Here is a 72,089-nt window from a genome sequence, read left to right on the forward strand (position 1 = left end):
ATATATAGGTGGAGGGGCGTGGCAAACAGCCCCTACAAGCCCAAGGGCGCAGCAAGGGGGAGAGGATTTGGACTCCAAGTCCAATCTTATTCCTAGTAGGACTCCTTCCCTTTTTGCCTTCCCTAGCCACATGGGCTTTTGAGGACTTGGTGCGCCTAGCCCAATAAGGTTAGGGCACCTCCCCACAGCCGATGCTAGCCCTTGGGTCGTGGTGAACCCACTTGCGGACTTCTGGACCCCTCCGGAATCCTTTGAAACCTTTTGGAAGCTTCCCGGTACAATACCGAACAAATTGCACCTTTTTTCCAAAACCCAAAATATGACTTCCCATATATAAATCTTTACCTCTCGACCATTCCGAGACTCCTCTTGATGTCCGGGATCTCATTCGGGAATCTGAACAACATTTGGTTACCGCTCATCAAATATCCCAATACTACTCTAGCATCAACGAACGTTAAGCATGCGACCCTACGGGTTCGAGAAATATGTAGACATGACCGAGACACTTCTTCGGTCAATAACCAATAGCGGAACCTGGATGCTCATATTTATCGGTCAAACCGTTATGACAACATACGTTATTCCCTTTGTCCATCGGTATGTTACTTTCTCGAGATTCGATCGTCGGTATCTTCATACCTAGTTCAATCTCATTACCGGCAAGTCTCTTTACACATTACCGGCAAGTCTCTTTACTCATTAGTCACTTTTCTTGCAAGGCTTCTTATGATTTGCATTACCGAGAGGGCCTAGAGATACCTCTCCGATACTCGGAGTGACAAATCCTAATCTCGATCTATGCCAACCCAACAAACACCTTCGGAGATACCTGTAGAGCATCTTTATAATCAACCAGTTATGTTGTGACGTTTGATATCACACAAGGCATTCCTCCGGTATCCAGAAGTTGCATAATCTCCTAGTCGAAGGAATATGTATTTGACATGAAGAAAGCAATAGCAATAAAAGTTAACGATCAATATGCTATGCTAACGGATGGGTCTTGTCCATCACATCATTCTCCTAATGATGTGACCCCGTTCATCAAATGACAACACAAGTCTATGGTTAGTAAACTTAACCGTCTTTGATTAACGAGCTAGTCTAGTAGAGGCTTACTAGGGACACGGTGTTTTTTCTATGTATCCACACATGTATCAAGTTTCTGGTTAATACAATTCTAGCATGAATAATAAACATTTATCATGAAATAAGGTAATATAAAATAAAACCTTTATTATTGCCTGCAGGGCATATTTCCTTTAGTCTCCCACTTGCACTAGAGTCAATAATCTAGTTGACATCACCATGTGATTTAACACCAATAGTTCACATCGTCATGTGATTAACACCCATAGTTCACATCGCCATGTGATCAACACCCAAAAGGTTCACTAGAGTCAATAATCTAGTTCGTATCGCCATGTGATTAACACCCAAAGAGTACTGAGGTGTGATCATGTTTTGCTTGTGAGAGAAGTTTAGTCAACGGGTCTGTCACATTCAGTTCCGTTTGTATTTGCAAATTTCTATGTCTACAATGCTCTGCCTGGTGCTACTCTAGCTAATTGCTCCCACATTCAATATGTATCCAGACTGAGACTCAGAGTCATCTAGATTAGTGTTTTAAAGCTTGCATCATCGTAACCCTTTACGATGAACCCTTTATCACCTCCATAACTGAGAAACATTTCCTTAGTCCTCTAAGGATAATTTTGACCACTGTCTTGTGATCCACTCCTGGATTACTTTGGTACCTCCCTACTAAACATATAGCAAGGCACACATCAGGTCTGGTACACAACATAGCATGATAGAACCTATGGCTAAGGCATAGGGAATGACTTTCATTTTCTCTCTATCTTCTGAAGTGGTCGGGCATTGAGTCCGACTCAACTTCACACCTTGTAACACAGGCAAGAACCCTTTCTTTGACTGATCCATTTTGAACTTCTTCAAAACTTTATCAAGGTATGTGCTTTGTGAAAGTCCATTAAGCATCTTGATCTATCTCTATAGATCTTTATGCCCAATATATAAGCAGCTTCACCGAGGTCTTTCATTGAAAAACTTCTATTCAAGTCTCCCTTTATGCTATCCAGAAATTCTATATCATTTCCAATCAACAATATGCCATCGACATATAATGTTACAAATGCTATAGAGATCCCACTCACTTTCTTGTAAATATAGGCTTCTCCGAAAGTCTGTATAAAACCATATGCTTTGATCACCTCATCAAAGCATATATTCCAACTCCGAGATGCTTGCACCAGTCCATAAATGGATCGCTGGAGCTTGCACACTTTGTTAGCACCTTTAGGATCGACAAAACCTTCTGGTTGCATCGTATAGAACTCTTGTTTAAGAAATCCATCAAGGAATGCAGTTTTGATGTCCATTTGCCAGATTTCATAAATCATAAAATGCGGCAATTGCTAACATGATTCAGACAAACTTAAGCATCTCTACGAGTGAGAAAGTCTCATCGTAGTCAACTCCTTGAACTTGTTGAAAACTTTGTGCGACAAGTCGAGCTTTATAGACAGTAACATTACCATCAGCGTCAGTCTTCTTCTTGAAGATCCATTTATTGTCTATGGTCGCCGATCATCGGGAAAATCCATCAAAGTCCACACTTTGTTCTCATACATGGATCCTTTCTCAGATTTCATGGCCTCAAGCCATTTATCGAAATCTGGCCTCATCATAGCTTCTTCATAGTTCGTAGGTTCTTCATGGTTAAGCAACATGACTTCTAGAATAGGATTGCCATACCACTCTGGTGCGGATCATGCTCTAGTTGACCTATGAGGTTCAGTAGTACCTTGATCTAAAGGTTCATGATCATCATCATTAGCTTCCTCTCCAGTTGGTGTAGGCATCATGGGAACATATTTCTCGGATGAGCTAATTTCCAAATTGAGAGAAGGTACAATTACCTCATCAAGTTCTACTTCCATTCCACTCACTTATTTCGAGAGAAAACCCTTCTCTAGAAAGGTTCCATTCTTTGCAACAAAGATATTGCCTTTGGATCTATGGTAGAAAGTGTACCCAATTATTTCCTTATGGTATCCTATGAATACGCATGAGGGAGTCCTGGACTAGGGGGTGTCCGGATAGCCGGATTACCATCATCGGCCGAACTATCATCGGCCGGACTATCATCATCGACCGGACTCCAAGACTATGAAGATACAAGATTGAAGACTTCGTCCCGTGTCCGGATGGGACTTTCCTTGGCGTGGAAGGCAAGCTTGGCGATACGGATATGTAGATCTCCTACCATTGTAACCGACTCTATGTAACCCTAGCCCTCTCCGGTGTCTATATAAACCGGATGGCTCTAGTCCGTAGGACGACGAACAACATCAACCCTTACAATCATACCATAGGCTAGCTTCTAGGGTTTAGCCTCCTTGATCTCATGGTAGATCCACTCTTGTAAACATCCACAGTATCAATATCAATCAAGCAGGACGTAGGGTTTTACCTCCATCAAGAGGGCCCGAACCTGGGTAAAACATCGTGTCCCTTGTCTCCTGTTACCATCCGCCTAGACGCACAGTTCAGGACCCTCTACCCGAGATCCACCGGTTTTGACACCGACATTGGTGCTTTCATTGAGAGTTCCTCTGTGCCGTCACCGATAGGAAGGATGCCTCTTCCCCTCTTCAAGGACGGTATCTTCGCCAATGGAGCCTTGGCCGCCGGCCAAACTATCCGGCTAGGAGGTTTTCTTATGACCGCCTGTCCGGCCACCGCTTCCACGATGACCTCTCGGGTCATCGAGAGCAATCTTCACGTCAACTCGGAATTCGCCGAGCATCTAGATCCAGCAGAGCTCTCGTCTGTAAACGAACTCTTGGATCGGATCGCCGCCCTGGGAGTCGCTACAGACTACGATCAGATTGGGCTTAAAACCGATCTGAGAGAGACTAACTCTCCCCAGGTCACCCACCATGTTGCGGTGGTAGAAGAACAATGCAGCGACTCTTCTCCTATATTGAAAACTAGTCATGTATGGGCTCCCAAACCCTCCATGCCGGATTCCCGCGGAGGGACGGACTTCGATCGAGCACTGAACTTAAAATCAGGCCTCATTCCGGACTCGTTGGACAACGTCCAGCAATCAAAGCTTCCAAATTTGGAAACTTCTCGGCCTTCGAGCCTTGAGATGGGTAGGGTTCCGGACTTAATTCCACCCACTCGACCAGATATATGCGATCTATCTCTAATCCGGCAAGAGCCCGCTGAAACAGTACATCACTACTGGGCCAGATTCCTCCTGGTTATGAATAGGATAAAGGACTGCCGAGAGGAAAACGCAATATCAATTTTCTGCAATAATTGCACGGACGAGGGAATCTTGAACGCCGTCAGCCGTCGTGAAATCACACGCTTCGCCGACCTGGCATCCATAGTACAAAAGTACTGTGCGATAGAGAGTTTCCGGAAAACCGAAAATAGGTTTTGGGACAATCCGGCCCCGGATACAGCCCCAGTCCGCAACAAAAGGGTGCATCACACTCAGGCACCAGGTGCAAGAACCAAAAAACAGAAGCCCCTTAAAGGGAACGGAACCGTACTGGAGGGATGGCTCAGCAGACCCTGTACAATTCACAGTACAGAGGGCGCCGTCCCAACACATAGCCTTCGAGCATGTTGGATATTACGGCAGGTGGCCAAAAGTGGCGAGGAGCTTCTAGCCCCAGGAAACCACACCAACAATACCGGTATGGTATCAACAGTCTTCGAGACTTTCGCATCAAACAATATGCGGAAACGAACAATCCGCAGCCTCGCCGAAGTCTACCAAGTAGCCACAGCAAATCCTTAGAGCGACGCGGCCATCACCTTCAACGCCAGCGACGAACCTAAATTCCGAACAGCCCGAGCACCAGCCGCATTGGTCCTCAGTCCAATAGTGGACGGCTTTCAACTTACCAAGGTACTCATGGATGGCGGCAGCAGATTAAACCTCATCTACGAGGAAACCCTTCAAAAAATGGAAATAGACTGGAGCCGCATTGAGCGAAGCAGCACAACCTTCAGAGGAATAATCCCTAGCCGGGAAGCGCGCTGCACAGGAAAAATCACACTCGATGTGGTATTCGGCTCGCCGGACAATTACAGATCCGAAGAAGTCACGTTCCAAGTGGCCCCGTTCAACAGCGGATATCACGCTATATTAGGACGAGAGGCATTCACAATCTTCCAAGCCGTACCCCATTACGGGTACATGAAGCTCAAAATGCCTGGGCCCGGCGGAATAATCACTCTCGTTAGTGATCCGGACATAGCACTCCGCGCCGAAAACAAGACAGCCGCATTAGCCCTGGAGGCACTATCCGAAGCCCTAGCGGCAGAGGAACTCACCGCGCTGCGCTCTACGGTGAATAGGGACGATGTGATACTCGATAAGAGGTCCAAGTCCACCTCCTTTAAACCAGCAGATGAAATAGTAAAATTCCAGGTCCACCCAATGGACCCGACAAAGACGGCCTCCATCGGGGCACAATTGAACCCTGATGTAGACGCCGCACTGCGAGAATTCCTTCAGGAAAATTGGGACATTCTCGCCTGGCACACCTCGGATATGCCCGAAATCCCACGCAGATTGGCAGAACACAGCCTAAACATCCTAAAAGGATTCACGCCAGTCAAACAGGCTCTTTGATGATTTTCCAAACCCAAAAGACAGGCAATGGGAGAGGAACTAGCCAAACTATTGGAAGCCGGATTCATCAGAGACATCAAACATCCGGATTGGCTAGCAAACCTGGTAATGGTACCAAAGAAGGACAAATCCTGGCGCCTATGTGTCGATTTCAAAGACCTAAATAAAGCCTGCCCAAAGGATCCCTTCCCCCTCCCCCGCATCGACCAAATCATCGATGCCACTGCAGGGCACGATTCATTGTGCTTCCTGGACGCATACTCCGGCTATCATCAAATCAAGATGGCAGAAGCGGATCAAGCAACAATGGCATTCATCACTCCATATGGACCATTCTGCATCAACACGATGCCCTTCGGACTTAAAAACGCCGGTGCAACATATCAGCGCATGATTCAGACATGTCTGGCTACCCAGATCGGCAAAACAGTAGAGGCATACGTAGACGACGTAGTCGTCAAAACTAAACACGTCGAAACTCTAGTAGACGACTTGAGGGTCACATTTGACAACCTCTGAGCATATGATATCAAGCTGAATCCGGAAAAATGCATTTTCGACGTACCAGCCGGAAAGCTCTTGGGCTTCATTGTATCCAGTAGAGGAATTGAAGCAAATCCGGCCAAGATCCGAGCTCTATCACAGCTGGATATTCCAAAAAACCTCAAACAGATCCAGAAATTGACTGGATGCATGGCGGCTCTCAGCCGCTTTATCTCCCGCTTAGGAGAAAAGGCATTGCCCCTCTATCGCCTCCTCAGGCACACCGAACACTTCGAGTGGACGGATGCTGCCACCGCCGGACTCGAAGAAATAAAGGCCATATTGGCAACGAATCCGGTCCTCTGGCTGCGCCCAACCTGGGCGAACCAATGTTGTTATACATCACATCAACACATCAAGTTGTAAGCGCGGTACTCGTCGTCGAACGAGAGACAGAAGGGCATAAATTCCCTCTTCAAAAACCAGTGTACTATGTATCCACTGTGTTAACCCCCTGCAAGTCCCGTTACCCGCACTATCAGAAGATAGCGTATGCGGTGTTCATGGCATCCCGGAAGCTCCGACACTACTTTCAAGAGTGTTCGATAACAGTGGCCTCTGAAGTACCACTCAATGACATTATAAACAACCGCGACGCAACGGGCAGGATTGCAAAATGGGCCATTGAGCTCTTACCATTCGATATAACTTACAAACCTCGGCGAGCTATAAAGTCACAAGTTTTGGCTGACTTTGTCGCTGAATGGACCGAAGCCGAACTCCCTAAAGAGTACGGCGCATACTCCAATTGGATTATGCACTTCGACGGCTCTAAAATGTTGGCCGGACTGGGGGCTGGCGTCGTATTGACGTCCCCGACCGGTGACACAGTCCGATACGTACTTCAAATAATGTACACGGACTCCAACAACGCAGCCGAATACGAGGCCCTTTTACATGGTCTCCGGATGGCAATCTCCATGGGCATTCAACGCCTAGAGGTGCGCGGGGATTCAAACCTCGCAATATCCCAAATAAATGGAGACTTTGATGCCAAGGATCCGAAAATGGCAGCATATCACAACGTTGTCCTAAAAATGTCAGCTCGGTTCGATGGACTCGAATTCCATCATGTAGCCAGGGCTAATAACCAAGCGGCCGACGTATTGGCACGCATCGGCGCAAAACGTGACGCTGTCCCTCCAAACATCTTCCTGGAACGGCTGTTCAAGCCATCCGTACTATGGGTAGAGGAGTCCAGAAATAACAAACCGGAAGCAGCCACACCAACCGACACAGAGCAATTTGACATAAGCGGCAATTCCGCCGCCGAAATAACACGTTCAGCCCATGACATAATGGCCGTAATCGCCCCGTGGACAGAACCATTCCTAGCCTACTTACTTAGGCAGGAACTTCCCGAAGACCAAAATGAGGCCCGCTGCATAGTTCGGCGATCTAAAGCCTACAAGGTCCACGAGGGAGAACTTTATAAGAAAAGCACAACCGGAGTCCTTCAAAGGTGTATCTCCGAAGAGGAAGGGCGAAACCTCCTGGCTGAAATTCATGCCGGACTAGGCGGACACCACGCAGCAGCCCGGGCCCTCGTAGGAAAGGCATTCCGTACCGGATTTTATTGGCCGACGGCCTGGGCAGATGCTCAGGACTTAGTCCAACGATGCGTCGGTTGTCAGCTCTTTGCTAATCAGAGCCATATGCCACCCACCGCCCTCAAAACTACACCCATTACCTGGCCGTTCGCGGTCTGGGGGCTTGACATGGTTGGACCACTTAAAGGGGGAACCCACAAGCAAAGATACCTATTGGTCATGGTGGATAAATTCACCAAATGGATAGAGGCCAAGCCAGTTAAAACGGCAGAGTCCGGACCAGTGATAGACTTTATATCCGGGGTAGTACACCGTTATGGTGTCCCCCACAGCATCATCACCGATAACGGCACGAATTTTACGGCCGACGAGGTTAAATCATGGTGCAAAAATATGGGCATTAAGCTCGATTATGCTTCAGTCTATCATCCTCAAACCAACGGTCAAGTGGAACGAGCAAATGGTCTAATAATGAGCGGCATCAAACCCAGACTAGTGCGGTCACTTACGAAATCTGACACGCACTGGGTAGAGGAGCTCGACTCCGTACTCTGGGGGCTGCGGACAACGCCCAACCGTACTACCGGATTCACACCATTTTTTATGGTGTACGGCGCAGAGGCAGTTCTGCCCTGCGACATTATTCATGACTCACCTCGAGTGCGCATGTATGAAGAAAGAGAGGCCGAGCTGGATCGGCAGGACAGCTTGGATGCATTGGAGGAAGAACGCGACGTCGCCAAGGCTCGTTCCGCATTCTATCAGCAACAGGCTCGAAGATATCAAAGCAGAGAAGTACGGGCCAAGACTTACAATGTTGGTGAACTAGTTCTACGCCTGCCGGACAAGAAAAAGGACAAGCTCAAGCCCAAATGGGAGGGCCCCTTCATTATCGACCAAGTCCTGACCGGCGGAGCGTACCGTCTACGAAATGCGTCGGACAACCGACTCGAGCCGAACCCATGGAACGCAGCCCGCCTCCGAAGATTCTATGCCTAGCGCCGGACTAAGAGTTCGTCCCCTTCCCCTGCTCAAATTTTTACACTTCAGTTGTCTTTTATTTCTCTTTCTTCTCTTAACCTCCTATTAAAAAGCCCTTAAGGGCCTACTTGCGCATTGTTCGCACACACTTGATGTGCCATCCGCACTCATTATACCTGGGGGCTTCTTTACCAGAAGCTTAATTATAAGGGCTTCATGCCCAGCACATGTGTCAAGCTTCCACATGTACCTTTTATTCACCATTATATGCATCGATATGACTTAAGTTTTGGCCAAGCTGGGTTGCCTGGCTCCTGTGCTTACCCCTACGTTCCCGATTGTTCGGCTAGGAGGTAAAGGGAGCACCTCTGCGATTGTTACTGCCGGGTCAGCCGGATGTGTACCTCAGACTGGGTGAAGCCGAAAGCTAGCGTTCTTAAGGGAATATTCGGTCGGTGACTTGAAAGATGATTTTTACCTACTTATTTATCTGCCCCCAGATGTTTTTCTGCTTTTTTCGCAGTCCGGACATGCACTTTAGGGCATGCCACCCCCAGAGGAAAGGAACCCTTAACGGAACTATTCTCCCTGGAAGATGTTTCTTACTAACCATGTAATATAACATAACTAGTTGGGCACTTGTCTGATAAAGCACTAATGACCCCTACGCCTGGTCTCCATGCATACCCCGGTTGTTTCATAACCGAGAAGGTATTCGGACACACTCCGGACTCTAGGGTCCCGAGGTCGAAGCGAAAAGGTCGGCAAAGACAAACGATCTACAATCCGGCTAGAAGGCATTTTACATGTCATTTTATAATACATTGTCAAATTGACTGACTGTATTCTTCCTCAATCCCGTCTAACAGGCTGTCTAATTTACAGTCCTGTTGGGAAAATTTAGCGGCCAACTCTACTTGGCCGTATACTAAACTTACAGGGATCTCCTTCCCATCGGGCCCCACAGGTCCGACTTCGGCCATGTGATTGGGATCCGCCTTCTTGTACCGCGTCTTCACCATGGCCCAGGCCTCCCTGGCACCTTGGCGGCAGGCTGAAATCTTCCATAAATGGAAGCGCTGCCGCACTCCCTGAAGCTTCTCCGCAAGCTCCCCAAGGCCCTCGAGTAGGGAGAAGGCTGGCCATAAAGCCTGGATGACGCCGCTCATTGCCTGCCAAACTCGTTCGATCAGTTGCAACAACTTGGGAAGTTGATCGCCTGTTGATACGGGCATCTCCTTCGCAGGACGACCTGTGAGTATACCTACAGACATATTTTGTCAATTGACTTCCTCGCCGAACTCTTCTTTTCAAAGGAGTTCGCTCAAGCACTTACTATAGATGCCGCGACGAAGCCGCTGATTCTCCTTAACGGAGCCAGACAGCTCGGCCCGAACGCCTTTCAGCTCTTCTCCAAGCTGGGCATGGGCATCCTGGAGCTTGTTCCTTTCGTGCTGCACCTTATGCAGCACCCTCTCGCCGGCCTTCAGCTGGCGCAGAAGTTCTTGCCTGTCCGGATCTTGTCCGGCAGCACCTGCAACGTCATTATCAGACTTGCGCACAGGCCAAACACTACTTATCTTTTTAAATAATGTGTTACCAGGAGAGGTCCCTGTGTTTCCTCCTGCGGCAGCGAGTGCGGCCTCAAGTTGAGCCTTACACTCTTGCAGCTCCTGAGACAGTTGGGTATTCTTCTCGGTAAGACCCTGCATTTCATATGATCCTTAAATTAGTTAATATAACTACTTTAAGTCTCGGGGGCTACTGGCATATATAACTATTAAATTCTCTTACCCGTATGTCTTTTACATACTGCTCCGTGGCTCTGGTCAAACCATCTTGAGCGGCATGGAGGTGCGCGTCCCCTGCATTAAAGGCATCCAACGCCTCAGGGGAGAAGCACGCGTCACGAAAAACTGTCCGGCGGCGCCTATGGTTCATGGCGCTCTCCACCTCAGATTTGGTGGCGGACAGTCTGTCGGCATCCTCTGTAGGAGGAGTGTCCGGCTCGCGCCTTGCGCTCGCCTCCCCCTCCAGGCCAGGCGCTGGAGCTTGGCTGGTAGAGGCCGGATTGGCAACCTCCACGCCCGCAGTCCGGCGGGCGCTTTTTCTCCTACAAAAGTCATAAGCACTCAAACACTTCCTAGGGACGTTGTTTTAAACAACAAACCATGAGCTATACCTTTGCGGCGATGTTTCGACTTGCGCCGCACTCCTCTTCCACCTGCTGGGCCGAACTGACCCTTGTTGGTCATCCGTAATGGGTTCGGCTTCCCGCCTTGAAGGCGCAGCCTACACGACACCGTTGTATATGGTGGTCAGAAACGCGCCAAGATGGAGTAATGTTGTTAAGAATCCGGCCATAAAGTACCTGGGGAGCCGGCGACAAGCCGGGGTAGTCGGCCGTGATGGCGAGTAAAGCATTATCGATGCTGAGCTGATGGAACACCCCATCAATTAGCTCCACCTTTATATCCGGATCCTCTTCGGAGGTCGGATCAAGGGATCTTCCTGGATCCTCGGGTTGTGGAGCCGGACTGTGAATGTCCTCCACATCCCGGCGCAGTTCCTGCGTCAAAATCACAGAGTAAGGTACTCGGCTTTAGAAGCACGGGTCGGATGAATAAACGTCCGCTTACCCAGCTCCTAGGGTTACTCATAGAAAACCCGTTCAATGGGTTCGTACGGAGGAAGTCTTCTTTCTCCCCCTTGTACAGGCCGGACAGGATCTCCACCAGATCCTCGGCCGAGCCCGGCCACTTGCGGCCATGGCGGGTGGCATCGTCCTCCCTGTTGAAATCCCACATGGGGTGGCCTCTGTATTGTAACGGCTGCACCCCCCGCATAATGCATGTTGCCATGACTCCAATCATGGTCAACCCAGAATGAGCCAGTAACTTTATCCGGCCCATCAAGTAATGGATGCTCTTATCTTCCTCCAGTTGGGGGCTCCGCGGACGCCAACTAAGGCGTTTCTTCAGAGGAGCATCGCTGAACTCCGGGAGGCCGATCCGAACAGGGTCCGGCAGCGGAGCGTCTTCTATATAAAACCATTCCGAAGGCCAGTCTTCGGACGCCTTCTTAGGCACTACAAGAAATATGTCAACTTATGACCTTCAGTCAGTGACCCTCGAAGAATTGGTCATAAATTTATGACCATTTTAGACCAATTGGTCAAAAGCTGTTCAGGGGGCTTCAAACCCTAAACCATTGCAACCATTTTGGTCAGAAAGGTCGTAATTTCCTTACACAAAATGGTCACAAAGCAAACAGTGCTAGTCCGCTGCCTTATTTCTAGTTGTTAATGACCAATATAGATGGTCATAACCTTGTAGATTGTGGTGGGTTGTGATGACAAGGCGCCATCTCATCAGTTTTGCCTATGTGTCATGTCCATGTGGCAGTTTTTGCCCTAGGTTGTGAAGCAACCTATATTTCTATCATTCCCAAAATTCCCAAAAAATCTCATAAATTCTTTGGGTCATATCTTCATCAAATATGTAAAAATCTTCCTTGCCTAGTTCAAAAATAATTCAAAAATATTCATTTTCCTATTCTGTTCAGAGTAACAGTTTGTGAAGGAAGTACCACTTTGGCATGTCCAAATAGTATCCATTTTCTACAGTGCTTTCCTATGACCAAATAACGATCCTCCACCAAATGCCAGCTCAATCCATTCATTATTTTGAGCCGAGCTTCAACATTCGTATTTATGTCCAGTGTGGTGGTTTGCAAAGCAAGTACCACCTAGGCTACTCCTTTTGAGCTGAAAATTTGTGAAGACGGTATTCTTAGTAACTGATCATCCTCAGCCAAAACTCACGCCCATTAGCCATATACATTTCCTATACCGCTAATCAAACACTTGGCTGCCAATTCATGTTTGAGCACCGATCGGTCTCCTCGTGAGAATCTTATGTTGTAATTTTCTTCCTAGCACCTACCTGGTGAGTGCCCAACCCACTAGACATGCCTAGGCCACCCAGAACACATGGCAACGCCACGGTCACGCGGTGACCATGCGGCGGGCATGTGAGTTTACGCGCTCTAGAGATGGGGCCCTCGGCCACCGCCCAAACCTCGACGTATCACCACCAAACCATGTATTTATGATTAAATAGGTACTTATGTAACTAGAAATGATTTTTGGAAAAAATCAATAGCAAACTATGAGGCAGCTGCAGTTCAAATTTGACCCGCTTCCAGCTGAATCGGTGGAAATTTGTCTTTCTCATGAGAGGTGGATCAAAACTTTTTACACCCAACCATTTTGTAAATTGTGCATTAAATATGTCCTAGTATTTCAGAAAATTGATTTGGTCCAATTTTGCAACAATTATTTGGTAGTTCCTTCACAAAAAAACCTCCTTTCGGGCACTCGCAAAATGAAAAATGGTTTTTTCGTCCAAAGAAAATGAAAGCTTCCTTAGGCAACATTGTTTTCCATTCCAATATGCACCCTTGTGCACAATATGAGATCATTTGAACAAACTATGCCACGAATGTGGCCATAAGATTGATCATTTGGCTTGAAAGCCATGAATCTTCAGAGATGATAGCTCATTTCTTAGAAAACTTTTTTAAAATAATTGCCGTATTACAAGTTTGTTATTTTTATTTGGAACTTGGCCACATATAATGACACAATGTGAATGTTTCCCAATTTTTTGATTTTTTTTTTGAATTTTTTATGCCCGTTTCAAAATGCGGTCAAAACGGCGGGCTTGACCTTTCCTAGCTAGTGGTTGAATCTTGGAAACATTTTGGTGTTTCTCTGATTAAATAGGTACTTATGTAACTATAAATTATTTTTGTAAAAAATAAATAGCAAACTATGAGGCAGCTGCAGTTCAAATTTGACCCGCTTCCAGCTGAATCGGCGGAAATTTGTCTTTTTCACGAGAGGTGGATCAAAACTTTTTACACCCAACCATTTTGTCAATTGTGCATTAAATATGTCCTAGTATTTTAGAAAATTGATTTGGTCCAATTTTGCAACAATTATTTGGTAGTTCCTTCACAAAAAAACCTCCTTTCGGGCACTTGGAAAATGAAAAATGGTTTTTTCGTCCAAAGAAAATGAAAACTTCCTTAGGCAACATTGTTTGCCATTCCAATATGCACCCTTGTGCACAATATGAGATCATTTGAACAAACTATGCCACGAATGTGGCCATAAGGTTGATCATTTGGCTTGAAAGCCATGAATCTTCAGAGATGATAGCTCATTTCTGAGAACACTTTTTTAAAATAATTGCCGTATTACAAGTTTGTTATTTTTCTTGGGAACTTGGCCACATATAATGACACAATGTGAAGGTTTCCCAATTTTTTGATTTTTTTTGAATTTTTTATGCCCGTTTCAAAATGCGGTCAAAACGGCGGGCTTGACCGTTCCTAGCTAGTGGTTGAATCTTGGAAAATATTTGGTGTTTCTCTGATTAAATAGGTACTTATGTAACTATATATGAGTTTTGTAAAAAATAAATAGCAAACTATGAGGCAGCTGCAGTTCAAATTTGACCCGCTTCCAGCTGAATCGGCGGAAATTTGTCTGTTTCACGAGAGGTGGATCAAAACTTTTTATACCCAACCATTTTGTCAATTGTGCATTAAATATGTCCTAGTATTTTAGAAAATTGATGGAGTCCAATTTTGCAACAATTATTTGGTAGTTCCTTCACAAAAAAACCTCCTTTCGGGCACTCGGAAAATGAAAAATGGTTTTTTCGTCCAAAGAAAATGAAAACTTCCTTAGGCAACATTGTTTGCCATTCCAATATGCACCCTTGTGCACAATATGATATCATTTGAACAAACTATGCCACGAATGTGGCCATAAGATTGATCATTTGGCTTGAAAGCCATGAATCTTCAGAGATGATAGCTCATTTCTGAGAACAGTTTTTTAAAATAATTACCGTATTACAAGTTTGTCATTTTTCTTGGGAACTTGGCCACATATAATGACACAATGTGAAGGTTTCCCAATTTTTTGATTTTTTTTGAATTTTGTATGCCCGTTTCAAAATGCGGTCAAAACGGCGGGCTTGACCGTTCCTAGCTAGTGGTTGAATCTTGAAAAACTTTTGGTGTTTCTCTGATTAAATAGATACTTATGTACCTAGAAATGATTTTTGTAAAAAATAAATAGCAAACTATGAGGCAGCTGCAGTTCAAATTTGACCCGCTTCCACTGAATCGGCGGAAATTTGTCTTTTTCACGAGAGGTGGATCAAAACTTTTTACACCCAACCATTTTGTCAATTGTATATTAAATATGGACTAGTATTTTATAAAATTGATGGAGTCCAATTTTGCAACAAATATTTGGTAGATTCTTTAAAAAAAACCTATTTTTGCCACTCGGAAAATGATTAAAAATAGCTACAAAGATCAGAAATGCATACAAATTAGTCCTTATCCATGAAGTGTGGTCTAACTCTAGTGAAAATTTGTGTGATGCCCTTTTGCAATATATTTTGATAGCTACTTCACAAAATCAATGAATTTTTAGTACTTGGAAACTACTTAAATCAATGGTTTTTCCAAACCAATCAAAACTCTTCCCACGGATCGATGACATGGCGCCCATCCATCCATCTTTCCATCCCACATCCATCCATCGATCCATCTATCTACAGAAAAAAACAAAAAAAACAGATACCCCACCCGCAGCCCAAACCCTAGCTCTGATCCCCCATCTCCTCGCCGCTGCCGCCCCCTCCCGAACCAGTCCTCCACCTCATCCCCCTCCTCTCCCCAATCCCATCCCTCCCTCATCTCCCACATCGCTGCCGCAACCGATCCAAACCTCGCCGGCCGGTGGCCTCTCCCTCTCCTCCCACCTTAGGCAGAGCCACCACCCATCCATCTCTCTCTCCTCCCACCTCAGGCAACCCCTCTTTCGCTCGTCTCTCCCTCTCCCATGCACCACTCCTGTCTGCCACAACCACCTACGGATCCCTCTTGATTCCGGCATCCTCCGGCGTCGCCAAGCCTACCCACAGCTTCCTCTCACTGCACTCCCTCTTCACCACTGCGTCGATTTGCTTTACCCCGCCTCATGTGGTCGCCCGCATCACTTCCTCCCGCTAGGGTTTCAGTGGTGGTGTGGACCTCTTTGTTGGCGGTGGTGGTGGTGCGCGTGAGATCCTCCTACAAGGCCGCCGCCGGTGGATCCTCGCCTCTCCGACAAGGCCGCCACCGGACCCCCTCCTCTTCGACAGCAACGCCTCCGGATCCGCTCGTCCTCGACAACGATGGCACCGAGGAGCACCAGGAGCTTCAGATCAGGTAACTTATTATCTCCCTCTCTCCCTCCCGCAGGGCATGGAAGCAATACCTACTTCGGATCAGGGCTTTACATATAACTCTGATGCAGCCGACTTCCATTTTGCAATATAACTAATCATGCTGTTTTCTGTTCTTGTTGTGTAGTGTGCCAAGCTCAGTTTGGTCCTTGCTGGTGAGCCTGCTATTCAGTACCTCGGTTTCTTATGTTCAGTGTTTTTTTAGCTCTCCCGCTCATGGTGCGTGAATTTTCTTTGCGATTTAAGGACCTCAACTGCCCAAGAAGATCCGCGCTCTCGCGTCCTTCAAGGAATACACCTTTGCTGCATACGGAAGCGATATCGCGGTTTTTAAACAGACCGATCTGGTAAGGGAATTGTTGTGTTTAGGATAGCTGAATTAGTCTTATCAGTCAAGTTAGCTATTCGCAGTCAAGGCCTTGCGTGCTGATGATTCATTGCTATAATAGTTGGGCATTGATCCATTTTGAAAGTAGTCTTGAGTGTTGATTCATTGCTGGAACAGTTGGGCATTATTCCATTTTGAAAGTAGTCTGTCTAAGTGTTGATTCATTGTTTGGTGCCTGCTGAATGAAATTATTATCGGCTACTTATTCCAAACTTCCAGAATTGAGTTCCTGACCAGAAAATACCTTTGTCTCAGATGTACTTGTAGATCTCTTGTGAAATCAGATGTTGATTGTGGATTAATAGGTGCACTTGTAATGTTCTGCGAAACAGCATGTTTGATTGTGTGGCTATACAAAAAAAGATAAATTGTGGGAACTTTCAGTTTCTATATTAGCTCCTTTTCCTTATTTTTACAGCACATAAAAACAAACTTGTTGTGCCTGGGTTTGTGGATCTTAAAAAAAATCACCTATGCTTTCCTTGCTCATACAAAACGCCCAACTGTTGTTCTTGTAAATACAAGCGTGCATACCATCGGCACCTTCACCAAAAAGAAAAGGCTCTAGCCACTTCTTATGACAAGAAAAATAGAAGTGCCCCTAAAATTAAACATATTCCTCTATACTGAAAACTCATTGTTCTTTTCTAAACTATTGCAAAAATCGAGCAGTGGAACTGATTATATAAATTTTATATTGTCTTGGTAGCTTCACTCGTGTCTGTCACTGATTGGTTTCTGCTTAACCCATGTGCAGAGGACGTGTACAAGAATCTGAAGAAGAACGGCAGCGGGGGGCAGGAGCCGGAGGCGAACAGCATGACGCCGGCTGTGTACGGCGGCGACCACAAGCTCTCCGGTGAGTCGGCTCCATCTTCTAGCCCTAGTGCCCTATTTTCTGCTCCTATATTATGCTCTGTTGGTTTAGAACACTGGCAGCAGTAGCCTACCATGTATATGTACTAAACAGTAGGATTTCAATCACCTTTTGTACACGAGCAGCTTTCTTACACAGTTGTCACGTTTGCTTGTGGTAGCCATTATGTGGCTGAATCATGTCTGTGTCTACTAATCATCAGTTAATAGCATTTGGCTTCTTTGTGATGGTCTGGGACTATTTTATGGTGATGTGGATATACTTTCTGATTTAAAGTTACTAATATGTGGTCTGGTGTCATATTATGGTATAATATTCTTTGTTTTGACTCTTTCTCTGGTGCGAGGAAAGTTGTGAGTAGACATCAACGATGCCTACTTGCTTGGCTGCTACAGTGATGCATGCGCCGGTCAAGCAAGCACACATGCATATACGTACATGTTGGGATAGTAGCAGATATTCCCTCTGTTCCTGCTATATGCCTACTTGCTTGGTTTGCAAAATGCTGTGATGAATCATGAAATCTACAACGTATGTCAGACTTTAGAGATGCCATTTGGCATTGATGAGAAGATATTTCATATTCTGAGCAATAATGTTTGCATTTCATACCGATAGTTGCCAAACTATAAATTGTTATAGCCTTTTTTCTTGCTGTCCATGCATGCTTATATGTTTGAGGGTCAAGTGATGAGGAATAAACCATCAACAATATGATGGAGCTATGCTGCTCTGATTCTTAGTATTTAAGTCTCTGATGATACCTCAACACCCTGATATGTTTGTGGCTTTCTATGATGTCCACATACTGAAGGAAGTCCTACTATCTTCACAACAAATATAATTTTTCTTGAACGAGTTTATAAATTGAACTATCTCCACAACAAAGATACTTACCATTTGTAGTTCCAATCTAAAGTGTTGCCTGATTTCATTTGTGGTTCAAGTGATGATGAGAAACTGCAACAACATGACAGGAGTTACCTTCCTGTGATTCGTAGTTTAAAGTCTGATGATTTCTTACCTTCAATTAACCGTTGTCTTGTGAAATGCGCTCACGTTCTTGTTTTCTTATGAATTGCTTGATGCAATTTCTAAGTCTGGTGTTCTTGAATAAATTGCAGCAATATGACAAGACCATGTTCTGTACTAGTTTTCTGTTTGATTTCTCTATCCAAAATTTTCCTTTGCCTTCTGTTTTGCAATCTTGTTTCACTTGTTTTCTCTGACTTCTACCATGATCATTTCCGATTGTGTTGTCTTAACTACCAATGATCACTTCTTTTGATCATGATCATGGTTGTTACCTCACCATGCCATTTACTAGCTATTACCATCAAGGAAACTCGAAGTATTTAATAACCCGAAAGCTTATGGTTTGGTTGGATTAAGGATGTAAAGAAAACGAATTTTGTCGCTATTGAGAATTGTATTTGTTGTTGACAATGCTGCGTACATAGAATACCTAATTGTCTTATGTAACTTAATTTCCTTGCATTTTCAACTCTGATTTTGAACGACTAAGGTTACTCCCATGAACAATTTTGCTAAACATTTATCAAATCTTAGATCTGCTCTACTGCTTACATTAGTGTTGCCATTCAAGTTGTTTGGTTCTGGTCTCACCAGCAGTACAATCTAATGCTGCTTTATGTTCACTCTCTTACAGGAGCTCCCTGCCTATTCTTTCTGGAGTGTGAAGCCGTGAAGCCAAGCAAGCTGTGAAGCCCTATTTAGCAAAGAGTTTTTGATCTGTCTGACTGTAAATTGTAATATTGTAACAGATTGGAAAAGACTAATGTAGTGTTATTTGATGAATTATATTTGTCCTGTCCTATTTGAAATAGTGTTTGTGTATGTTAAAAATATGTGAAATGGAAACATGACCAGCGGGACAAATTTATGTCCCACTTATGAATATAATCTGAGAAATTCTGAAATTTTTGACATGTGGGACCACCATCTGACTAGTGGGACCAGCTCTAAAATAAATGATTGAAACATAGAAAATCAATTGATGGTAAGAAGGCCACAGCCCAACAATAAAAAAGGCTACAATAATGGGCTTGGCCCATGAACCCAATCAAAATTTGATGAAAAAAACACAAATAGGCTAAATTAATGGGCTCGGCCCACGTAAAATGCCGAATCAGACCGGGCTGAATCTTGTGCCACATCAGATTGCCATGCTGGATTCCTACGTGGCCTGGGGGAGGTTGCTAGTGACCAAAACGCCACAGTAGGAATATTTTGGTCGTAAATGTCTTTGACCATTCCAGAAGAAAGGTCGCTATAGTCAGTTTACGACGGCCAGCTTTTGACCTTCTGTTTTTGGTCACAAAAAGGTCATAAATGGAAATTTGTGACCTTTCAGTGACCAATAGTGGTGGTCATAAGTTGACATATTTCTTGTAGTGAGGGGTTCCGGATGGATATTCGGTCCCGGCAATGCGCCATATTTCGGCACCGCCCACTTGATATATGGACCCCTCATGAGAATGGGGTACAAGGCAGAACAACCTCTTCCATAGCGCGAAATGGGGCTCGACGCCCAGGAATAGCTCGCAAAGAGCTACGTAACCCGCAATATGCAGGATCGAGGCGGGCGTGAGGTGATGAAGTTGGAGTCCGTAGAACTCCAGGAGCCCGCGGAGGAACGGATGTACAGGAAATCCGAGCCCCCTTATCAGATAGGGGATGAAGCATACCCGCTCCCCTTTGTTGGGACTTGGGGTAGCCTCCGCTTGCTTCCCACCTTTGTAGGTGGCCAGCCCGGCTCGAACCGGAACCATGGCCGGAGGAAGATATCCCCCCGCTTGGAGCTTCAGCAGCTCGTTGTGCGGAACAGAGCATCTCCTCCAATCTCCTGGCAGAGGGCTGGGAGCGCGAGAAGAGGAGCAACATTGATGGTCCATGTTGGAATGGATTCTTGGTCGAAAGTGCTCCGATGAGTATTCGCGGGAGGAAGATGGTGTGATTTGGATCTGGATTCTTGCCTCTCTTATAGGCAGATTATTCGCACAACTAGGGGGTAAAACATAAAAGAAACCCTGACTTTTCGCATTCGTGCGACGCGTGGAAGAAGGCCATTATTGGGCGTGGAAGCCAAGAAGCACAACACTGATGGGGAAGCCGGACACTGTTCGGCAGGTACATGGAATTTGAAGGAGAACCCGCCTTGCAACGCCGAAGACTACACACATGCTGGACTTATCGTCATTGAAGACTTGTTCGGGGGCTACTGAGGGAGTCCTGGACTAGGGGGTGTCCGGATAGCCTACCATCATCGGCCGAACTATCATCGGCCGGACTATTATCATCGACCAGACTCCAAGACTATGAAGATACAAGATTGAAGACTTCGTCCCGTGTCCGGATGGGACTTTCCTTGGCGTGGAAGGCAAGCTTGGCGATACGGATATGTAGATCTCCTACCATTGTAACCGACTCTATGTAACCCTAGCCCTCTCCGATGTCTATATAAACCGGATGGCTCTAGTCCGTAGGACGACGAACAACATCAACCCTTACAATCATACCATAGGCTAGCTTCTAGGGTTTAGCCTCCTTGATCTCGTGGTAGATCCACTCTTGTAAACATCCACAATATTAATATCAATCAAGCAGGACGTAGGGTTTTACCTCCATCAAGAGGGCCCGAACCTGGGTAAAACATCGTGTCCCTTGTCTCCTGTTACCATCCGCCTAGATGCACAGTTCGGGACCCCCTACCCGAGATCCGCCGGTTTTGACACCGACAACTCACTTCTCTGATTTGGGTTCGAGCTTATCAGGCTGAAGGCTTTTGACATAAGTGTCGCAACCCCAAACTTAAAGAAACAACAACTTAGGTTTATTGCCAAACCACAGTTCATAAGGTGTCGTCTCAATGGATTTAAACGATGCCCTATTTAACGTGAATGCAGTTGTCTCTAACGCATAACCCCAAAACCATAGTGGTAAATTGGTAAGAGACATCATAGATCGCACCATATATAATAAAGTACGGTTACGATGTTAAGACACACCATTACGCTGTGGTGTTCTGATACGTCTCCAAAGTATCTATAATTTTTTATTGTTCCATGCTGTTATATTACCTGTTTTGGATGCTTATGGGCTTTATTTTACACATATATATCATTTTTGGGACTAACCTACTAACCGAAGGCCCAACCCGCATTGCTGTTTTTTTGCCTATTTCAGTGTTTCGAAGAAAAGGAATATCAAACTGAGTCCAACCGGAATGAAACCTTTGGGAGCGTGATTTTTGGAACGAACGTGATCTAGAGGACTTGGAGTGCAAGTCAACAAGCAGCTGGAGCCTCCATGAGATAGGAGGGTGCGCCCCCCTATAGGGCACGCCCCCCTGTCTTGTGGGCCCCTCGAGCGTCCACCGACGTACTTCTTCCTCCTATATAAGCCTATGTACCCCGAAAACATCCAGGAGCCACCCGAAACACAATTTCCACCACCGTAACCTTCTGTATCCGCGAGATCCCATCTTGGAGCTGTCATCGGCGTTCTGCCGGAGGGGGAATCTGCCATAGAGGGCTTCTACATCAACATCCTCGCCCCTCCTATGAGTTGTGAGTAGTTTACCTCAGACCTATGGGTCCATAGTTATTAGCTAGATGGACTCTTCTCTCTTTTTGGATCTCAATACAATGTTCTCCCCCTCTCTCGTGGAGATCTATTCGATGTAATCTCTTTTTGCGGTGTGTTTGTCGAGATCTGATGAATTGTGGGTTTATGATCAGATTTATCTATGGATAATAATTGAATCTTCTCTGAATTCTTTTATATGATTGAGTTATCTTTGCAAGTCTCTTCAAATTATCGGTTTGGTTTGGCCTACTAGATTGATCTTTCTTGCCACGGGAGAAGTGTTTAGCTTTGGGTTCAATCTTGCATTGTTATTACCCAGTGACAGAAAGGGTTGCAAGACACGTATTGTATTGTTGCCATCGAGGATAAAAAGATGTGGTTCATATCATATTGCTTGAGTTTATCCCTCTACATCATGTCATCTTGCTTAATGTGTTACTCTATTCTTATGAACTTAATACTCTAGATGCATGCTGGATAGCGGTCGATGTGTGGAGTAATAGTAGTAGATGCAGGCAGGAGTCCGTCTAGTTGTTGCAGACGTGATGCCTATATACATGATCATGCCTAGATAACGTCATAATTATTGTAAGTGCATCTAGTGCCCCTTAGTGATTTTGGTGTATTGAAGACTTATAGGTTAAGTGACTGATGCATTTGTGAGTGTACACAGGTCTATAAGTCTATGAGGAGTTTGATATTTACATAGAAAGTCAACCCATAAAAATGAAGTTCTTCGTCTGACGACTTTGGATATCTGAAGACTTTGAAAGTGAAGAAATTGGTGTGACCTTGAAGACTTGGTATTCATCCGAGGAATATGAAGCGCGAAGACTTTTGTTTTCATAGTTTCATTTTCTCTTTCTTGAGTCATAGGAAACACCGTACTGTTAAAGGGGGTCGAGGAAATAAGGAAAACATTCCATGTGATGCTCAACTCAAAATCCTACACCTACCAATCCCTTCGAGTGAAGCCATTGGAAATCTCATACAGTTCAGTCATATTCTTCAGTGACAGAGACGAAGTTCTTCTGATCTCTGAGGAAATTGTTCTGACTGAGGAGTTAGGAATTCACCAGTGTGAATTGCCTACACAGTGAGGAACATGATAGCCCTGAGGATTTTGATAGTCAAAATTCTGACCGTTGCTGTGCTACGCGCCAACTGTTCCAAAATATCCACCCACCTAACAGTCATATCAGACAAGGGCATTTATGTCTTATCATGTCGGGCTGCTCCCTAGGCTATAAATAGCCACCCCCTCAACCACTAGCTGGTTGGCTACTCCGAGAGAAACTGACACTTGTCATTTGAGAGCAACCCATCCTCCGAGGACTTTGAGCGAGAAACATCAAGTGTGGAAATCCCAAACCCAAACCTACAAAACCCCAAGTGATTGAGCATCTATGAAGAGATTGATCCTGCGTGGATCCGACGCTTGTTTCCTTTGAAGACTGTGCTTCTTCCAGACGGTTAGGCGTCAAGGTCTAGAGCATCCAAGAGGAATTGTGGATCACCGAGTGACCAAGTTTGTGACGGTTCGGAAGTCACCTGAAGACTTACCTCGAGTGATTGGGCGAGGCCTGTGTAACCTTAGCTCAAGGAGAATACGGTGAGAACTGTGTGTCTGGGACTGGGTATCCTCGAGTTTAAATACTCAGCCGCTCCAACCAGATGTACAACTGAGACAGCAGTTGGAACTGGTCTACCAAATCATTGTCTTCACCGAGCTAACTGGTTCTATCTCCTCAACTCTTTCATTTCCTCATGTATGTTCTTGTGTGTCTATTTGAAGACTTTGACTGAAGACTTTCTCAATTTCCTTAGTTCTATTTCTTCAGTCTAATTGTCTTCTTCCTTGTGTTATCCTGTGTCTACGCTTTATGTACTCTGTGCTTGTCTTCATTTCATCATGATGACTATGCTTGTGTTCTGTTATGTTCCTTTCTGAGTACTTATTCCGCTTCAAGTAGTTCTTCATTTAGGAATTTCCTCACCAGCAAATTCCTCAATGAAGAATTCATAAAAATCGCCTATTCACCCCCCTCTAGTCGATATAATGCACTTTCAATTGGTATCAGAGCAAGGTACTCCCTTGTTCTGTGTGATTTTGGTTTAACAGCCTGGAGTTTTAGTTATGTCGACCACAGGTATTATCAAGGTCTCTACTGGGTGTCCTACCTTTGATGGAACGGACTACCCCTACTGGAAGAACAAGATGCGGATGCATCTCGAGGCAATTGACAATGATCTCTGGTATGTTGTGGAAAATGGTGTTCCCTCAGTCACACCTTCCCTGAATGCTGCTGATGTGAAGAGATTGAAGTAACTCGATTCTCAAGCGAAGAATATCATATGTGGCCATCTGAGTAAAGGGCAGTATGGTAGAGTGAGTGCTTTGGAAACTACTAAGCTTATCTGGGATAGGCTCTCCAAAGTAAACGAAGGAGTCTCAACTCAACGTGACTCTCGTGTTGACATTCTTCGGAATCTCTTCAACCGCTTCAAAAGACCCGACAACGAAAATGTTCAGCAAACCTTTGATCGCCTCACTGATATCTCAAATGAGCTCCAACCGCTTGGCGCCACTGACATCACCGACCATGAGGTGGTGAAGAAATTGCTAAGATCGCTCGATTCTTAATTTGACACTCTGGCACTGATGATTCAAGAGCGTGGTGATTACAAGACACTTGATCCCGCTGATATCCTCGAGAGACTAAACACTCATGAGTTCCAGCTTGCTGAGAAGAGAGATCTCTATGGTCCGAGCTATGGGAAACCATGTGCTCTGAAGGCCAAGGCAGTTTCTATGTCTGAGGAAGAAGACTCTACCAGCAGCCTTGGTGATCCTGAAGAACTGAGCCAGGAACTAGCACTGCTCATGAAGAAATTTCAGAAGTTCTCAAGATGTGGCCGCTTTGGAAAATCCTCAAGGAGCAATGATTCCGCATCCAGTGACTACAAGAAAAGGCTGTGCCAGAAATGCAAGAAGCCTGGTCACTACATTCAAGATTGTCCTCAGTGGGACAAGGAATTGAAGAAGAAAGAAATACAAGGATTACAGTTCTGATGATGCCAAAAAGAAGAAGAAATCTTCAAAGTTGTCACCATCAAAATCCTCAAAGTCTTCATCTCGCAAGAAGAGCAGCTCCAAGAAGGCTCGGGCATTCATTGGCAAGGAAATGGACTCTGAGGCTGAATCTGAGGATCATGAGGAAGAGGAGGCATCTGAGGAGTCTGAGTCTGGTGTGGCAAGCTTGGCTCTTGCTACCGCGTTCGTCAGCAAGTCTATCTTCAACTCTGCAGAAAATGGCAACACCAACAATGCTGATGAAGGCAATGATGACTACGCTCCCACCTATTGCTTCATGGCAAAGGGTGCCAAGGGAACTAAATACACCTCCTCTGACTCTAGTGAGGATGAATCTGATGAAAATCTCAAGCCCAGCTACTCCAAACTTGCTAAAATTGCTATGAAACAACAAAAGGCTATTGAAAAGCTTCAAAACATGTTAGACAAAAGTGATGATATGTTGGGTGAAGAAATGGATCGCACAAAAACATTAACTGATAATCTTCAGAGACTTCAGTCTAAGTTTGACAATCTTCAAAGTCATCATAACACTCTCTTATCTGATCATGAGAAGCTTTCTTATGAGTTTCTTAAAAGAAAGCAAGATCTTGAGAAGCCAAGAGTGAGTTATGAAGATCTTCAGAAGGAGCGTGTTCCATTACTTGCTCAACATATCAGCGCTACCCAGGAAGAATTTGTTCCTCCATGTCTGAAGTGCATTGAACATGAAACTGCTAATTCTTCACCTGAATGTTCAAATGCTTCTAATGCTACAAATTCTTCTTATATCTCTGCTGTGACTAATTCCTCATCTGAGGACAATGCAAGTATCACTGATGATGCAGGGCTGAAGGAATTGTACATGACAGGCATGTACAAAAGCCTCAAAGGGCATCAGACTCTTTCTGATGTGCTCAAAAAGCAGATCCTCAACAGAAACCCTAGGAAAGAGGGTATTGCCTTTGAGAGGAAACTCAATGCTGATGGAACATATTGGAAGCCTGAGCAGTACCCCAAAACCTCATGGGTTGCTGCAAAGGGACCTCCAGTTGATCCATCCAACTTATCTGGCTTCACATGTGAATCTCCTCATTCTTCTGATGAGTCATTTGACTCTAACTATAAACTGTTCAAAAATCAGAATGGTGAAGTATTTGCTAGATATGTTGGGACTAACTGCAGGAATGGTTCTCCTATGAAGAAGATCTGGGTTCCCAAAAGTTGCCTTGAAAATCTTCAGGTGAATGTCCTCATGACACCACCCGTGAAAAAAAGGAACTCCAGATCAAATTCCTCATATGAACCAAATTCTTCATATGGATCCACGTCCTCATACAGACCAAATTCCTCACGTGGATCAAATTCCTCAAAAGGATCAAAGTCCTCATATGATCATCATCGTGCTAACCCTTCTGTTTCACAGGATAGAGCTAAGGGCTATGAATATGTGCATTATTCTTCAAATCATTATGTTCATAAGTCCTCGAAGAATTTCTCTGCTTATTCATATGCTTACTCTAACCCCTCTTATGTGAAACGAAGTGGACTGGCGTCCATGCCACCTTTCTCATATGGTGCTCGTAGAGTGATGAATTCTTTGCCACCCCTCCAGATGTGGGTGGTGAAGAAAAAGAACTAATCCCTTAAGCAGGGTCAGGTCTCCAGTCATGCTTAAAACAACTTAAGAATTTGCTGGAGACCTGAACAGTGCCTGATAGGACGCATGCTAATCATGATGAAATGAACCTTCATTTCACACGTCCTCATACTGAATTATCTGTGCTATTTCTTGATGAAATTGAACTGATGATACTGATATCATATTCTTCACTGATGAAGTATATGAGTTTGTAAGCTGCACTAATTCACTACAAGAAATATGTCAACTAGTGACCTTCTGTCAGGGACCCTGGAAGAATTGGTCATAGATCTATGGCCATTTGAGACCAATTGTTCAAAAGCTGTTCGGGGGGCTCCAAACCCTAAACCATAGCGACCATTTTGGTCAGAAAGGTCGTAATTTCCTTACACGAAATGGTCATAAAGCAAACAGTGCTGGTCCGCTGCCTTATTTCTAGTTGTTAGTGACCAATATAGATGGTCATAGCCTTGTAGATTGTGGTGGGTTGTGATGACTAGGCGCCATCTCATCAGTTTTGCCTATGTGTCATGTCCATGTGTCAATTTTTGCCCTTGGTTGTGAAGCAACCTATATTTCTGTTATTCTGAAAATTCCCAAAAAAATTCTCACAAATTGTTTGGATCATATCTTCATCAAATATGTCCGAAACCTTCCTTGCCTAGTTCAAAAATAACTCAACAATATTCATTTTCCTATTTTGTTCAGAGCAACACTTTGTGAAGGAAGTAACATTTTGGCATGTCTAAATGGTATCCATTTTCTACAGTGCTTTCCTCTACCCAAATAACCATCCTCCACCAAATGCCAGCTCAATCCACTCATTATTTTGAGCCCAGCTTCAACATTCGTATTTATGTCCAGTGTGGTACTTTGCAAAGCAAGTACCACCTAGGCTCCTCCTTTTGAGCTGGAAATTTGTGAAGACGGTCTTCTTAGTAACTTATCATCCTCGGCCAAAACTCACGCCCATTATCCATGTGCATTTCCCGTACTGCTAATCAAACACTTGGCTGCTTATTCATGTTTGAGCATCGATCGGTCTCCTTGTGAGAATCTTATGTTGTGATTTTCTTCCTAGCACCTACCTAGGGAGTGCACAACCCACTAGACATGCCTAGGCCACCCAGAACACATGGCAACGCCACGGTCATGCGGTGACCACGCGGCGGGCATGCGAGTTTACGCGCTCCAGAGTTGGGGCCCTCGCCCACCATCCAAACCTCGACGTACCGCCACCAAACCATGTATTTATGATTAAATATGTACTTATGTCACTAGAAATGATTTTTGGAAAAAATAAATGGCAAACTATGAGGCAGCCGCAGTTCAAATTTGACCCACTTCGTGCTGAATCGACATGAATTTGTCTTTTTCACCAGAGGTGGATCAAAACTTTTGACACCCAACCATTTTGTCAATTGTGCATTAAATATGGCCTAGAATTTTATAAAATTGATTTGGTCCAATTTTGCAACAAATATACGGTAGGTCCTTCACACAAAAAACTCATTTCAGGCACTCGGAAAATGGAAAATGAATTTTCTGTGCAAAGAAAATGAAAACTTCCTTAGGCAACATTATTTACCATTCCAATATGCACCCTTGTGCACAATATGAGATTATTTTAACAAAATATGCCATGAATGTGGCCATAAGATTGATCATTTGGCTTGAAAGCCATGAATCTTCACGCATGATAGCTCATTTTTGAGAACACTTTTTTAAAATAATTTCCATATTACAAGTTTATTATTTTTCCTGGAAACTTGGTCACATATAATGACACAATGCGAAGGTTTTCCAAAAAAAATTGAATTTTTTGTGCCCATTTCAAAATGCGGTCAAAACGGCGGGCTTAACCGTTCCTAGCTAGTGGTTGAATTTTGGAAAACTTTTGATGTTTCTCTAATTAAATAGATACTTTTGTACCTAGAAATGATTTTTGGAAAAAATAAATAGCAAACTATGAGCCAGCTGTAGTTCAAATTTGACCAGCTTCCACCTGAATCGGCGGAAATTTGTCTTTTTCACCAGAGGTGGATCAAAACTTTTTACACCCAACCATTTTGCCAACTGTGCATTATATATGGCCTAGCATTTTATAAAATTGATTAGGTCTAAATTTCCAACAAATATATGGTAGGTCCTTCACAAAAAAAACTCATTTTAGGCACTCGGAAAATGGAAAATGAATTTTCCGTCCAAAGAAAATGAAAACTTCCTTAGGCAACATTGTTTGCCATTCCAAGATGCAACCTTGTGCACGATATAAAGTCATCTGAACAAACTATGCCATGAATGTGGCCATAAGATTGATCATTTGGCTTGAAAGCCATGAATCTTCACACATGATAGCTCATTTTTGAGAACACTTTTTTAAAATAATTACCGTATTACAAGTTTATTATTTTTTCTGGAAACTTGGTCACATATAGTGACACAATGCGGAGGTTTTCCATTTTTTTGATTTTTTCGAATTTTTTATGCCCGTTTCAAAATGCGGTCAAAATGGCAGGAATGACCGTTCCTAGCTAGTGGTTGAATCTTGGAATTTTTTTGGTGTTTCCCTGATTAAATAGATACTTATGTACCTAGAAATGATTTTTGGAAAGAATAAAGATCAAACTATGAGGCAACTGCAGTTCAAATTTGACCCTCTTCCGGCTGATTCGGTGAGAATTTGTCTTTTCCACGAGAGGTGGATCAAAACTTTTTACACCCAATCATTTAGTCAATTGTGCATTAAATATGTCCTAGTATTTTAGAAAATTTATTTGGTACAATTTTGCAACAAATATATGGTAGGTCCTTCACAAAAAAACCTCATTTCGGGCACTCGAAAAATGGAAAATGAATTTTCCGTGCAAAGGAAATGAAAACTCCCTTAGGCAACATTGTTTGGAATTTCAAGATGCACCCTTGTTCACAATATTAGATCATCTGAACAAACTATGCCATGAATGTGGCCATAAGATTGATCATTTGGCTTGAAAGCCATGAATCTTCACGCATGATAGCTCATTTCTGAGAACACTTTTTTAAAATAATTGCCGTATTACAAACTTATTATTTTTTTGGTATCTTGGTCACATGTAATGACAAAATGCGAAGGTTTTCCATTTTTTTTATTTTTTTTGAATTTTTTATGCCCGTTTCAAAATGCGGTCAAAACGGCAGGAATGACCGTTCCTAGCTAGTGGTTGAATCTTGAAAAAGTTTTGGTGTTTCTCTAATGAAATAGCTACTTTTGTACCTAAAAATGTATTTTGGAAAATATCATGAGCAAACTATGAGGGGGTTGCAGTTCAAATTTCACCCGCTTCCTGCTGAATCAACAAGAATTTTTTTAAATGATAAAAAATAGCTAGAAGGATCGGAAATGCATACAAATTGGTTATCACCCATAAAATGTGGTCTAAATTACGTGAAAATTTTAGTGATGCCATTTTGAAAAATAGTTTTGGCAGTTGCTTCACAAAATACCCTACTTTTAGGTCTAAGAAATAATTTTAAATACCTCATATTTCGAACCAATCAGGAGGCAACCCACAGATCACCCCCACTGTAATCGATCTGAGCCGTCCACACCCTCTCGCAGTCCCTCAATCCTGCACCTCTCCCTCGTTCCCTCAGTCACGAGCACACCCTTCCCCCTCAGCCCCTCGATCCAGATCCAGATCCAGATCCAATTCCACCGCCTCCCTCACCGACCACCGACGCCTCCTTCGCTGATCGCCGTCATTGACCCCCGAGCCCCAACCCTTCGCTCCCTCTTCTCCCGTGGCCTGACCTCCTACCCGGACCCTCCCCTCGAGGCCGTCTGGTTCTTCTCCATGCTGCCCGTGGCTAGGGTTTCGGGGGCGGAGCTCACCACTTCAACACTGCCGGCGACCACAACCACACCACGGCCTCCACCTCCATTCCCTAGACGGAGATCCACTCGTTTCCTCCCCCTCCCCCGATTCCTCTCCAATCCTGCTGGCTGGAGATCCACTCAAGCTCCCCCGTGATTCATCTCCAATCCCGCCGCCGTCCCCGGCTCCTCACCACAAGCTCCAGCAAGCCTGCCCTCCCCGCGCCCCTCGGCAGCGGCCGCCGCGCCCTGCAGCTCGCGAGGGGACGAGCTCCGCAGCGCCTCCGACGACCGCGCCCGGAGGCCGCTGCCATCCTCCCCGACAAGGCCGCTGCCATCCTGGCAGCGTGCCTAGGCCCCGCGGCGGCGGACCAGCCCGGGTGGGTGCCCCTCGTCCCCACTTGTTTTCCCCCTCCGATCCGATCGATCCGCAGGAGGCTGTAGCTGACCCCCTCTCTCACCTCGCCTTATGGATGCAGATCCATCGAGGGATACACCATCACTGGTTGGGGAGCAGGATCTGGCACTGGGGTTCAAGGTCAACGCCAAGGGCACTGCTGCTGCACGCCTTCATCAGCGTCAACACCTTCTTTAGTGAGACTGGTGCTGGGAAGCATGTCCCCCGTGCTGTTTTCGTTGGTCTTGAGCTCACTATGATTGACGAGGTGAGGACTGGCACTTCTTCAGTGATACTGGTGCTGGGAAGCATGTACTACTTGTTGCAGCGTTACCCTTCTAAGTTTACCGGACTCGATAAGGCATTAAGTGTCTTTAAGATTGCTGTTAGGACAATACTGCAATTCAGGTTGTGAGCATATCACTTATTACTGAGCAGAATGGTAGAATTTGCTTTAAGCAGAGTAGAAAAATGTTCAGTGTTAATTTTTTGTGTATATACGAGTAGCTCAAAACTTGTTGCCAAAAAGAGAATAACTCATGTCTTGATTGAACTAGACAAGGAAGACCCATTGATCTTTCCTTGAGATAGATTGTCTTTGTAAGGACTATAGAAAATTTGGATTAAGACATGGCAAAGCTACATGATATAGAGTACTGTTTTATTTGGTCTAAAATAAATACACGGACAAACTTTTTCACATATGTAATTTGTATGTACCGCCTCATAAACCATTTACGTTTCATAGAATGGATGGTCCATCGTGTGGAAGCATCACGCAGCATTGTAGTCATCGATGAAGGACTTATGATGGTGTCCAATGACTCGACAATATGAAAAATTATTGTATTTTGCAGCTGGTTATTGATTGTTGGTTAGAGAGGAATGACTACAATGGTTGTCTACAAGATGTTTTTAGTTCATATTTCCTGGTTGATGGATTCAAACCTGTACGACAACATAAGTTTGATGTGCTCTGTGATCATGTATGCAGGACGAGCAGTACCTGGGGAAGATGAAGCAGCCGCACCTAGACAACATCCAGTTCCAGAAGTAGGTGCAGCTGCAGGTGATCAGACGTCGATCTGTTGGGAACAGAAGGGAGCTGTTCCATGCACCAAATCTGGGGAGAAAATCACCTTCGACATGTACGCCATCACCTAGGGCATGCTCGTGGTGCTGCTGCTTGGGCTCGATCGACTCCAGTAGCACCCCCACGGTGACGCTCCACTCCTCCTAGCCCCCTCTCATGTGTGTTTTGTTCCTGTAGTCGTCTTTCCGTTTGATTTTGAGCCATGGCCGCCATGGACAACACTCAGGATATATATTCCTTTCTTATCATATAATATATTATTTGTTTCCCCTACTGAAATAGTGTGCCTACCAGTATTATATGATTTCTATCCTGCAATGCTATGGCGGTACTGCAATTGTTGCTGCTGTATTCTGATTACTTGTATTATTATGTATCTGTTTGTGGCCTTTGTATGTTCTATCTTCTGCTTGTAAAAATGTCTGCAGATGTGTTGTAAAACAACACAGATAGTAATTGATCACCTAGAGTCGTTGCTCTAGTGATGCTGCAGTTGTATGCTTGTAAACTTATGTTGTCTGAGTACTGAATAGCTTAGATTGGTTGTGTCATCATCATGTGCTGGCTTAGTTCCATTTTGGGTTGCTTCATCCTGGCGGTTGTCGTGCTCCTAGTGTCCTTGTAAGACAAGTTTACATATCCGTTGTAAGAAATGTTATTACATATACCTATTGAGCTTGCGTGTTGTTTGTTATACACCAAAATTGCTTTACATATCCATTCTGGATGGTCGTCACATAGGACTGCATGAGCTCTATTGAACCTGATTTCTACTTGTACAAGTTATGCCACATCGGAAGATTGCCTTTTGCATTTACGCTTGCTATAAGTGTACTCATGATATGTGAGACAAGTTTGGACTCTTTCATGCTAGATCTATGACAATGTTATATTAATCAATTAGCTCGTGGGAATTGACTATATTGGTATTACAAGTGTTGCATGTGTAATTAATAAATGGCAGAAATAACACCTGCTTGGAATCTCCCAGTCCTGGCGCGTGTGATCTGACTGGGTTGCGTTGGTGTGTGGTTGCAGGACAAGGTGGTGAACCCGCTGTTCGAGAAGAGGCCGAAGCAGTTTGGCATCGATGGTGCCCTGCTGCCAAAGAAGGACCTCCACCGGTTCCTCAAGTGGGCCAAGGTCGTGCGCATCCAATGCCAGCGCCGCATCCTCAAATAGCGCCTCAAGGTGCCCCTGGCGCTCCATGAGTTCACTCGCACCCTCGACAAGAACCTTAGTATATACGAAACTTGCCTGTTCATTCGTCGCTGGACTCGGAATCCACAATGCCCGAGGTCGTTTAGTTGCTGTGATGTATTATTTTGACTTGTGGGTATGCAATAGCTAAGTGAGCGAGTATTAACTTGGCCAAGATAATGAAAAGAGTTGATGGATGTGTTTTAAGATTCCTATTGGTAGATACATTGGGAGCCTCCTCTTGTGTGATAAGGGCAATGCATGTTGTTGTCCTACATACCTACTACTATATTTACGCAGGAGAGATAGCTAGATTTTCCAACTAAGAAGTGATAATAAAAATGTGGTTGTTTTAACCTAGAGGTTAATAAAACACTTTGATAGTTCTGTGCCCAAGCATGATGGTCTGTTGATGATGCATGCATGCACAAGTGCATTTTTGGGTGCAACTGATCCTTGAACAGATGTCACATGCCAAGTGCAGTGCTAAATCTTCTTTAGAGTACACTATCACTGAGAAAACAAAGACTGAAAGTAGCTTGCTCAGCTAGTGCCACTTTCAACAACTTTTGTTGATTTTGCTGAATCCATTAGTTATTGGTGCAACTAGAAATGAAAATTTTCTCAATTCGTCCTGAATACTTACGTTGCGGATGCTTGCATGGCTAAAACTATTACTGTAGTTCGATTTCAGCTGTCATTGTCCAGAGTCTGAAAATGTGTCCAATACTAGATATGAAGTAGAGTATGATTTTTCGCCTGCACTTAGAAATAGTAATGGAGAAATCAGAAATACACACAAGCCCCAAATATGGAGCAGATGAGACTAACCACCCAGTAGACAATAGCCAGTATATGCAATTCGTTAGATTATCCAGCAAGAACAGGAAACAAATTATTCTGAAGGTACAATGTGGTTGGAATGTGTGGTGTTGAAATGTGTTTCTCTTTAACATGACTGGGTCTTCCCATCACACGTCCACCCCCCAAAAGCATTTCCATTTCAGTCCCACTGTTCTCCTTGATTCTCTTTATTTACACGAATCATGCATCTGTCTCGCCTGTTCTGACTGTACAACCTTTCGCAGAGGCCACAGTTGCCCAGGTTCTACTACGAGAAGAGGTCTGCAGTCCAGAACAGAACTGGCAAGGATGATAGCAACCCCAAGATCCAACCGCCCAGCTCGCCCATGAGCGGACAGAGCCTTTCAACCTCTGCCATCCCCACCTATCATGCTGGTGAGTGAGCAACAGACCATCATAATGTCTCCAAACCCTTTGGAGTTGGGTATGCATGAGGTCTCCTTTTACTTACTCCGTACTCGAAGGTGGAACAAAATCTTGCTTGTTCAGTATGGTCCAGCCTAGCATGTATATATACCCAGTAGTTTGTGTTCTTGATATCTACATGTAGCGTCATGAGGAATAAACATGCTGATTTCATATGTCGTCCTATGGAAGTCACCAGACTTTTTTTATCAACACTAGTTTTAGATAGATAGGTGCTACTTACCATACCTAAGAGTGTTGTGAAGGGATACTCCAAAGTAGAAAATTAAAAGATGTTAGTAAAATCAGTATGCATCCCTAGTGATGCTTTATCTTGTTATTTTTGTCTTAGTGTTGTGCTATAGCATCACTGACTAGTACGTTTTTTTCAAGGTCTATACAAGTGCCATCTATGTCTGGCAACATAAGCCTCTTGTCATGTCATGTATCTATTATCACGTTAGATGTTTTATTAAGTGAATGTTGTATTTCTTGAAAGCGTCGATGTACTGATGCGAACACTGCTTGTGTAGTTATGACTAATCAGTTTTCCCCTCTCTTATATGGGAGTTCCTAGGTCGAAGAAATTCGAAGAAGCTCGAAGCCCCTGTCAGCCACTTGCTTTATATGTTATTGAACTTGTAATGCAGAATTTTCTTGGAATTTTGATGTAAGGCTGATCTTGGGAATTGGGTGTATATTTACTTGTTGTACTTGTTATTCAAATGCTGGTTGTACCTGTTATACAAATGCTTGGAATTTAAATTTGTGCTAAATGTATACATAATACTGAAAGAGGCCTTGTCCCAAACGCTACTGGACCTTAAAAAGGCCACTGACCAAACATAGTTGAACTCGGTTTCAGCAAATACCAGTATATTAATTCTTGAAAATAAATAAAATGAACTATAAAAAGGCCAAGTTATGAAATTTAAAAGGAGACCAAAAAAGGCCGAGGCTACAAAAAATGAATTGATTCTAATAGGCTGTGGCCCAGAAATTAAAAGCACGAACAGTTGGGCCTGGCCCATATAGTTGACCGAAATTAATAAAGAAAAAACATATAAAAGGTTGAATTGTTGGGCTTGGCCCATGTAGAAAACCTAATTGGACCGGGCTGAATCTTGTGCCACATCATCTTGCCACGCTGGATGCCTATGTGGCCTGGGGAGGTTGCTAGTGACCAAAACGCCATAGTAGACATATTTTGGTCATAAACGTCTACGACCTTCTCATAGAGAAGGTCGCGAATGTCAGTTTACGACGGCCAGCTTTTGACCTTCTGTTTTTGGTCACAAAAAGGTCGCAAATGAAAAACAGTGAACTTTCGGTGACCAATAGTCAAGGTCACAAGTTGACATATTTCTTGTAGTGATTCATCTGCAGGATGATCAACCCAAAGCAAATGAGTGGGTCCTCGATAGTGGATGCACAAATCACATGACTGGTGACAAGAATCTATTGATGGATGCTCCCTTATCACCATCACATCTGAAGCACATCATCTTTGCTGACAAAGGCAAAAGTCAGGTATTGGGTCTAGGTAAGGTTGCGATCTCAAAGGATCGACACATGGACAAAGCCATGCTTCTCGAGTCCTTAGGATACAACCTCATGTCTGTCTCAATGCTTTGTGATCTTGATATGGTTGTTGTCTTTGGAACATATCGTTGTGTTGTGATCATGGAAGCTGACCATTCCAAAGTGTTCGAAGGCTTTAGGAGAGGAGATATGTATATTGTTAATTTATCTACAGGACCACAACCTGCCGTGTGCTTACTTGCAAAAGCTTCAGAAGGTTGGCTATGGCATCGACGACTTGGTCATGCTAGCATGAGGAATCTGCACACGCTTGCAAACAAGAAGCATGTCATTGGCATTGAGAATGTCTAATTCCTCAAGGATCAGTTATGCGGAGCTTGTGAAGCTGGAAAGATGACAAAGGCCAAGCATCCAGCAAAGACTATCATGACTTCCACTCGACCATTTGAATTGCTTCACATGTATCTCTTCGGTCCTAATCATTATTTTGGTATGACGAATGATGCATCTCTATATGGCTTTGTTATTGTTGATGATTATTCTCGTTACACATGGGTACATATTGTCACTTACAAACATGAAGTGCAGGAAGTCTTCAAACGATTTTCCTCGAGGGCTTCGACCAACTTTGGTGTGAAGATCAAACACATCAGAAGTGACAATGGGACTGAGTTCAAGAATTCCTGTCTTGATGGCTATCTTGATGAACTTGGTATTACTCATGAGTTATCTGCTCCTTATACTCCTCAGCAAAATGGCGTCGTGGAGCGCAAGAACAGAACCCTCGCTGAGATGGCTCGCACCATGCTTGATGAATACAAGACACCTCGTCGGTTCTGGATTGATGCAATTGATACTACTTGCCACATCATCAATAGAGTATATCTTCATAAATTCTTCAATAAGACTGCCTATGAACTCCTCACTAACAAGAAACCCAATGTAAGTTACTTTAAAGTCTTCGGTGCTAAATGTTGGATTAGAGATCCTCATCACAATTCTAAGTTTGCACTAAAAGAACATGACGGTTTCATGCTTGGTTACGGAACGGACTCGCACACCTACAGAGTCTTCAACAACGTTCTTCACAAGGTTGTTGAAACTGTAGATGTGCGGTTCGATGAACCAGCACCTGAGGACTCTATCAAGTTCAAAGCCACTAAGGATGTATTCCTACTGAAGAATCTGCTGAAAAATTCATTCCAGAACGTGATGAACGTCGAACTGGCATACCTGAAGAAAATGGTGCTGAGGAAAATGCTCCTGAAGAAAATGCGGATCAAATTACTCGAAGACAACCCGCTCATCCTCGTATTGCAAATGAAGTGCAAGTCGAGAAGATCATCCATGACATTCGTGCACCAGGTCCTCTCACGCGCTCAAAAGCTTCACACTTATCTAACTTTTGTGGGCATTTCGCTTTTATCTCTATCACATAGCCCACTAAGGTAGATGAAGCATTTCTGGAGCCTGAGTGGATTCAAGCTATGCAAGAAGAACTACATCAATTCGAGCTCAACAACGTCTGGGAACTGGTCAAACGTCCAGATCCTCGCAAGCACAACATTATTGGCACAATGTGGATCTACCACAACAAGCAAGATGAAAATGGCCTTGTGGTGAGGAATAAGGCATGGCTTGTAGCTCAAGGCTACACACAGGTTGAAGGAATTGACTTCGATGAAACTTTTGCACCTGTTGCTAGACTTGAGGCTATTCGCATATTACTTGCTTACGCTAACCATCATGACATTATCTTACAACAAATGGATGTGAAAAGTGCATTCCTCAATGATAAGATTGAGGAAGAAGTATATGTTGCTCAACCCCCAGGTTTTGAAGATCCAAAGAATCCTGATAAAGTCTTCAAGCTCAATAAGGCCCTGTATGGCCTCAAGCAAGCCCTTCGGGCGTGGTATGATACCTTGAAGGAATTCTTCATGAAGAGTGGCTTCAAACCCGATCACTCGACCCTACTCTTTTCACTAAGTCTTATGATGGTGAATTGTTTGTGTGCCAAATATATGTTGATGATATCATTTTCGGCTGTACTGACCAACGATATAGTGATGAATTTTCCCATATGATGAGTGAAGAATATCAGATGTCTATGATGGGAGAGTTGAAATTCTTCTTAGGTCTTCAAACTCGTCAACAGCGCAATGGAATATTCATATCTCAGGAGAAATACCTCAATGACGTATTGAGAAATTCGGCATGCAAGATTGCAAAGGGGTCAAAATTCCAATGCCGACAAATGGCCATCTATGCACTGATGAAAATGGTAAGGACTTCAATCAAAAGGTATACCGCTCCATGATTGGCTCTTTATTGTACCTATGTGCATCTAGGCCGGATATTATGCTTAGTCTTTGCATGTGTGCCCGATTTCAAGCTACACCGAAGGAATCACACCATAAGGCCGTGAAACATATTCTTCGATACTTAGCTCACACACCAACACTTGGATTATGGTATCCCAAGGGCTCCACTTTTGATCTCATTGGATATTCAGACTCTGACTATGCTGGCGACTGCGTGGACCGCAAGTCAACATCTGGTACATGTCATTTCCTCGGACGATCTTTGGTCTATTGGTCCTCGAAGAAACAGAACTGTATATCTCTCTCCACTGCAGAAGCTGAGTACATTGCTGCTGGATCATGCTGTGTTCAACTACTATGGATGAAGCAAACACTCAAGGACTATGGCATCAATGTGAAGAATGTGCCTCTCTACTGTGACAATGAGAGTGCCATCAAGATTTCTCATAACCCAGTTCAGCACTCGAAGACAAAGCACATCCAAATTCGTCATCACTTTCTTCATGATCATGTGTTGAAGGGCGATATCTCCATCGACCACGCTAGCACTAAAGATCAGCTGGCCGATATCTTCACTAAGCCCTTGGATGAGAAGAGATTTAGCAGGTTGCGGTGTGAGCTAAATATCCTAGAATCTTTGAATGTCCTCTGAAATGGACACACATCCTAACACTTATGTTGACTTGATGAATTAGATGCGCAACACACGAAGTAACGTTTTTCTTCAATCAATGAAGACTAACCCTTCACTTCGGTAATTAAAAGTTACTTTTAACTGCTCACTTTGATTCTCAAGTTTTTCTGAAAATCTTCAAAGGTGTTTATTCTTAAATTCCTCACACACATGAACATCTCACAAATCATCTGTTCTTGATTCGTTTCTCTAAGCTATGATTTTCTTCAATATTCCTCAATTGTGTGGATTTTCAATCTATACAACTCTGGAACCTAAGACAAAGAACGCTTAGTGAAATTCCTCAAGACGCTTCTGGTCAAATTCCTCAAACTTGTTCTTTTGAAAAACCCTCTGAGAACGCATATGACCTCTCCAAATTCCTCGCAACTACACTCTGTTCATAGGTGCAAATGTCTGCTGCTAAATCACTAGGTTCTCATCAACTTAACTCATTTGCAGCGTTCCTCGAAGAAAAGTACCATACTTCTTTAGAGAATTCGATTGTTCAAATTCTTCAACTGAAGAAAATGGCAGATGGAAAGGAGCCACAGAAGGGAGGAAAGAAGCCTGAGGTCATGACTGCGTTTGAGATCCCTAAGGACATTTACGCAGGCTATTGCACACCTGATGAAGCCAAGTTTGGTAAGGAGAACAAGAATCAGCGCAAAGTGCGCATATAGAGGATTGAAAGGAGATGGGCACGAGAATGGAGGGAGTACAGGTATGTAACTCCCAAGTACATGAAGAAATTCACACTCAACCCTCCATGCCCAAGACCTCCATTGGCACCAGGCCAATTGGCAGATCCCACCAGCCTCAAGCGCGGTGAGGACTATCCTACTGAATGGGCTAGGTGCCAGGCCAAACTAGCCAAGCAAGCAAAAGAAGCAGTGAGGAAATTCAATGAAGATTCTGCTGCAGCTGCTAACACTGCTGAGGCCTCTGGTAGTAAGCCCAAGAAGGCTATGCTTAAGAAGCCCGCTCACAAGCCAAGTGCTTCTCCTTCAATGCCCTCACGGCCAAGTTCCTCTTCAATGCCCTCATGGCCAGCATCTTCAAAGCCCTCACGGCCAATTCCTCAGTCTACTCCGCCTCCTCCGACAAAGTCTTCAGCTGCTCCGACAAAATCTTCGGCACCTATGCATCTTGCCATGTGCCAAAGGACTCCAGGTTTCTCTATTTCCTCAGGAGCATCTGCAAACTCCTCTGCTGCTCGAAATTCCTCAGCTGGTCCATCCTTGCTGAAGGAAAAGGCCACTGCTGGACGAGGCACTCGCCCAAGTCCTCACAAGAAGCAGGTAGCCTTCCATGTGCCGTCTGATGATGATGATGCTGATGATGAAGAACTTGCCGAAATCATCACAAACAGGTAAGCCAGGGCCGCTAGAGCCAAAGGCAGCAATGTGCCACTGATGTTGGATCCCAAGTTGATCCTTGATTTCATTGACTTATGGCACAAGGACCCCAACACGCCTTTGCCGGAGTTGAACCTCACTCCTGGTCAAAGCCATGTCCTCACTGCCTTCATTGAGGAAGAAAAATGGAAATTTGAACAAGGCAGAAGTCTGAAGAAAGCGCAGTACAAGAAACAACGCTACCTCAAGGACAATGTCCTCACTCTCACCCCTGATCAGCTTCTTGCCTTGCAAGCTGAAATCAAACAACTGAGCGATGAATTTGATCGCTATTATGCTCTCTGGAAGGGCGCCAAGGTACGTTTCGTCAATATGATGAAGAAATTCACTTCAAGTGCTACTACACCTGTGCACATTGAAGTTACTCAGGCTGAGGCATCTCCTCAGCCTACTGAAGAAAATGCCAGCACCGCTGATAACGATCAGGCTGCTGAAGACTATGAGAGTGCCAGGGCTGATGACTCCATTCCAGCCGCTGAAGATATTGCCAGGGCATCCACTAGTGGTGCGTCTGAAGAAAGTGAACAAGTCAGGGCAACTGCATCAGTTTCGCCTGAGGAAAATGAACCTATGCCCTCTGCACCGCCTGCGCCTACACCAACTCCAATCCTTCCATCTGCATCAGATGCGAAGAAGACCAAGGCCGCAGAACATGTAGCTATGAAGAAAAGGAAGGCATCAACTTCATCAAATTCTTCAGCTCCAAAGAAGATGAAGACTCTGATCAGTTCAATTGACAATCCAATTGATGCCGTTCCACTTTCATCTATGCCATCAAAGGACCTTGTTCCTTTTGATGAAGACTATGTGATTCCTGGTGAATCCGATGAAGAAACTCCTTCTGCTGCTTCTTCACAGAAGATGGACGAAGAAATTGAAGTGGGCAAGATCCCTTCAACCCCAATCATTTCATCACCTTTGCCTAAATTTACTATTGAAGAGGCAGGTGTTGAAGAAATTGAAGAGGAGGATGTGTACATTGGTTGTACCACTCTGGTCCTCAATGATGAATTTTGGGACAGTCAGCCTCCAAACTCCCCAATGTTCACTCCTCTCCGAGCTATTCTTCAGTCCCCTGCTACCGCTGAAGTACAAATGGGATCTGAAGAACCTCATGCAACCCCAAGTGTTCATGAAGAAATTCCAGCCACTAGTGCTGAAGAAATTGTCAATGAAGAGTTGGCAACCCAGGCTAAAACTGTTGAAGAGCCTGAAATTCCTCAGCCTGAGGAACCTGAGATTGCGATTCCTGAAGTAGTGCTGCAATTGACTGACACTCCTCAGCCCAAGCCCAAGGATCCTTTCTCGAAGAAGCAAAAATTCAAGGCTGATGATTTCTTCGGCGAGCACGTGTTCTTCACTGACTTCAACCCCTATGATAATGCTCGTCTTAGAAGGAAGCGTTTCTCGACTGCCAGCCAGGCAAACTTCTATTCCTCAGTGATGTACAACAAGGAGAAAGTTTTTGATCATGAGAATATTCCTCATGTGGACATGTAATCCATGTCGTGCTTCTCTCAAGTCCTCAGCATGATTCATGACGCTGGCTTGCTCAATTTCTTCTCAGACATAGTTGATTGGAATGAAGAGCTAATTCTACAGTTCTATGCAACCTTGCATATCACACGCTATGCTGCTGACGTCAACTCATGGGTGTTGGACTAGATGACTGAAAACACTCATTACAAGGCACCAACCACTTAATTGCTTTGGGCCTTACCAATCAGTCCTCCACCTGACGGCGCTTGCTGTCTGTATGATGAACCTGAACTTACTGATCATTATATGCAAGTGCTCATGAAGCCGCTGAAGCCAGGACAAGCTCCAAGGACAAAATTCCTCGTGAAGGAATTGCTCTATGTATCGAGGACAATCTATCACATTCTGACGAAGACCATGAGTCCCATCAAAGGCTATGACTCTTCCGATGAAGAAATTATCGGAATGACGAAGAATATGCTTTTCAATATCATGCATGGCATCCCCATAATTTATCACGATTTCTTCATGAGGACTCTGGCAAATATTGCACTTTCACCATTTGAGCTGAAGCCTTACGTGTCGTGGATCATGAGATTCCTCAGAACAAGTTCTTCACTCAACTACAAGGCAGACTTTCAGAATCACCTCGGCTACTTGCCTCCGATTGAAGTCCTCAAGTGGACAATTTCCTCATCCGATGAGAAGGGCAAGTCACCAGCTGTGATCGATGAAGGCATTCGTCCATTGGATGGTCAGTTCCGCAAAGTTGCATCTTACTCCACCAATGATGACTCTGCCACACATGATTCTGCTGCTGATGCTCCAAAGTCAAGTCCTCAATCTACTGCTCCTTGTGTGATGACTGACCGTGAACTTCTTATAAGTCTTCACTAGAAGGTCGATCGAAATCACAAGTGTGTTAAGCGTCAGTTTGGTTCTCTTCTTCACAACATGACTGCCACACATAATGCAGCCAAGAAAAAACACTACTACCTCCATGAAGTGTTTGATCGCACCTGGGCTATTATGTCACATTTATATGGTGAAGAAGATCTGAAGCAAATGGGCTTCAAGGAAGACTTTGACTGGTCTGCTCCTCCTCCGCAGAGATACAAGAAGGTCAAAGTTCCTCCCTTGGTTGCCAGCTCATATTCTTCATCGCGCGACACGGACGAGCATGAAGACTTGGACGACACTTCAACAGGCCCTACAGCGACTCAAGGCCCTGACAACACTGGCGCTCCTCCATCTACTTGATATTCTTCAGGGGCGTTAGTCCTCAGTTTCAACCCTTTTGGTCATTTGATGACAAAGGGGGAGAAATTTGAGTTAGTCTTCAAGTGGGTCTATCCTATATGGGCGTTTTTTGCTAAGTTACAACTCTCGTTCTTCTGATGACTTTGCTGGATCGAGTTGTAATCTTAAACTCTATGGTGACCTGATACTTTTGATGTGTTCTCTTCTGCATGCTTTTCCTCATAATGTTAATGCACGCATGCTGAATTACATCAGTCACCATATTTCCTCATGCATTTCAAATTCTTCATATTATATATAAAATGTGTGTATGAATTACAAGATATAGGGGGAGATCTCCATGATTATACTCTTCAAGTGTGCATTGCTTCAAAAGCAAATTCCTCACTATGCACATCTTCAGGGGGAGTTCTTCTATATCTTGCAATTCAATTCCTCAATATCAATATTTACACTTCATATGTTTTTCCCCGTTGAAAACTTAACCTATATTGTCATCAATCACCAAAAAGGGGGAGATTGTAAGTCCATCTAGTGCCCCTTAGTGATTTTGGTGTATTGAAGACTTATAGGTTAAGTGATTGATGCATTTGTGAGTGTACACAGGTCTATAAGTCTATGAGGAGTTTGATATTTACAGAGAAAGTCGACCCCTAAAAATGGAGTTCTTCGTTTGACGACTTTGGATATCTGAAGACTTTCTGAAGACTTTGAAAGTGAAGAAATTGGTGTGACCTTGAAGACTTGGTATTCATTCGAGGAATATGAAGCGTGAAGACTTGGTTTTCATAGTTTCAATTTCTATTTCTTGAGTCATAGGAAACACCGTACTGTTAAAGGGGGTCGAGGAAATACAAAGGAAATATTTCCATGTGATGCTCAACTCAAAATCCTACACCTACCAATCCCTTCCAGTGAAGCCATTGGAAATCTCATACAGTTCAGTCATATTCTTCAGTGACAGAGACGAAGTTCTTCTGATCTCTGAGGAATTTGTTCTGACTAAGGAGTTAGGAATTCACCAGTGTGAATTGCCTACACAGTGAGGAACATGATAGCCCTGAGGATTTTGATAGTCAAAATTCCGACCGTTGCTGTGCTACGCGCCAGCAGTTCCAAAATATCCACCCACCTAACGGTCATATCAGACAAGGGCATTTATGTCTTATCATGTTGGGCTGCTCCCTAGGCTATAAATAGCCGCCCCCCTCAACCACTAGCTGGTTGGCTGCTCTGAGAGAAACTCACACTTGTCATTTGAGAGCAACCCATCCTCCGAGGACTTTGAGCGAAAATCATCAAGTGAGGAAATCCCAAACCCAAACCTACAAAACCCCAAGTGATTGAGCATCACTGAAGAGATTGTTCTTGCGTGGATCCGACACTTGTTTCCTTTGAAGACTGTGCTTCTTCCAGATGGTTAGGCGTCAAGGTCTAGATCATCCAAGAGGAATTGTGGATCACCGAGTGACCAAGTTTGTGAAGGTTCGGAAGTCACCTGAAGACTTACCTCGAGTGATTGGGCGAGGTCTGTGTGACCTTAGCTCAAGGAGAATACGCTGAGGACTGTGTGTCCGGGACTGGGTGTCCTCGAGTTTAAATACTCAGTCGCTCCAACTAGATGTACAACTGAGACAGCAGTTGGAACGGGTCTACCAAGTCATTGTCTTCACCGAGCTAACTGGTTCTATCTCCTCAACTCTTTCATTTCCTCATGTATGTCGTTGTGTGCCTGTTCATGTCTGTTTGAAGACTTTGACTGAAGACTTTCTAAATTTCCTCAGTTCTATTTCTTCAATCTGATCGTCTTCTTCCTTGTGTTATCCTGTGTCTACGCTTTTTGTACTCTGTGCTTGTCTTCATTTCATCATGATGACTATGCTTGTGTTCTGTTATGTTCCTTTTTGATTACTTATTCCACTGCAAGTAGTTCTTCATTTAGGAATTGCCTCACCAGCAAATTCCTCAGTGAAGAATTAATAAAAATCGCATATTCACCCTCCTCTAGTCGATATAACGCACTTTCAATTATTTGCTTTTCTATCAATTGCTCGATAGTAATTTGTTCACCCACCGTAATACTTATGCTCTCGAGAGAAGCCACTAGTGAAACCTATGGCCCCCGGGTCTATCTCTTATCATATTTGCTTCCAATTTACTTTTATTTGCATCTTTATTTTCTGCACCTATATTATAAAGTACCAAAAATATATTTATATTATCATACTATCTCTTTCAGATCTCACTTTCGCAAGTGGCCGTGAAGGGATTGACAACCCCTTTATCGCGTTGGTTGCGAGTTCTTTGTTTGTTTGTGTAGGTTCATGGGACTTGTTGAGAAGCCTCCTACTGGATTGATACCTTGGTTCTCAAAAACTGAGGGAAATACTTACGCTACTATTGTTGCATCACCCTCTCCTCTTCGAGGAAAACCAACGCAAGCTCAAGACGTAGCAAGAAGGATTTTTGGCGCCGTTGCCGGGGAGGTCTTAGCTCAAGTCAAGACATACCAAGTACCCATCACAAACTCATCTCCCTCGCATTTACATTATTTGCCTCTCGTTTTCCTCTCCCCCACTTCACCTTTGCCATTTTATTCGCCCTCTCTTTCCCAATCTCCTCTCTCTTTTTCGTTGCCTTTTCCGTTTGCTCGCGTGTTAGAACGTTTACCTTGTTGTTATGGCTAGCCCTGTTTTTACCCCTTCGTCTCCCGACTTTGAAGTTCTTCACTTCAAACAAAGACAAGGAGAAAATCTGAAAGATGCTTGGTTCAGGATGCTAGAATCCTAGCGTAGTTGCATTATAGAAGGAGATTTCAAGATTTTAATTCGCAATTTTTATATTGGGTTAACCCTACCCGATAGACAACTCCTTGATTTTACTACAAAAGGGTGTTTTATTGAAGTTGATCCTAGTTTCGCTTATGAACTTATAGAAGGGATAGTAGGAGTACTTCCCCTACAAAAGGGATCATCCTTCTCTCATGAAGGACCTCAAATTTTAGAGAAACTTTGTGAACTGCAAAAATTTGTTGAACCACTTAAGAATATTGGTGGAAATATCAACCGCATGAATAACTTGATTGCACTTTGTAATAGGCGGTTGGATGCCTTAGATCCCGGATCCGAGGATAACCCCCTTGAAAAGCCAAGTGCCAAAGATGGCACTACTTACATCTATCTTCGCTTTTATGCCTAGCTAGGGGCGTTAAACGATAGCGCTAGTTGGGAGGCAACCCAATTTTCTTGATGTTCTTTGTTTTTGTTCCTGTTTAGTGTTAAATTTTGTTTCTACTTTCTGTTTATATGTGTTTTTAGCTTTTATTTAGTGTTTGTGCCAAGTAGAACCTATAGGATAAACTATGATGATAGTTGATTTGATTCTGCTGAAAAACAGAAACTTTTCGCTCACGAGAAAAAAATCAATAAATCACAGGTACGAGATTTTGCATTGATTCTTTTTCTTATGATCAATAAACAAATTATTTAGGACGTCCTATTTTTGTCGGATTTTTAGAGTCCAGAAGTTTGCGTTAGTTACAGATTGCTATAGACTGTTATGTTTTTGACAGATTCTGTTTTTCGTGTGTTGTTTGCTTATTTTGATGCATCTATGGCTAGTATGTAAGGGTATGAACCATAGAGAACTTGGAATACAGTAGGTTTAACACCAAAATAAATAAAAAATGAGTTCATTAAAGTACCTTATGTGGTGGTTTTTTTTTCTTTCACTAACGGAGCTTATAGATTTCCTGTTGAGTTTTGTGTTGTGAATTTTTCAAGTTTTGGGTAAAGCTTTTATGGACTATGGAATAAAGGGTGGAAAGTGCCTAAGCTTGGGGATGCCCAAGGCGCCCCAAGATATTAAATGATAGCCAAAAGCCTAATCTTGGGGATGCCCCGGGAAGGCATCCCCTCTTTCGTCTTCGTTCGTTGGTAACTTTACTTGGAGCTATGTTTTTATTCGCCACATGATATGTGTTTTGCTTGGAGCATCGTGTATTATATTAGTATTTGCTTGTTAGTTTACCACAATCATCCTTTATGTACACACCTTTTTGGATAAGATTATTTGATTAGAATTTGCTAGAATACTCTATGTGCGTCACTTATATCTTTTGAGCTTGATAGTTTTTGCTCTAGTGTTTCACTTATATCTTTTAGAGCACGGTGGTGTCTTAATTTTGGAGAAATTTCTAGTCTCTTATGCTTCACTTATATTATTTTGAGAGTATCTTAGAACAACATGGTATTTGTTTTGGTTATGAATTTGGTCCTAGAATGATGAGCATCCAAGTTGGATATAATAAAAACTATCATAGAAAATGAATTGGATGCTAGGATCAATTTGATGCTTGATAATTGTTTTGAGATATAAAGGTAGTAATGTTAGGGTCATGCTAGTGGATAATTATGAAATTGAGAAATACTTTTGTTGAAGTTGGTAAGTCCCGTAGCATGCACGTATGGTAAAAGTTGTGTGACAAATTTGTTGCATGAGGTGCTCTTTTGAGTGTCTTCCTTATGAGTGGCAGTCGGGGACGAGCGACGGAATTTTTTCCTACCAATCTATCCCTCTTGGGGCATGCGTAGTAGTACTTTGCTTCGAGGGCGAAGTAGACTTTTGCAATAAGTATATGAGTTCTTTATGACTAATGTGAGTCCATGGATATACGCACACTCATCCTTCCACTTAGCTGGCCTCTATTTTACCGTGCAATTTTTGCCAGTAGCATAAATCCATTATTTACCTTCCTCAAAACAGCCACCATACCTACCTATTATGGCATTTCCATAGCCATTCCGAGATATATTGCCATGCAACTTTCCACCATTCCGTTTACTATGACACGTTTCATCATTGTCATATTGCTCTTTGCATGATCATGTAGTTGACATCGTATTTGTGGCAAGGCCACCTTCATAATTTTCATACATGTCACTCTTGACTCATTGCATATCTCTGTACACCGCCGGAGGCATTCATATAGAGTCGTATTTTGTTCTAGCTTTGAGTTGTAATTCTTAAGTTGTAAATCCATAAAAGTGTGATGATCTTCATTATTAGAGCATTGTCCCAGTGAGGAAAGGATGATGAAGACTATCCCCCACAAGTCGGGATGGGACTTCGGACTTTATGAAAATAAAAGAGGCCAAAGAAGCCCACCAAAAAGAAAAAAAAGAAGAAAAAAAGGATAAAGAAAAGAAAAAAAAGGAGAAAAAGAAAAAAATAATAATGAGAGAAAAAGAGAGAAGGGATAATTGCTACTATCTCTTTTTCCACACTTGTTCTTCAAAAATAGCACCATGATCTTCATGATAGAGTGTATCATATGTCGTCACTTTCATATACTAGTGGGAATTTTTCATTATAGAACTTGGCTTGTATATTCCAATGATGGGATTCCTCAAAATGCCCTAGGTCTTGGTGAGCAAGCAAGTTGGATGCACACCCACTTAGTTTCTTTTGTTGAGCTTTCATATATTTATAGCTCTAGTGCATCCGTTGCATGGCAATCCCTACTCACTCATATTGATATCTATTGATGGGCATCTCCATAGCCCGTTGATACGCCTAGTTGATGTGAGACTATCTTCTCCCACTTTTTGTCCTAACAACCACCATATTAGACCACCATAGTGCTATGTCCATGGCTTGAACTCATGTATTGCGTAAGAGTTGAAAAGCTGAAGCGCGTTAAAAAGTATGAACCAATTGCTCGGCTCGTCATCGGGGTTGTGCATGATGGGAGTATTTTGTGTAATGGAAATGAAGAATGGTCTAACTATATGATTTTGTAGGGATAAGCTTTCTTTGGCTATGTTATTTTGATAGGACATGATTATTTGTTAGTATGCCTTGAAGCATTATTATTTTTATGTTTTATAAGCTTTTATCATAAATCATTTGGATCTGAACATTCATGCCACATTAAGGAAAAATACATTGAGAAATATGCTAGGTAGCATTCCACATCAAAAATTTCTTTTTTATCATTTACCTACTCGAGGACGAGTAGGAATTAAGCTTGGGGATGCTTGATACGTCTCCAACGTATCTAGAATTTTTGATTGTTCCATGCTATTATATTACCTGTTTTGGATGCTTATGGGCTTTATTTTACACATTTATATCATTTTTGGGACTAACCTACTAATCGCAGGCCCAGCCCGTATTGCTGTTTTTTTGCCTATTTCAGTGTTTCGAAGAAAAGGAATATCAAACGGAGTCCAAACGGAATGAAACCTTCGAGAGCGTGATTTTTGAAACGAACGTGATCCAGAGGACTTGGAGTGCAATTCAAGAAGCAGTCGGAGCCGACCCCCTGTCTCGTGGGCCCCTCGGGCATCCACCGACGTACTTCTTCCTCCTATATAAGCATACGTACCCCAAAAACATCCAGGAGCCACCCGAAACACAATTTCCACCACCATAACCTTCTGTATCCACGAGATCCCATCTTGGGGCTGTTGCCGGCATTCTGCCGGAGGGGGAATCCACCATGGAGGGCTTCTACATCAACATCCTCGCCCCTTCTATGAGCTGTGAGTAGTTTACCTCAGACCTACGGGTCCATAGTTATTAGCTAGATGGCTTCTTCTCTATTTTTGGATCTCAATACAATGTTCTCCCCCTCTCTTATGGAGATCTATTCGATGTAATCTCTTTTTGCGGTGTGTTTGTCGAGATCCGATGAATTGTGGGTTTATGATCAGATTTATCTATGGATAATAATTGAATCTTCTCTAAATTCTTTTATATGATTGAGTTATCTTTGCAAGTCTCTTCGAATTATCGGTTTGGTTTGGCCTACTAGATTGATCTTTCTTGCCATGGGAGAAGTGTTTAGCTTTGGGTTCAATCTTCTGGTGTTCTTACCCAGTGACAGAAAGGGTTGCAAGACACGTATTGTATTGTTTCCATTGAGGATAAAAAGATGGGGTTTATATCATATTGCTTGAGTTTATCCCTCTACATCATGTCATCTTGCTTAATGTGTTACTCTGTTCTTATGAACTTAATACTCTAGATGCATGCTGGATAGCGGTCGATGTGTGGAGTAATAGGAGTAGATGCAGGCAGGAGTCGGTCTACTTGTTGCGGACGTGATGCCTATATACATGATCATGCCTAGATAACGTCATAATTATTCTCTTTTCTATCAATTGCTCGATAGTAATTTGTTCACCCACCGTAATACTTATGCTCTCGAGAGAAGCCACTAGTGAAACCTATGGCCCCCGGGTCTATCTCTTATCATATTTGCTTCCAATTTACTTTTATTTGCATGTTTATTTTCTGCACCTATATTATAAAATACCAAAAATATATTTATCTTATCATATTATCTCCTTCAGATCTCACTTTCGCAAGTGGCCATGAAGGGATTGACAACCCCTTTATCGCATTGGTTGTGAGTTCTTTGTTTGTTTGTGTAGGTTCGTGGGACTTGTTGAGAAGCCTCCTACTGGATTGATACCTTAGTTCTCAAAAACTGAGGGAAATACTTACGCTACTATTGCTGCATCACCCTCTCCTCTTCGAGGAAACCCAACGCAAGCTCAAGACGTAGCATGTTCCAGGTGGCGTGAGTTGTGAAACTATTCCACATTGTTTTAACACTAGTAGAAAACAGGGCTTTGGTTCGGGCCTGGCCAGCCCATTAGTCCCGGTTCTTCAGGAACCGGTACACATGGGGGCATTAGTCTCGGTTCATGAGCCCAGGGGGGCGGCCGGGGCCTCGTGGGCATTGGTCCCGGTTCGTCTGGATCCATTTGTCCCGGTTCTAGGCACGAACAAGGACCAATGGACCTCGCTCCTGGCCCACAACCATTGGTCCCCGTTCGTGGCTTGAACCAAGATAGATTGCCGGGCTTTAGTCCCGGTTTCTACCATGAACCGGGACAAATTAGTTGCCCATATATACCCCATCGCCACAGCAGAGCACTCCGCAGTGCTCTCTTTTTTCTGGCAGGCGAGGGGAGGGCATTTGGTTGCTCTAGCTCACCTCCTATGCACATGAGGTATTCGATGAAATGTTCGAGCCACACTAGTTAATCTTTCTCCTCTCGAAACTTGACCTCCATGCTCCATTTTCCCCGAGATTTGTCTAGGTTTAGCGGTCCGTCACGTCCCATCCCCGTCTTCACCGCCATTGATCGCCCGCGCCGATCTCGTCGCTGGCACCACCGTGGTGAGCCTCTTGTGCTTATCTTCTTTTTGAAAGAAAAAAAATTCTTACTTCAGATAGATACTTGTCTAATTTTCTTACTTTACTATTCCTTGTTATTATATAGTGCGATGGTTTTGGTATCCGCCCCCGTCGGCCCTCGTCCTGTCTATGATTCAGATGTGGTATATATTATCTTTTGATAACTATTTGGTTCATTTATTGTTTATGACAATTATGCCGACCAACGTGACATAGATTTTATTTATCTAGGAGGTTGTTGAACTTGAAATTCCAACCTACCCTATTGTCGAGAGGTTAAATTTAGTTGAAGAAGAAAACAATTAGTTGAAGGAAAAAATAAGAAAAATTGAGGAGGAGAAGATGATATTGGATTTGGATGTTGCGGATGTCGTCGATGATCACAAGATCAAGATGGATGCAATGCGGTTGAAGATTAAAAAGATTAGAAAATATGCCATTCATACCAAGACTTGATATCATTATGCAGTTGGATCAGTTGTTACCTTGGTTGCGATTATGATTGCATTTGTTGTTGCATTAAAATGTTTTACATAATTTCAATGTATGGTTTAATTAGATTCTCTGGAGAGCTATATGTTGTTCAATGAGAACTATGTATGTACTTTGGTTTTAATGTGATGATGAACTTCTATTAATTTGGTCACTTATCTATTCATGAGAGGGTTGAAAATTGATCATGTGGCTTTGAATGGTGCATTTTGAGCACAGAAAAACTATGGAGTTCAAATAAGTTCAAAAAAATGAAATCCCTTTGTAATAGACGAGTTTCCATATGAAACCCTAATACTTTGAAAGAGATTGTCCGTTTTGTACACGAAGTGCATCCAGTTTTTGCCATAACCCTCTCTACTTTCTTGCACATGCTATGTGGGTGAAAACTATGGAGTTCAAATAAGTTCAAAAAAATGAAATCCCTTTGTAATAGACGAGTTTCCATATGAAACCCTGATACTTTGAAAGAGATTGTCCGTTTTGTACACGAAGTGCATCCAGTTTTTGCCATAACTCTCTCTACTTTCTTGCACATGCTATGTGGGTGAAATGATGATACAATGCCAACTTTCAACCTTTTCAGAGTTCATTTCAAATGCTTTTCAATTTCATGGTCTTATAGCTCAAAATAATCAGTAAATGCATGAAAAATAACAATTGAAGTCGGAAAGGGTTGAAAATTGATGATGTGACTTTGAATGGTGCATTTTGGACACAGAAAAACAATGGAGTTCAAATAAGTTCACAAAAAAGAAATCCCTTTGTAACAGATGAGTTTCCGTATGAAACCCTAATACTTCAAAAGAGATTGTCCGTTTTGTACACGAAGTGCATCCAGTTTTTGTCGTAACCCTCTCTACTTTCTTGCACATGCTATGTGGGTGAAATGATGATACCATGCCAACTTTCAACCTTTTCAAAGTTCATTTCAAATGCTTTTCAATTTCATGGTCTTATAGCTCAAAATAATCAGTAAATGCATGAAAAATAACAAATGAAGTCAGAAAGGGTTGAAAATTGATGATGTGGCTTTGAATGGTGCATTTTGAACACAGAAAAACTATGGAGTTCAAATAAGTTCAAAAAGTGAAATCCCTTTATAACAGACGAGTTTCCGTATGAAACCCTGATACTTCAAAATAGATTGTCCGTTTTGTACACAAAGTACATCCAGTTTTTGTCGTAACCCTCTCTACTTTCTTACACATGCTATGTGGGTGAAATGATCATACCATGCCAACTTTCAACCTTTTCAGAGTTCATTTCAAATGCTTTTTAATTTCATGGTCTTATAGCTCAAAATAATCAGTAAATGCATGAAAAATAACAAATGAAGTTATAAAGGGTTGAAAATTTGTGATGTGGCTTTGAATGGTGCATTTTGAACACAGAAAAACTATGGAGTTCAAATAAGTTGAAAAGAATGAAATCCCTTTGTAACAGACAAGTTTCCGTGTGAAACCCTGATACTTCGAAAGAGATTGTCTGTTTTGTACACGAAGTGCATCCAGTTTTTGCCGTAACCCTCTCTACTTTCTTGCACATGCTACGTGGGTGAAATGATGATACCATGCCAACTTTCAACCTTTTCAGAGTTCATTTCAAATGTTTTTCAATTTATTGGTCTTATAGTTCAAAATAATCAGTAAATGCATGAAAAATAACAAATGAAGTTAGAAAGGGTTGAAAATAGATGATGTGGCTTTGAATGGTGCATTTTGAACACAAAAAAGCTATGGAGTTCTAATAAGTTCAAAAAAATGAAATCCTTTTGTAACACACGAGTTTCCGTATGAAACCCTGATACTTCGAAACAGATTGTCCGTTTTGTACACGAATTATCATAAAATAAAATAAATAAGTAATTTGAAACAAAATAATATAAACTTTAATAAAATATATAAGTAGAAACAAAATAAAATAAACTTTAATAACATAAATAAAATTTATGAAACTAAAATTATGAAAGTATTTTCTGTTCAAAACATTATAAGCAACCTCTAGTATCATTGAAATTAAAATTACATAAAATTGATGCAACTAAAATTATCAAAGTATTTTCTGTTCAAAATCATTAAAAGGAAAAAGAATTTTCATAAAGAACTTTTTTGTTATAAACTTTAATAGCAAAAAAGAATTATCATAAAATAAAATAAATAAGTAATTCGAAACAAAATAAAATAAAAAAATAAGTATTTTGTTGTAAGTAGAAACAAAACAAAATAAATAAAGAAAAAAAGAAAACAAAAAACGGGGAAAAAATAAAAAAATTGCCACCTACAAGGCCACCGCAGCCTGAATACGACTAGAAACCCATCCATGGGCTAGGATTCAGGCCCGTAGAAGGCCCAGTAGGCCCACAAGCATAGCAGTGTTAGATTTGGCCCATAGGCCTGTAATTCAGAGGAGTTCGAAAGGGAAGAGGCAACCGAGCTTATAAACAGGTGTCAAACGCTCTCAACTGGCGAGGTAGGACTTATAAACTCCCACCGCCACGCCGCTGCGCAAGGCCTTTGGTCCCGGTTGGTGGCACCAACCAGAACTAAAGGGGTGCATTGGTACTGGTTCATGGCACCAACCGAGAACAATGACCCCCCCTTTAGTCCCAGTTGGTGCCACCAACCGGAACCAAAGGCCTGTGCTTCCCGCCCTTTGGGCTACTGAAAAGAGACCTTTGGTCCCGGTTGGTGGCCCCAACCGGGACTAAAGGGGGCATTGGTCCCGGTTGGTGCCACGAACCGGTACCAATGCCCTGGGTATATAAGAAAACACATAGTAGTTTCGACCAAATCCATCACTTCTTCTCGCCCGACGCCCCTGCTCCTCCTCACCGTCACCGCCCGATGCCCCTGCTCTACCTTGCTGTCGCCGCCGCCACCGACGCCGTAAGGCTGCTAGACGTCACCGTCGTCGCCGCCACCGACGATGTCAGGCTGCTCAACATCGCCACCGCCGCCGCTGACGCCCTTTACCCCGACGACGACGTCGACCCTCTCGCCCATGCCGGCCCCGACGCGCCGCCCACCATGCCCCGCCGCCCCCTGTGAGCACCAGCCTGCTCCCGCGCCTCTCCCCTGTCCTGCGCCCCTACGCCCCTGCCCTGCCCCGCCGGCAATGACGCCGGCCCCTCCGTCGTGCCCCTCCGCTCCTGCGCCGTGCTACTAGATTTTTAGATGTTTTTAGATGCTATTTTTACCCGCGCCCCTGCCCTGCCCTGCCGGCACCGGCGCCGGCCCCTCTGCCGTGCCCCTCCGCTCCTGGGCCGTGCTACTAGATTTTAGATGTTTTTAGATCCTATTTTTAGATGTTTTTACATGTTTTTTAGATTATTTTAGCTTATGTTTATTTTAGTTTTAAGATTAGGAAAATTTCAGATGTGTAGTTATATTTATTTAGATGTGTAGTTAATTTAAATGTTGTAATTTGTTCATAAAATTTTTGCACTTTTATATAGAAACTTTATTTTTTTTCATATGTACGAAAATGTAGAGTGAAAATGAAAACAAACATATAAGAAAAAACAAATGAAAAATGAAGAAGGAAAAGAAAACCGCCCGGCTTGGCCACCACCACATTTGCATAAAGTGTTTCCACCGCATTTACATGAGGGGGGACGTCGGAAAAAATAAGAAGAGGAAGAAGAAGAACAAAAAGAGGAGAAGAAGGAGTAGAGGAGTAGAAGAAATCTCTTCTTCTACTCCTCTATTCCTTCTTCTTCTCCTCTTTTTTTCTTCTTCTTTTTTATCACGAACTAGGGTAGAGGGTCGAGGGTTGAGAACTAGGCCAGAGGGTCGAGGACACCCAAATCCTAGAAAAAAAACAATGTCGGTCTCCTACCCCCTCCCGCCCTGCCCCTACCCGACAAACTCTCTCGAGGCCACCCAAATTTACCAAGTTAAAAGAGCGTTGTCGTCGAGGCCACCCCAAACCCTTGAAGCATTGTCGAGGCCACCCCAAACCCTTGAAGTGTTGCCGAGGCCACCCCCAACCCTAGAGAAGCAGCATCGAGGCCACTAATTAATATGCTTCCTTATTGTGATTAGCTAGCTAGTTCTACATTTGCCACTAATATATCCATTTGTCATGTTTGAATAATAATTGCCATGTTGTAAATATTTGTAGAAACTATGGAGAACCCTCGAGATGAAGCAACAGAAGCGATGTTGGGGGACATAATCGCAAAAGGAAGTGATGCCGTCTTGTCGTATCTCAATGACACCGATGGTCTGGAAGGACAGAGTGAAGAAGACGACTATGATTATGATGGCTCCGGTGACCCAATGCCGGTACAAGGACACCGTGATGACGGCTCCGGTGACTGAACCGAGTCTAGCCAGGTATATATATTAGTTAAGCCTATGCTGACTAGCTAATTGATGCATTCATTGTTTTCATATGTACACATATTAATTAACTCTCGTATTTCTTCTTTTCTCTAGCCCTCCGGATCGAGCACAGCTTCGGTAAAGAAACGAGGCCCGAAGAAAAAGTTGCGCTCGGATGAAAGGTTTGAGATCACAGCAATCGCGCGTGATGGCAAGCCGATTGAACCCATCCGGACAAAGGATGCATTTCGTGCTCAGTGTGGGGTTCTTGTTAGGGACAAGATCCCGATCAGTATCCACCAATGGTTAAAGCCTAAGAATGAAGACCCTGAGGTCTCTTACGTCTCCAATATGCAGAAAGATGATCTTTGGACAACGCCTAAGGAAAATTTCACCCTACCACCAGAGGAGGATCCGGAGAAGCCAGTTAAAGAGCAATTGATCAGGTCTCATGCTCTTAAGAAGATGGTAGAACTATTCAGGAGGTGGAAGAATGAGCTAAAAACAGAGTGTCGATGAAGAAAAGACACCAGAATTCACCGGAAAGTATGAGAAGATCAGAGATCACTGGCCCGCATTTGTGGCCCACAAGACATCGGAAAAGAGTAAGAAGATGTCAGCGACAAACAAGAAAAATGCTGCGAAGAAGAAGCATCACCATAGCACGGGATAAGGTGGCTACCTCAAAGCCCAACCTTTGTGGGACAAGGCTGAGAATAACCTGATTGATAAAGGGGTCGAACCAGAGACAGTGAACTGGCCAGACCGTTACCGGACTTGGTTCTTCGGGGTTGGCGGAACCTTGGACCCTGTATCAGGGAAGTGTGTTCGGACGGAAGAGCAACTGTGAATACCCGTCACGACGCTTCAGGAGTATATCGAGAAAGAGCAGCCAGGGACGTTCGTTCCAGACAGAGAGAAGGAAGAGCTCACAATGGCCCTCGGGAATCCTGAGCACCCTAGACGGACACGAGGCACGCCAGCTCCGTTGCGTGGAAGGCTGGGTTTCTAGATGCAGGGGGTTACAAATGCCAGGAGAGGAGGAAGAAAGTGGACCATAGCCAACTACAGGCGCTGCACACAAGGGTATAAGGGCTAGAGGAATGAGAAGCAGATCGCAGCAAACGACCTGCCGAAGCTTCCCCTGAAGCTACCCCGCCATCTCAGCAGAGAAGCAGCATGGCTTCCACCGAGCAGAATCAGCAGCTGGAGCTTGTCTTGACGGCTCCTGCTAGCTACCCCGTGGATGCTATCACGGAGTCTCAACATTGCCACCTTATGACGCAATGGATGACATTGAAAGTCAAGGCGGTTGTTGGCTCTGTTTTACCTACCACGGCCGGTAGATTCCAGAAGGATATGCTAGGGTGATGGTGGATCAAATAACAGACAGATTTGAGGACCTTGAGCTTGACCACCCTACGGGTGAAGGGGAGATTCGGCTCGGTTCTTCTCTGAAGACTCCATGCCTATGGCGGAAGGAGCTCATCAACCTTCCGAACTAGACGCCTCCGCCTCCTCCGGCGAGTCAGGGCAGTCCGCCTCCTCCTCCGCCTCCTCCTTCAGCGAGTGATCAGGGCACTCAGCCTCCTTCTCCGGCGCGTGGCGACACTCCGCCTCCTTCTCCGCCCGCGCCGGCGCGCCCGAGTAGCCAGCCTCCTCCTTCTCCGCCTCGTGAACAAGGGCGGATCAAGAGACCCACCGCCGCTCCGGCTGCTCCGTCGCTTCGTAATCCTTCTCCTCCGCCTCGTAAGAAAGGAAAGACAGTCACAGCCGCTTCATCTGCTCCGGTGTTTAGCAGTACAGCCAGAGCCGGGAGGCAATACAGATTCGGTCCTTCTCTGAAGACTCCAAAGAAGTTACCATACGAGAGGAGCCTGGAGGAAAACACGAAGATCATGCAAGCCGAAGTGAAGAACTTCTTTGAAGGGGTGAAAGCAAAAAAACATCCACCTCCGGAGGAGAAGATAGATCTGGTAAAAGCGAAACGTACTCTGGCTGCCCTGAAGAAACCACCAAAGTCTCCGGCGAAAGGCAACTATGAGCGCATTATTACAAAGCCATTTATCAAAGCGGAGCGGTCAGGAAGTACTGTCAGTGGTCAAAGGTTAGCAGAACGATGAGCTAGGAAAAAAGTTGCCCAGCTCGGCGAACAAGCGAACCAATTGTTCCCCCCGCTCCAGGTGTCTAGCGATATTGCCGCTAATGATCCGGGTGAGATGGTGCCCGGTTATAACAATCTTGGAGATTACCTGCCCGATGTACATTATGATTTCTTGGAGGTGGAAGAACACAAATACGTGTACGGGAAGCCTCTCGTCAAAGATGAAAGATCTCTAACAACGATGATGCAAATATTCCATGATTGGTACATGAAAACCTGTAGAGAGTCTGAGGGGAGGAATATTTTGACACTGAGAGTTAGAGAGGACCATGACCTCGTTGGAATTGAACTGTTGAATGTTCCATTTGAGGAGTTCCTCGCGTTTTTCAATCAAAAGGCCCTCGATAAATTAATGATCACTTGCTACTGCCTGTAAGTAGTACTACTTTTGTCATTAAGTCTCTATATATAGGTCAGCTCTTTGATTGCATGTATTTTTAATTATCCTCACTATATTATGCAAATTGAAGATCGCCGAATTGAAGAAAAGACAAATCGGTGATATTGGGTTCATTAGCACAAATCTCATAGATGCATATATGGTTGAATTTCAGGCCAAAGATACCGAGGCCAAGCTGCTACAGTCATTTGTATTAAATCAAAACAAAGCTATAATACTCTTTCCTTACGAATTCAAGTGAGTGTTACTGTCTTGTGCATTTCGGTTTCCCTTATTAGTCGAGGTTATAGTAATGTAATTGATGAGTTATGCATGCGTGCATAGGTTCCACTATATTCTCCTAGAGATTAAGCTTGAGCACGGACTAGTAACCGTCTTAGACTCGAGATGGAAAGATCCCAAGGAGTATGCGGACATGACTGAAATTCTAGAGAAGTAAGTTAAATTGATCATTATCGCACCATATTGGCAGCTTTGTTCATTTCTTGATATCAAGTAATTGTTTTCTTTGTCTGGCAGGGTTTGGAAAAAATTCACCTCAAAAACTCCGGGACTGCCGAAGAAGCTGCAATTTAGACACCCGAAAATAAGTACTATAGTAGCATGTTCTGTGCATCTCCTATTGATTCAAGCGCTAGTTTCATCATTACCATTTAGCATGCTTGCTAATTATCAGTTTGATTGACCTCTATTTCTTGTAAAGTGGTTGTTGCAGGAACAAGGGAATGATTATTGTGGATACTACATTTGCGAGTCCATCCGCCACACGACCTATGAGCGAGGCTACTCTAACAAACAATATGAAGTGCGTAAATAATAATATTCACAATTTTATTTTATTACCATCATTTGTGTTGAGTTCCATTTATTCATATATATGTATCGACACCCTTCTTAATATTAGATATTTCGGATGCAGGATGAACTCCTACCACCAGATCGTATGCGAGGAATTCAAGAGGAATTGGCGGCATTCTTTCTTGACCACGTGATGACTAAAGATGGAGAATACCATGTGGACCCTGAGTTCATTTGGAATTAGGAGATTATATTGTAAGAGATAATTATATTGTATATATGTAGCCAGTAGCGTCGGATAGATATACGAGAACTTGTTGTTCGACCAATCTCTCAGAGAAGGAGAGGTGGTCGATATCACTTCTCTCTGTATGCATATGTTCATGACGATCTTCTGTTTCCTTCATTTGCTTACTAGCTACCGTGTCTAGTCCTCTCTATACGTATAGTACGTAGCATCGACCAAGCACGGAGATAAGAGAGGACACTTCTCTCTCTATTAATTAGCTAGCTAACACAATATGTTAAATACCTAAATTAACCCCCCAAAACCCCCAACCCCCCCCCCTTCAAAAAGAAAAAACAAAAACCCCAACCCCTGAAATGCTGACATGTGGATGCCTATTGGTCCTGGTTGGTGCCACCAACCAGGACCAAAGGGCCTCCTGCCTGGGCTCGCCGCACCTGTCACGTGTAGGCCCATTTGTCCCGTTTTGTGTAAGAACCGGAACTAAAGGTCTAGGGCATTAGTACCGACACTTTAGTCCCGGTTCAATAACCGGGACAAATGGCCCTTACGAACCGGGACAATGGGCCCTTTTTCTACTAGTGTAAATGAAGGCCAAACACGTAACTCAAATATTTGCCTCTACGATTAGATCGTAGAAACATTATTTTCTTGTTATGATGATTCTCCACTTCAATCTGAAATTCTTTGAACTTTTCAAATGTTTCAGACTTGTGTTTCATTAAGTAGATATACCCATATCTGCTCAAATCATCTGTGGAAGTCAAAAAATAATGATACCCACTGCGAGCCTCAACACTCATTGGACTGCATACATCGGTATGTATTATTTCCATTAAGTCATTGGCTCGCTCCATTGTTCCGGAGAATGGAGTTTTAGTCATCTTGCCCATGAGGCATGGTCCGCAAGTATCAAATGATTCATAACCAAGTGATTCCAAAAGCCCATCGGCATGGAGTTTCTTTGTGCGCTTTATACCAATATGACCTAAACGACAGTGCCACAAGTATGTTGCACTATCATTATCAACTTTGCATCTTTTGGCATCAATATTATGAATACTAGATGATACCCCGCGCATTGCTGCGGGATGGCTTGATGGTTTTTTGAAGAAAAGTCGATATCCAAACTGATGCAACAAAACTATACAAAAAATGCTCGGACAATATCAAATATCAACAATTGACGCAAATACATGTACTCCAGTATGATATATTTGAAGTCTTGTACCAATAAAAGAATCTAGAAGTGTGAGAATGTCGCCTATAATAGGTGGCGATCAAGGCAGCAATTATGTATACTATACATGGCATGAAAGGAACTGAAGCATGTATCTTCATTGTGCCATAGCTTGATGGTGCCCTACATGGTGTAAAATTTGTAGCATTTTTAGGAGGGTATTAAGTGGATAGTATAGTGATTTTGATCATTGTAAGTAACTGGTTCAATTGTTAGATTTATGTAAAGCATAATACCTTGAAAGATATTATTTTCCTTGTGGCAGTACTCTGCTATCCTGAAATGTTAGCAATAGCTCTAAGTAGTCTTCCCTTAAAACAACATTGAAGCACTATGGTAAGATATCTCTATGTAAAGTGACATCTTTCAGGTTGTTTTAAATCTTTTTTTGCGGGTAGCTTTTTAATTCAAATAGAGTATGTATCATGTGTACTAGTTGGCCTAAACACTTTTGGAGCTAACATATTTTTTTAGAAGGCTCGCTAAATCTTAAACCCATGGAACTATAGTGGTTACATATTTATAAGAACACAATAAAAGACTAAGGTAGATTTGGTGATTTATAAAAAATATATTTAAAAGAGACTGAGGTAATTTTGCTGATTTACAGATAAAATATTTTAAAGATGTGTCCTTAGCTCCCATGAACGAGAATAAGAAGCAAACGACATGGCCATCATCACGGAAAAAATTGTTTAAAAAAATCTAGTATATGATCTTCAAGGTTTGTTCATTAGAACAAACTGATGTATAGAAAACAATCATGAACTTGCAGCTGCTGTATTGGAGACGTTTCTCAGCAAGATAAAATTTATTTTGTGCTGCTCATGTTAAATAGCGGGAACAGAAGGTAATGTCGAATCAGAATATGTATTTTCATTTTATTCAATAAATGTAGGGAGGAATGGTAAGATTTACATGGCAGGACATTCATTTATTGATTTTCTATCAATAATGGTGACTTGTATGTATTCGTTGTTGTGGGTACTTGGTTGGTAGTAGAGGAATTATTAGATAAATATATGGTACACCACAGGGTATTGAAGTTTATTATACCATTGGAATTCACCACTAGCATCTTCAGTAAAATCGGTTTTTTCCCTCTGTACTGGAGTTCATGTGAAAGAAAATTTTCTGTTGGACTATAAATTAGTCAAGGTATTAATTAAGTATGTAGATCTACGATCAGTACTTCTTTCCAATTCTATTCGGTGTTATTAGAAGAAGCTACACTAACTGGTGTTGTATTATCTTGTGAAATCCCTATACTAAGGATAGTTGGACTATAAAGTAGTGTTCATTAGAAATATTTGTGGTGTTTATTGAAAAGAACTGCAACTTTAAATTAAAGGATGACAACAAAACCTCTCAATAATTGTGTGGATGGAACCTAGAACAGACAACATGTCCTTGCTTCGAGAATTGAGATGCCTCAAGATGTTTCGTTGTTTAAGTTAGTATTTATGCAGGCTGGAGATGGGATTCATAATATGAACATTGACTCTCTCTACTAAAGGAAAGCAAGGAAAAAATGATCAATGCGTCAATTGCATGGCAATAATCTAAAAGCAAAGAAGCAACATGGTTCATGAAGATTGGAAAATGGAGGAATCAGGGAGAACCTCATACACAGAGGGGATTGAAACATGATGCAGGCGGCTTCGAGGGCGCAAATATGACCCAGCCTCGGAAGTTTCCTACCTCTGTCTGATGATTGCAGGAGCATCTGTAGAAGAAATATTGCATGGATATAATTCCAATTCAGCACCATGTAATATGTTCAGTTCTGGAAAAAAATTTGGAACAACAACTTGTTAACTTATTGGATGACTAAAAATAATGTATTTGTCAAAATAAAGAGATTATAAAGCATGTTTCTCTAGTTACCAGTTTACTTGACACAGTTCTACAAACTCAATCAACAAAACAATTCAGTTTTCTAGATTTAAGAACCGGACCTGTAGGCACAATGAGGAGGGGACGTGACGTAATCACACAAGCCAAGATTGCAACGGTGGCGGCAAAAAGGAGGTTGCTGAACCATTCTCGTAGGCCGACAGGGTCGGCGAGTGTGGTGAACATGTTCAAACATGACGCCGACATCCCCACGAAACCCATCATCTGCTTCGTGTCCTGCCGGTTCACTTATGTACCTACATGCACTGATGCACAGACAGATGCCATAATAAGAGCCCAGTTGCAGCCGACGTCAGACGCAGCTGTAGGGCGGGTGAGGCATGGGAAGTGGTGTACCTGATGGACTTGGTAATCTGATGGGGAACGCGAGGACAAAGGCGTGGCGTGGGCAGTCCCAAACACGGCCGGATAGGTGAAGCGGGCGCTGCCACGGGCGGTGGCTGTGCGCAGGAGGCAACATCTCTCACCAACAGCCGGCTGGTTCTAGAAAGTTCTAGCCTCCGCCTCCTCTTCGAGACCTGTACCATTAGGTGACAGGCTTGGAACATCAGGTGACAGGCGTGGAGTGGTATCTAACTAATCCTCAGGAACTAAACCTGAATGCCTCATGAATCCTCTCATATGCAGATGAGGAAGTTGTTGTATGGAGCGCAACTCCATCTACTCCTCCATTTATTCCCTCGAGAAGAAGAAAAGGCACCGGTGTATATGGAAGATGGAGAGATTGATGTAAAATCAATCGACGGGGTGTTAATTAGTGAGATGATGAATGTGCGCGTCAGTTATAGGGCTGGAAAGCCAGCGTGCAAAACTCATCGGTCAAAAATATTTTTTTGACTCAACTGTACCTGTGTAGAAGGAAAGCCATGTTGGATTTCCAGTACACCGTGTGAATGTATCACAAAGCGAGCGACCTACAGCAACGACATTTAGTGGTGACGTGGCTTCACCATAGGTGAGCTAGACCAAGAGATTGCTGATGTGGCTAGACGATGATATGGACGTGCGGCATGTTGAGAGAATTGGTAGTAGTGGGGATCAACTATTTAAGAATGTAAGATGTGTATCACTACGATCGAGATTCAATAAACCATCCACATTGGGTTTATGACCATAGAAGGTTTTATTCATGTAAACAAAACAATAATTATTCTCTGTCTTAAATGAATAACCATAATGCAATAAACACGATCCTATCTTGTTCATTCTCAACGCAAACACCAAATACCATTTATTTAGGTTCAACACTAATTCCGAAAGTATAGGGAGTGTGCAATGATGATCATATCAATCCTGGAAGTACTTCCAACACATATCGTCACCTCACCCTCAACTAGTCTCCATTTATTCTGCAACTCCCATTTCGAGTTACCAATCTCAGTACTGAACATGTATCAAATACTCAGGGGCTAATACGACCACTAGTAAGGTAGACATCAATAACATGTATAGCAAATATACCTTTGGTCACGTTGCCATCCTTCTTATCTGCCAAATATTTGGGGTAGTTCCGCTTCCAGTGACCATTTCCTTTGCAGTAGAAGCACTCAGTTTCAGGCTTAGGTCGTCCGGCTTTGGGCTTCTTCGCGGGAGTGACAACTTGGTTGCCATTCTTCTTGAAGTTCTGTTTCTTTCCCTTGCCCTTTTTCTTGAAACTAGTGGTATTGTTAACCATAAACACTTGATGCTCTTTCTTGATTTCTACCTTCGCCGATTTCAGCATCGGGAAAAGCTCAGGAATCATTTTCGTCATCCCTTGCATATTATAGTTTATCACGAAGTTCTAGTAGCTTGGTGATAGTGACTAGAGAACTCTGTCAATCACTATCTTATCTACAAGATTAACTCCCACTTGATTCAAGCGATTGTAGTGCCCAGAAATTCTAAACACATGCTCACTAGCTGAGCTATTCTCCTCCATCTTGTAGGCAAAGTAATTGCCAGAGGTCTCATACCTCTCGACATGGGCATGAGTCTGAAATACCAATTTCAGCTTCTTGGGACATCTCATATGCTCTGTGGCATTCAAAATGTTTTTTGAAGTCCCGGTTCTAAGCTGTAAAGCATGGCACACTAAACTATCAAGTAGTCATCATACCGAGCTTGTGAAACATTCATAACATCTACATCTGCTCCTGCAATAGGTCTGTCACCTAGCGGTGCATCAAGGACATAATTCTTCTGTGCAACAACGAGGATAATCTTCAGATCACGGACCCTGTCCGCATCATTGCTATTATCATCTTTCAACTTAGTTTTCTCTAGGAACATATCAAAAACATAGGGGAGCTACAACGCGAGCTATTGATCTATAACATAATTTGCAAATACTATCAGGACTAAGTTCATGATAAACTAAGTTCAATTAATCAAATTACTTGAGAACTCCCACTTAGATAGACATCCCTCAAGTCATCTAAATGATACGTGATCCAAATCAACTAAACCATGTCCGATCATCATGTGAGATGGAGTAGTCATCAATGGTCAAAATCTCTATGTTGATCATATCTACTATATGATTCACGTTCAACCTTTCGGTCTCTAGTGTTCCGAGGCCATGTCTGTACATGCTAGGCTCGTTAAGTTTAACCCGAGTATTCTGCATGTGCAAAACTGTCTTGCACCCGTTGCATGTGAGCATAGAGCCTATCACACCCGATCATCACGTGGTGTCTCAGAATGAAGAACTTTCACAATGGTGCATACTTGGGGAGAACACTTATACCTTGAACTTTTGTTAAGGGATCATCTTATAATGATGCCGTCGTACTAAGCAAAATAAGATGCATAAAGATAAACATCACATGTAATCAAAATATGTGACATGATATGGCCATCATCATCTTGTGCTTTTGATCTCCATCTCCGAAGCAACGTCATGATATCCATCGTCACCGGTTCCACACCTTGATCTCCATCATAGTGTCGTGGTCGTATCGCCAACTATTGCTACTACAGCTATCACTACCGCTTAGTGATAAAGTAAAGCAATTACATGGCATTGGCATTTCATACAATAAAGCGACAACCATAAGGCTCCTGCCAGTTGCCGATAACTTTTACAAAACATGATAATCTCATACAACAACGTATATCACATCATGTCTTGACGATATCACATCACAACATGCCCTGCAAAAACAAGTTATACGTCCTCTACTTTGTTGTTGCAAGTTTTACCTGGCTGCTACGGGCTTCTAGCAAGAACCGTTCTTACCTATGGCACAAAACCACAATGGTGATTTATCAAGTTTGCCATTTTAACCTTCAACAAGGACCGACCGCAGTCAAATTCGATTCAACTAAAGTTGGAGAAATAGTCACCCGCCAGCCACCTTTTTGCAAAACTAGTTGCATGTCTGTCGGTGGAACCGGTCTCATGAACGTGGTCATGTAAGGTTGGTCCGGGCCGCTTCATCCAACAATACCATCGAATCAAAATAAGACATTGGTGGTAAGCAGTATGGGCCCACAACTCTTTGTGTTCTACTCGTGCATATCATCTACGCATTGACCTGGCTCGGATGCCACTGTTGGCGAACATAGCATGCAATTTCAAAATATTTCCTACGCTCACGCAAGATCTATCTAGGAGATGCATAGCAACGAGAGGGGTAGTGTGTGTCTATGTACCCTCGTAGACCGAAAGTGGAAGCATTTATCACGCGGTTGATGTAGTTGTACTCTTCGCGATCCGATCATGATCCAACCGATCTAGTGCCGAATTGATGACACCTCTGAGTTTAGCACACGTACGGCTCAATGACGTCTCCTCCTTCTTGATCCAGATAGCGGAGGAGGAGAAGTAGATGGGATCACAACCAACACGATGGCGTGGTGGTGATGGTGGTGGTGGAGCATCGACAGCGCTTCGCTAAGCGTCCCCGAGACGAGGCGGTGGAATTATAGAGTAAGGGGAGAGAGAGGGGCGCCAAGGGCTTGGTGTGTCCTCTTGGGGCGCCCCCTCCTCTCTATATTTTGGTGGAGGGGCGTGGCAAACATCCCCTCCAAGCCCTAGGGCGCAGCTAAGGGACAAAGCACTTGGACTCCAAGTCCAATCTTATTCCTACTACGACTCCTTCCCTTTTTGCCTTCCCTAGCCACATGGGCTTTTGAGGACTTGGTGCGCCTAGCCCAATAAGGCCATGTCATCTCCCCGCAACCCATGCTAGCCCTTGAGTTGTGGTGAACCCACTTGTGGACTTGCGGACCCCTCCGGAATCCTCCGTAACCTTCTGGATGCTTCCTGGTACAATAACGAAAAAAACACACTTTTTTCCGTAACCCAAAATATGACTTACCATATATAAATCTTTACCTCTCGACCATTCCAAGACTCCTCGTGACATCCATGATCTCATTCGGGACTCCGAACAACATTTGGTTACCACTCATCAAATATCCCAATACTACTCTAGCGTCAACGAACGTTAAGGGTGCGACCCTATGGGTTCGAGAACTATGTAGACATGATCGAGACACTTCTCCGGTCAATAACCAATATCGGAACCTGGATGCTCATATTGGCTCCCACATATTCTACGAAGATATTTATCGATCGAACTGCTATGACAACATATGTTATTCCCTTTGTCCATTGGTATGTTACTTGCCTGAGATTCGATCGTCGGTATCTTCATACCTAGTTCAATCTCGTTACCGGCAAGTCTCTTTACTCATTCCATAATGCATCATCCTGCAACTAACTCATTAGTCACTTTGCTTTCAAGGCTTCTTCTGATGTGCATTACCGAGAGGGCCCAGAGATACCTCTCCAATACTCGGACTGACAAATCCTAATCTCGATCTATGCCAACCCAACAAACACCTTTGGAGATACCTGTAGAGCATATTTATAATAACCCAGTTACATTGTGACGTTTGATAGCACACAAGGCATTCCCCTGGTATTATAATCTCATAGTCGAAGGAATATGTATTTGACATGAAGAAAGCAATAGCAATAAAACTTAACAATCAATATGCTATGCCAACGGATGGGTATTCTCCTAATGATGTGACCCCGTTCATCAAATGACAACACATGTCTATGGTTAGGAAACTTAACCATCTTTGATTAACGAGCTACTCTAGTAGAGTCTTACTAGGGACACGGTGTTTTGCCTATGTATCCACACATCTATCAAGTTTTCGGTTAATACAATTCTAGCAGGAATAATAAACATTTATCATGGAATATGGAAATATAAAATAACTACTTTATTATTGCCTCTAGGGAATATTTACTTTAGTGATATGGTCAAGACATGATGTGATGTATGTTATTGTATGAGATGATCATGTTTTATAATTTATCAGCAACCATCAGGAGCCTTATGGTTGTCTATTTATTGTATGAAATGCAAACGCCATGTAATTGCTTTCCTTATCGATATGCATTAGAAATAGTTGTAGAAGCAATAGTTGGCGAGACGACCATGACGGAACGATGGAGATCAAGGTGTCGACCCGGTGAAGATGGGGATCATGATGGTGATGGAGATCAAAAGCACAAGATTATGGACATATCATGTCACATATTTTGATTGCATGTGATGTTTATCTTTTACGCATCTTATTTTGCTTAATACGATGGTAGAATTATAAGATGATCCCTTCACTAAATTTTAAGGTAAAACTATTCTCCCCGAGTATGCATCGTTGCCAAAGTTTGTCGTTCCGAAGCACCTCATGATGATCGGGTGTGATAGACTCTATGTTCACATACAACAGGTGTAAGACAGTTTTGCACATGCAGAATACTTGGGTTAAACTTAATGAGCCTAGCATGTACAGACATAGTCTCGGAACACCGGAGACCCAAAGGTCGAACAAGAGTCATATAATAGATATGATCAACATAGATATGTTCACCATTGTTTACTACCACATCTCACATGATGATTGGACATGGGTTAGTTGATTTGAATCATGTATCACTTAGATAACTTAAGGGATGTATATTTAAGTGGGAGTTCATTAGTAATTTGATTAATTGAACTTAATTTATCATGAACTTAATCCTGATAGTATTTGCATATTTATGTTGTAGATCAATGGCCCGTGCTACCGCTCCCCTGAATTTTAATGTGTTCTAGAGAAAGCTACGTTGAAAGATGATGGTAGAAACTACACGGACTGGGTTCATAACTTGAGGATTATCCTCATTGCTGCATAGAAGAATTATGTCCTTGATGCACCACTAGGTGAAGGACCTGATGCAGGAGCTGAAGCAGACATTTGGAACGCCTAGCAGGCTCGATCTGATGAATACTATATAGTTCAGTGTGCCATGCTTTACGTCCTAGAACTGGGACTTCAAAGACGTTTTGAACATCATGAAGCATATGAGATGTTCCAAGAGTTGAAGTTAATATTTCAACCAAATGCCCTGGTTGAGAGATATGAAGTGTCCAACAAGTTCCATAGCTACAAGATGGAGGAGAACAGTTCTGTTAGTGAACACATACTCAAAATGTCTGGGTATTATAATCACTTAACTCAGCTGGGAGTTAATCTTCCAGTTGATTGTGTTATTGACAGAGTTCTTCAATCACTGCCACCTAGCTACAAAGACTTTGTGATGAACTATAGTATGCAAGGAATGAAAAAAAGAATTCCCGAGCACTTTGCAATGCTTAAGGCCACGGAGGTAGAACTCAATAAGGAGCATCAAGTGTTGATGGATAACATGAACAATAGTTTCAAGAAAAGGGCAAAGGGAAAGAAAGGGAACCTCAATAAGAATGGCAAGCAAGTTGCCACTCCCGGGAAGAAGCCCAAAGCTGGACCCAAGCCTGAAACTAAGTGCTTGTACTGCAAAGGGAGTGGTCACTAGAAGCGGAACTGCCCCAAGTATTTGGCGGATAAGAAGGATGGCAAAGTGAACAAAGGTATATTTGATATACATGTTATTGTTGTGTACCTTACTAATGCTCATAGCAGTGCCTAGGTATTTGATACTGGTTCGGTTGCTCATATTTGTAACTCGAAACAGGATCTGCGGAATAAACGAAGATTGGCTAAGGACGAGGTAACGATGTGCTCGGGAATGGTTCCAAGGTTGATGTGATCGGCGTTGTCATGCTACCTCTACATCACTACTAGGAAAAGGCATGCTAGTGGCGCACCAGTTTTGCCTTCTAATGGCGCACTACTGGTGCGCCACTAGCATCACGCCATTAGAATTAAATTCGAATGGCGCACCACTGGTGCGCCACTAGCATCACGCCATTAGAATTAAATTCTAATGGTGCACCACTGGTGCGCCATTAGTATCTGGTGTTCTAATGGCGCACCATGTAGTGCACCATTAGTATTGCCCACAGTGCGCCACTAGTATCTACTATACTAATGGCGCACCACATGGTAGTGCGCCATTAGTAACAATTTTTTTAATTTTTTTTTCGTTTTTTCTTAATCTCAGGTCACTATTTCACATATGAGATATCCAACACATATATATACAACAAGCATCCATATAACAATCATATCCAACACACAAGTTTCATCATATATACATACATAGCCAACACATAGTTCCATTGTTACATATTACAAAAGTTTCACATTGTTCATCCAACACCGTTATCCATCAATTCACAAAAGTTTCACATTGATACAAAATAAAAACACAAATGGAAAAGAAGCACTCCATCCATGCAAGCTTCCGTGAATTAAATCAAATCTGCAAAATGATAAACAAGAAGTTAGAAGAAGAAGAAGAAGAAGAAGAGAAGAAGAAGAAGAAGAAGACTAGAAGAATACTAGAAGAAGAATAAGAAGAATAAGAAGAAGACTATAAGCTTATTATGTAAACTTGATCATTTTGTGTTAACATAAGTTATTTTGGAGCTAACCTATAGGAAACTAAGCATATAAGCTCTCTAAGTTAGCATATTAGAGCCAACTTAGGTAAAATGAAGCTAACCTATGTCATTTTGGAAAAGAAGAAGAATAAGAAGAAGACTATAAGATTATTATGTAAACTTGATCATTTTGTGCTAACATAAGTTATTTTAGAGCTAGCCTATAGGAAACTAAGCATATAAGCTCTCTAAGTTAGCATATTAGAGCCAACTTAGGTAAAATGAAGCTAACCTATGTCATTTTGGAAAAGAAGAAGAATAAGAAGAAGACTATAAGTTATTACATAAACTTGATCATTTTGTGCTAACATAAGTTATTTTAGAGCTAACCTATAGGAAACTAAGCATATAAGCTCTAAGTTAGTATATTAGAGCCAACTTAGGTAAAATGAAGCTAACCTATAGGAAACTAAGCATATTAGAGATAACATAGGTAACTAAGTATATAAATATCATTTTGGAGATCTGACATACCTGACATAGTTCAGTTCTCATTGTTCTTCTCCTTCTCCTTCCTCAGCCTGATGCGCCAAGAGCGGCGAGGCGGTGGAGGCAGCGGGATGTAGTCTTCTACCACAATTGGCGTGGTCATGTCGCCCAGCTGTGGGATCGCCGGCGCCACCACCGGTGCGTGGTCATTGTCAGGCACCACCACCATCGCGAGGCCACCTTCAGGCAGGACGGGCATGACCATTGCTAGGTCATCCTCATCCACCACCATCTCTTGCCCATGCTCAGCCACCACCATCTCTTGCCCATGGTCAGCCACCACCATCTCTTGCCCTTGGTCAGCCACCACCAGCGGTAGGTCATCCTCATCCTGATACCCATCGTCATCCTGCAGCTCCTCATCCCCACTCTGCTCCTCTTCTCCCCCACTCCAGTCCGGATCATCCTTCTTGTTGTCAAAATCACTGCTGCCAGAATCGCTGTTGCTTTCGCTAAAGCCAGAATTGCTGTTGCTTTTGCTACAGCCATAATCGCTGCTGCTTTGGCTGTAGCCAGTGTCGCTGCTGCTGCTGCCATTGCCTATCCAAATGCAACAATGACCGTTAACAATCGATGTGAGACAAAGCCAAATGTAGAGGAATAAGAAGAGGCAGAACGTATTGGCATCATCATCGTCAGCGTAGCGCATGCGACACATAGTCGCATTGAACACCTTCACGGTGAGCATGGTGGCGTCGTTGTCGTACCTGAAGAGAAGGAAGTACCCCAGCCGCAGGTCACAGGCACGGTAGAACTTCT

At 43.2% G+C, this 72,089-nt stretch overlaps 2 non-coding genes and 1 pseudogene across 2 annotated transcripts; all 3 read left to right on the top strand.

Annotated features, from left to right (window-relative positions):
* The first annotated feature begins 17,837 nt into the window (after positions 1 to 17,837).
* LOC123047819 (small nucleolar RNA R64/Z200 family) lies at positions 17,838 to 17,934 on the top strand. Its single transcript, XR_006423170.1, has one exon. It is a non-coding gene; the product is annotated as a small nucleolar RNA R64/Z200 family (small nucleolar RNA).
* An 84-nt stretch (positions 17,935 to 18,018) lies between these two features.
* LOC123047800 (small nucleolar RNA Z199) lies at positions 18,019 to 18,103 on the top strand. Its single transcript, XR_006423159.1, has one exon. It is a non-coding gene; the product is annotated as a small nucleolar RNA Z199 (small nucleolar RNA).
* Positions 18,104 to 18,277: 174 nt separating this feature from the next.
* Positions 18,278 to 18,356, top strand: LOC123047802 (uncharacterized; annotated as a pseudogene).
* The last annotated feature ends 53,733 nt before the right edge of the window (positions 18,357 to 72,089 follow it).

This window comes from Triticum aestivum, chromosome 2B (assembly GCF_018294505.1).
Source record: "Triticum aestivum cultivar Chinese Spring chromosome 2B, IWGSC CS RefSeq v2.1, whole genome shotgun sequence".
Taxonomy (NCBI): Eukaryota; Viridiplantae; Streptophyta; class Magnoliopsida; order Poales; family Poaceae; genus Triticum; species Triticum aestivum.